Genomic DNA, 72,089 nt, shown 5'->3' with positions numbered 1-72,089 from the left:
TTATTGTCCAAAAGACATGATTTTCTTTATCTACCATTATTGCAACTATATCTTACCAATGGACGATCATTAAATTTGCAAGGTTTCTCATGAGGTTACAGAAAAAGAAATACGTACACAGGTGATCATAAATATTTATAAACAGTTCAAATTAATAAAGTGATATTGGACATGTTTGCATACAAATGGGTGGGTGGGTGGGTCTTGACATCTGTCATGTTGTACAAATATTATGGTCCGGACACCACATGCCCATAGATTTAAAGAAGCTAGCTAGCATGCATGTACAAATGTACAACTGGTTAATTTTGCTTTGGATTGCAATGTAGTGATGTCAAATATATAAAATTGTACACTGTTATGCTGCAGTTGTCCAGTTTCTGAACTTTGTCTTGAGATGGTAGAAATGATGAAGGTGAAAGAAAGAAAGAAAGAAAGAGACTAATGGGGTGTCTTGAATGTGAATGATTGGTATTTGTATATTTATGTATATTATTTAGAGTAGAATATTATTAACAAGGGTAGATAGATTCTTGTTGTCACATGGATTCTACTGGTGTCAGTCAGGTTTGGACCACGGTCCAAGTGAGACCACCCCCCACCCTCTTGTTACTAGTCATCTTCACCACAGCTCTACTAATATTTCTTGGTAATCCAAACTTTATAACGTCTCTTAACTATTTCATCTATTGTATAAGAGTAAAGTTTCATTTCGTCCCTACAGTTTGTCCAATTATACCGGTTCAGACCAAATTTAAAATTTATATCATTTCGGTTTTTGATATTTTTGAAACATGTCAGTTTCGTCTAAAAAAACATGAGTTAATTACCATTTTCGTCCTTGTGGTTTGTCCAATTATTTAATTCAACATTAGTTTTTTGGACAGAACTAGCATGTTTCAAGAATGTTAGGGATGAAAATGGTACAAATTTGAAATTTGGCCTAACCTAGCATAATTGGATAAATTAAAGGGACGAAAATGATAGTTAACTAAATGTATAATCTAACAAATGTCGTTAACGGTACATCCTGATAGTTAAGACTGTGGGGTATGGCGGCGGGGGTTGAGACGTGGGTTGGCTGAAAACGCCCAAAGCACCACCCCGGGTGGGCTTGGGTTTGGGCGCGGCCCAAGAGGCGGGAGTTTAAGGCCGGGCGTGGGGCGGGTCTATCAATATGACATGGCGGGCTCTCAATGGCCAAACCAAGCTAGCCGTTGTAATATATTAAATTTTGTTTTGATTAAAATAGGAAATTCTCAACATAGAAGCCATTTGTGGGAAGCGATTAGTAAAACATTCCATGAAGAAATGGAAATGGAGGTTTATCGTGAGAACGATAGCTTATCCTCGAAGTGGACTGAGATAAGCGGGCAACTCACGAAATTTAGTGCTTTTTTTAAACAAAGCAAAGCAAAACCCAAAAAGTGGTGAAACCGAAGCCGACTTTGTGACAAATGCATTGGTTACATTCAAAACAAATGTAGGGAGCGACTTCCGTTTCATGCATTGTTGGGAGATTTGTAAGTTCCATCCCAAGTGGGCGAATATCCCCAGTGGTAGCGAAACTAACACGTCTTCCAAAGGTCAAGGACACCCTCGTCCCAAGCTCAATTGGATGCACGAGATTAAGAGTTGGAGGACTTTTTGGATGATTCGCCAAACCGGCCTGAATACGGAAGCGATGCCGCAAAAAGGCGCGCTCAAAAATCAAGATCGGGTACGGTATCGCCTTCAGTTGGGAGTTCGGGCTCGCGTAGGGGAGTATACAGCGAGCAGTTGGATGACATTGCAAGCAAGTTCGATACATTCAACGTATTCCAACAACAAAGGGCCGAAATTCGAAAGAGCAAAGAAGCTAGGGATGCCCTAAAACAAAGACGAGATGATATGAAATTTCTAGCCCAGCCCATTGATCACCTATCAGGTGAAGAGTTGGAACTAATGTTGGAGACGAGAGAAGAGATAAAGAAAAAAATATAAGCATTAGGAATTTTTTATGTAATTTTCTTTATTAAAAAATTTAATATTTAAAAAAAATATAAAATAGCCGTTTGGGCTGGCCACGCCCCAAACCCCCGCCTTACCATACCGTCTTTGATGTGGGTCAGCCCAGCGAAGCCCCCCCCCCCCCCCCCGCCACGTGTCAACCGATGCTCCAAACCCCCGCCTCACCATACCCCACAGTCTAAGATGTATGCCTCACAATCAAAAGATGAAGAGTTTAAATCATGCCATATGTATGCCTCACAATCAAAAGATGGAGAGTTTAAATCATGCCATATGATTTATCTTAGAAATTTATCTTAGAAAATACGTACGAATTTCTATTTAGAAAATGGGTATGGCTAAATACACTCTCACTTTTTACTTTTCACATCCCCTTTCTAAAAGTATTATTTTTAAACTTTTTAAATTCTACCCTTTAAATATCCATTTCTCACACTTTTTACACTAACAATTCATCCCTTATATTTTGATTTCAGTTTTGGTGTCTGGATAATAGCGATCCACTACTACTTTCGATATTATATGGTTTCTTTTATGTCACATTTATATGTCAACTTTTCTAATTACTATTATGAGTTTGAGCTTCATATATAAAATAACTAGGTTATAACCCCGTGTATTACACGGGTCGAATAAATGAATTTTATATACTAAATAATAAAACAATATATCTTTAAAAACCTCTTTTATTACACAGGTTGAATAAATATAATTTTATATATTAAATAATAGAAAGTTATATCTATAAGAACCATATTATACGGATTTAATAAATATAATTTTATATACCAAATAAAAAAGTTATATCTTTAAAACCGCTTGTTTTACACGAGTTGAATAAATGTAATATTGTTTACCAAATAATAAAATATTTAAAACTTGTAAATGTAACGAAGTCTCAATAAATTTAACCATTTATTTAAAACTTGTAAATGTAGAAACGATAAATAATATTAGTTAATTTTATTTTAAGTTCCGTAAAATCTATTTGATACCAAATTAAACAAAACGTTCAAATATATAGTTAATATCAAGAGTAAATTACGATTTTGGCCCCTCCGGTGATATCATTTTTACCCTTTTAGCCAAAAAAACGAATCGTTTAACATCTGAGCCCACAACGTCTTTTTTTCTAACCCTTTTGGCCCCTACCAAAAGGGTTGGAAAAAAGACGTTGGGATCCAAAAGGGTTGGAAAAAAAGACGTTGAGGGCTCAGATGTTAAAAAATTCATTTTTTGGCTAAAAGGGTAAAAGTGATATAACCATATGGGCCAAAATCGTAATTTACTCTAATATAAAATTAGATAACTAAGTTTGAATTTGAAGTAAATAGATAAATATAAAAGTAATAATTAAACTAAATAATATTTAGTAGGAGAATTATCTATAATTTAATTAGAAGAATTTAAATTATAATTATAATTATCCATAAGACATGGCCTAATACGATGACAAATGTTCTCAAAAGTGGTTTCTTTTATTATATATATAAATATATAATTTTTAATCGATTGAGCAGACAAAAAACAATATACATTTTAGTTTTATAAATGAACACCTAAATCTACATTACAAAATAAGAAACCAATTTCCTAATCCATTTTTAAAAAAAAATTGAAAATACAAGGGTTGATTGTATTTATTTACAAACTTTAAGTGGAGAGTGCAACTAGTAAAACTAAAAAAAAAAGAGTGCATTTAGAAAATATATAATCCAACAAATAACCAATTAAATTACATGCCGAGAATTACTTTTGAATGTAGGTTTTCTAGAAAACTATTTCTAGTTAAAACCCTGATTTAGAGTCCGTTAGTAGTATATGTTTGTCTAGTTGCTCATTGGCTCTTTATCGATTGGAGTAAACCGATCCTTTTGTATTATTTCTCTTACACTAGCTGGTCCATGCGTAATTAAAATGGTTTAAATAAACATAGTTTTATATCAATACATAAACGAATAAAACATATCAGTTTGTCCTTTTCTTGTAAATCAAAAAATAAACGAATAAAACATATCAGTTTGTCCTTTTCCATGTAAAACCTAATTGTTTTTACAAATAACATATTAATAACAAGCAGTCTAATGGACAAGGTATGTGACGCATAAATTAAAATTTTTACATTTCAATACTTTGTTTCGTAATGATAAGTAGAATGGTTTTGTAAAAAGAATTTTACAATCAATAGCAAAATATAGAACTAAAGTTTATATCATTAATTTGCAACTAAATAAGTGATAAATCTTCTGTTTTGTATTTCTTTATCACCTTAAGAGGTACAGGTGAAAGAGATGGACCAAGTAATTTTTATATATTTAATAATTTTAAAGTTAAATGTGACATGTAAGTTTATCTTAACGTCATGGTATAATAAAAGTATGTGAGTTAAAGACAAATTTTGGTTATGAGTATTTACGAAGGATGTGATGATCTTTCACGGAATTGCATATGTTTAACAATTCTACAGTTGGTCAGGGTTGCGATTCATTCAGCATCAATTTCATTTGCTAAAAACAAAACTAAAATTATAGCTATGATGATAACCAAGATGACTATCGTGGCTTGCTTAGTAATAATTTATCCATTTTTTTCCTTTGAATTGATATATTATCACTAAAAAACTTGTGAAGTTACATCAAAACAGAATAGATGGCCAACAAGCTACGCCGTCACCCCTTTCTGAATTGCAAACTCTAACCTTTCAAAGACAAACCCATGCCCCCTTGGAATGAACAATTGATGTGGATGACCCGTTGGACCCTAGTTAAGAAGTGGATAACTTCTGGTGTTAGAGAGTCAAATGTGTCAATAGCATATTATTAAAGTTACACTTCTGCATAAAAGTATAGAATATTATAACAGTTTTCAAAATAGAACTTTGATTTTATACTAATTTTGTTATCCTAAATTATCAAAACTACTAAATTACCCCAATATATCAAGAGTTACATCCTAATTCTACTCTTAAATATACACTTTTGTTCATTATGAGACTTAAACCCTCACGTTACGAGGATGGGCACATTTCCATGATTCCATCACCCAATGAGACTGGGTGTAGTGGGTAGCCTACATACACCTCAACATGGAAGGACGCTAAACACTATTACGGGGAGTTAAATAGGGGCACTATAACCGGCGTGATGGGGATAACCATGGGGGTATGTGTGGATATCTTTTGCGGCCAATGCAAGGCGTGATTACGCTACAAGTTAACGAGAGTCGTTATTTAATCACAGTTCTTTGCTAAGTTGATTTGTACATGCATGGCCTATTTAATTACATAAACGTTATTAGATGTGTATCATCATTTTGATTCTTTGTTTTCTTTAAACTTACATGGTTGATTCCAATAAACAAGACACATATCAGTATCACCAAGACACATGATATAAAGCTACTTTTAAGTGTTGATTATATACGTCGTTTCCAAAACCTGAATCAAGTAATGATGTTAGTCCACTACAAAAAATGATCGGGAGAATCTTTGTAGAAAGAGAACTATTTGTGCACCAACATAGTAACCCTATAATATATGAAAACAGAAGCTATAAAAGGAGTCTATATACAGATGATGATGAACCAAGGTTGGCTTTAAAGGTGTGGGACAAAGAATCTCAAGTGCAATTATGGGTGTCCATTGTAAATTCCATCTTGCATCAAGATTATTAAATACTGGTGGCAATTAATGACAAACCCACATATCATATATCTCATCATTGTCATATTTAATATTGCATCTCATTCTTATTGTCTATCAAGTTCCATTTATGTTGCATTCTAGATCAATTACTTTTTGGATGCTTTTATATCCATCCTCTACGTACTAAGCTTCTATTTTTTTGTTACATTTTATCGAAATTTGCATTTGTTCATCATGTATAATAAATTCATACAATCTAATCGTGAAATCTCGTAACTTGAGGAAAGTATATAAATATATGAAAGTGATGATAACTCTCGTTTTGCGGGTTTTCATGCTTGGAACCTCTTTTTATTACTAGAATTTAATAAGCTTGGCCAACGAGCTATAGCTCAATTGGCATTAAAGGGGAAGTAAAGATTTAGGTTTGAGGTTATAAGTCCCAAGTTTGAATCTGATCTCAATCGGGGTGGACCTTTAGGGCAACGGGTTTTTCTGAAATCGAAGATGGTGAGCTTGGACTACCTAGCGCTCTGCAGTCATGGACGTATAGGGTTGCCTTTTTCCATTGAATTAACCCGGGTAACCGGACTTTATTTCGTTGGTCTTTTAAAAAAGAATTTAACAAGTTTAAGAGATAAAGAGATAGCAAGTAAATATTTTTCTTAAGCAAGTATGTTAGTATTTGAAATAGAGAGAGATCGTCTTTTCAAGTTTGAATTGAAATACTCGACGGTTACCGAGGTGATGAGGCTATTTAAAGAAAGATGTAGAGGTGGTTTAATAGATTCATCGTCGGTACCAGACCTACATTAACAAAAGTCTGAGAAAAAATCTCACACCTCAACCGATAGTGTAAATATCAGAGTGAGACGAAAACGAGATTGCAAGAGACTTCATAACGACTATCTATAACAAATATTTAATAAACAAGATTTCATTTCATTGCTAAGGCAAAATACATTGTTTTGAAACAAATACAACAAGTTGAACGAAGAAACCAAATACAACAACAAATACTAAATTAAATTGGGTTTCTAGTCATCCTACTAGATTCCGTTCATCGTCATCATCATCAATTTCCTACAATACGTATTAAAGTACATGTCAACACATCAAGTATTGGCGAGCATACAAGTTTGAGTACTAGCATAAGTATAAACGTTTTAAACAAATCCACATGGCATAATAGTAAATTAAGACTTAATAACAATACTAGCATACAACTTATAATTGTCAACCCAAAGTTTCCCACTAGCGTAATCCTATCGTAGCAATGATAAGACCGTTTTGTTTAACTTAACATGACCTCAAGAATACGAGTGGTGTGTTAATCCTAAAGCTTAATACATGTTAAGGGATGCTCGTACGAAATTAATGACAAGTATAAAGCAAATACGTATTCTAGCATGCATGAGTTCTAGTATCACGTATCAAGCATGTATATTGGATCGTTTGTTCGTAAGCATGTTGTAAGTGTGTGTGTGCGTTTTTAATAAGGAATACGTATTGCACCCAAAAAGTGTCAAAAAGTAAAAAGGGTCATGTACACTCACGGTTTTTCTAAGCTTTCCGATTAACCGCGAATTGACGAGTTGTGGAGAGTGGAACATCGAAGTTCCTACATTCACTACTAGAAAATTTGGCAATTGTCACCAAAATTTGCTACCAAAAAAATTGGTGGCAAATTTAGCCACCTATTTCCCACGGATATGCAAATTAAGCGTACTCAGCATCGTTTGGTAGCAAAGCGGTGGAAAATTTTACCACCATCTATTTCTGGTGACAGATTCGTGAAAAAATAAGAATAACTTCCCTTTATTATTCCAAATATACATGTATTTTTTTAATTGCTACGGTCTTGATGGTAACAAAATGAATTTTAAGCCCAAATTTAACTAGGCGGGTTAATATCCCGCTCATTATTTAGGGTTTTGATTGAAAACCAGCGTGTTTACCAATAACTCATCCACCCACTCCACTCTCCAGCCACCAGCCTATCGTCGGCCGTCACAGCCCCTCGCCGGAGCAGGTCGCAACACCTTCTGTACTTCAGCCTTCCCTCACTCGTTCACTTTCTTCAGCCTTCAGGTTCGTTTAAACATTCGACTTGTTGATTATAACTTTCAATTTGTTCATGTAGACATTCGATTTGTTGATATAACTTTCAATTTGTTGTTGATTTTATACACAAATATGGTTCTCTGCTTAAAAAGTTTCAATGGACAGGGGTTTTTTATTAACTGGTGAAAATGTGATCAATTATAAACTATGAAAATGTGATGATCCTTTCTTGTGTATCCTGAATTTGATTATAAGTTGTGAAAATGTGATCGACTGCAATAACCGTAGAGAATTTGAATTAAGTTCGAAGTGCGAACCCATCTCTGAAAAGTTATAAAATAACGCTTCTAGGTCGGATCTTCTTAAGGCTCTTGGGATTTCTCGTGTTCTTAATGTGAGTTGTTTGATTGTTTCAAGATTTCAGTTAAGTTATTGATTGTTGTTGGGTTGTTTGATGGATTTATTGTGGTGTTGATTGTTCAAGATGTCACTTGATAGTTTCTGTTTTGACCCTTTTTGCATCTTGATTTTCTAACATATTTTTTCTTGCAGTTGTTGGATGGTTTTGTTTGGCTTTAGACTCTTTTGTTATTTGTTTGTATTAAGGTGATTATTGATGTTGTAAGATGTATAAGTTTGGAGTTATAGGATTGTTTAAATGTGTTGATTTGTGATTGGTTGAATGGTGCATTGAGTATCTTTTTTGAAAACTGGATATGGTTTGACCTTTGAAGCCTGTTGGCTGCTCATTGTTGTATGTTTTGAGGTATGCATTTTGATTTACTTGTTGAGCTAGATCATCTCCAATGGGACAGCCGTGAGGCGCCTGTAAGATGAGGTGGAACGGAGAAGGCAGAGGTCGTCTGTATATAAGGACGTGCTGGCAAGAGTAGAGAGCGGATTGTGAGGGGGGGGGGGGTTAAGGAATGCAAACGAGCAGTGCTGACGTGGAGGCGCCAATTCCTCTTTCTTGTAAGCATTGGTTTTTAATGTTAGTTGATGAGGTTGAAGTGTTAATGATTCACTAACAGATAGGTAGCGAAAAGTTGTTTTTGTTGGAGATATGATGATTTTGCTGGAGATGTAGTTTAGGTTTTTGTGTATGATTCTACGTTAGTAGATAAAATTTAAGTGTTAGTCTAATTGTAACTGGTTTAACTTCTAGCCAGATCAATTTATTCATGTATGTGTGCAGATTTTGATTAGAACTTTTTGTTAACGGACGAAATGTTTAAGATGATGTGTGAGAAGTTAGTGACCGATATATGATGATTTTGCTATAGATTCAGTTGTGTTATTGCCTACTGTTATAAGGTAGTAGATAGAATGGAAGTGTTACTCCTAATCATGACAAGTTTAACTTCAAGCCAGATTAAAATTTTCATGTATGTGTAAAGATTTTCATTAGAACTTTTATTAACGGAAGAAATGTTTAATATCATGTTATAGGGGTGCAACCGAGCCGAGCTACTTGCGAGCTACTTGAGCTCGGCTCGAAAAAAAGCTCGAACGAGTTGAGTTTAAACTAAGGTTAATGGCTTTATTTTAATTCATCTTAGGCTCTTATTCTACAGCTTCCAACAAATGGTAAGTAGTGAAAATGATGGAAGTCAACACAAGCTAATGGTATCGTGACTATGGAAGTCTGTTACAGATGTACAAGATCCATTGTGAATCGACCGTTTTTCATCTACTGGTATGGTTTAGTTTCAATGTCAAAAGAATCTTTGTAAGTTATTGGTTTGTTTGACCTCAAAAGTCAAACTTGATCATTTTTCATCTACTGGTATGGTTTAGTTTATTTTTGAACAACCAAATGCAACTCTTGGATCATGTATGCAACTGGTCAACAACTTATTAAGACCTGCTATCAACAACCAACAGATTCTCTCCGAGCCTATTTCATTATCGGTAAGAATCTTTCTTGATTCTTACTGATATAAACAAAAAAGGGCGCGATTAGTCTTGAGAAATCGAGTCAGGTATGTTTATTCATATATTTTTCTTTACTCTTTGTTTTTCATTTCATATATCTATGTGAATAACAATTGCATTTTGTTTTCTTTGCAACCAACTTGACCCATTATAACTTTTCGTTAATTCTGATTTCTTGATCCTATTCATTGATTGTTTTGTAGATTGGAATTATTGCGGGGTTGTTGGCTGACAAAGAAAAAGATAAGGTGGATAAAGATGCGTTGCTTGATAGAATGTCACAAATTGAAGCTATGTTAACAGCTACAGTTCGAAGATAGGCTATAAACACTTGGTTTTGAATGTTTAGATGTTTATCATATTGGGATAATTTTAGTTATTTTATGTTTTAGTTGGTATTTTTATATGCTTTTGAAAACGAGATGTTTTATATAATTTTGAGATTTTATTAGGCTTTTTTTATATTATTTGTAGTTTTATTGATATGTAATTTTGATGAAAATAGCAGGGAGAAAAGAAATCTAAATTAAAAACCAATATTCCAGTAATTAGTATGGTAGCAAATAAATGGTAGCAAAATTGTGTAAAAATGGTGGCTAAATGGTGGCAATATCAGTGGCTAAATGGTATCAAAACTCGCAAATTGTGTGCTAAACGGTGGCAATATAAGTGGCTAAATGGTATCAAAATGTGCAAAAACTGATGGCTAAATGGTGGCAATATCGGTGGCTAAATGGTATCAAAACGAAAAAAACCGATGGTTAAATGGTGGCAAATCAGTGGCTAAATGGTATGAAAACGCGTCACAACTTGGTGGCAAACAAGACGGAGCGTAGCAAACATGAAGCGGTGGCAAATAATTTTGACCAATTTTGTGGTGGTAAAATAAGGTAGCAAAATATAAAAATGGTGGCAATTTGGTGACATTAGGGCAATTGACACGGGTGTTTTTGTCACCGTATTTTCGGTGGCAAACTGGTGACAATAAGGAAATTGCTACCATTTTGTAACCATAATTTACATGACAAAAACCATGTTTTCTAGTAGTGATTGGGGAAACGAAGGTGTATGAGTATTCGGAACTAAAGAGAGTTCGGATTCGGAATTAAGTATAAAAGTATATGTACACGAAAATATATCTTGTCTAAATACTCGTTTGGACACTAAGTTTTTATGTGTTTTCATGGGGTTCTAACTTGCCCATTAGAATCACAAACGAGGAGTTCAGAACGAAGATAATATCACCTGACTTCGTAACATCTAACCACAATCCGTTAGTATCAAGAATTCGGTTAGATATATATTATATTTTATAGTATAGTCCATCATCTATTATCATATAAATCATGTAAGTCAAGCATGGAGGTGGCATGATTCCATCCGTTAAACCTCTTTCTCTGATTCACCAAAGCCCAAATTTATCAACGTAGTTGATAAACCGGTTGGTCATGAATGAAAATAAATACAACTAAACAACTAGATTATCCAAGTAGCCAAATAAGAACAACCCGGGCGTGTCATATCCAATACAACAAACGTTGGAGGCGAGTCGGGGTTAACTTACTTTGATTCTAGGAAGCTACTTGGTATTCTTGCCACTAGAAGAAGTGAGGTAGTGGAATAAGTTTGGAGAGCCAAGGCTTCCATGGTTCACACTTACACATGCACAAGTCTTCCAACATTGAAGGCTGGAAGCTTGGATGGTTTCAACACTTAGGACATGTTGGGCATAATTTTAAAGAAGATTTAAGCTTGTGTTCTTGGTGGAACTCAACCACAACACAAAACCACAACTATGAACTTAGTTAGGAGCTTGGTGGGTACAAGTTTACACCAAGTTTTAATCAAAACAAACAAGAAATAAGATTATAATGTACAATATAAAGTTTATAACTATCTTGGACCTTGATGTGGTGAGGTTCCACATTAGTTTGCCAAGGAAAACTTGTGGAAACCTTCCTAGAGGTTATCCAAGAAGTTTAGTGATGAAAAGGGAAAGAAAAAGAGAGAAAAATAGTGAGTTAGGAACTCACTGTGAACTATTGAAGTTCACTGACGTGCTTGAATCACTTTGAGAGAAATGAGAGCTTGAGGTGGTTGGCAGTTAAAATAAAGGTGGACAGAAGTTTTTAGAATGTTCTGTTAGTTTGCGTGTAACATGTCAGTGTGCATACCAAGCCACGCGAAACTAACTTATTTAAAGGGAGGCATAGGCCTTCGTGTCTTGTAGGTATTGCGAAGGAGAAATGGGGTAAAAGCATGCTGGCATGAAGGAGGACGGAACGTGAAGCACTAAAGTCCCTTTTTGGGTTCGTGTGGCATGGGTAAGGGCAAAGGAGACGAAGGCCTTGGGCCTTGTTTGCGCGAAAGGGAAAAGAAAAGGGCAAGGCGAAATCCCTTTGTATTTCGTGTGGAGAGATGGGGCGAAAGCCCATTTCGTTGGGCCTGGTTTTGTGTGGGAAAAGAACAGTACACTAAGTGGTTTAAAGGCCACTTTCCTTGGGCCTGAGGGCCACGGAGGTGGTCCTTTTTGGGTTGCCTTCGTGTGTCTTTGACCCAAGGTGGTGCGTTGGGTTAGATCGTGCCAGATTCACGTATTATATCCCGTTTTAAATACACACACACACACACATATATATATATATATATATATATATATATAGGCTAATTATAAGGAGAAAACTCACTCCAGTTGACTAAACCCTGAAAACTCACACATGTGGCTAGGATTGATCCACGTATGTATTTAGATTGAGAGTAGGAAAGGGCATAACGGTCTTTTTCTTTCTTTACCTTTTGAGTTTTGTTGACCCTTTTTCATGTGTAAGTCTGCACACGCAGACCTTTCAACATTGCTTGTTCTTGTCAAGCTTTTCATTAATTACATTGTACTTGTGTATCTCTCTCTCACATGTTCTTTTTACATATTCATGGATATAATCTCAAGCCATAATCTCAACTCTCATTTATTTTGAACCAGAGAGTGCAGTGAGAGAAAGAAACCAACTCTCATTTCCAAGTTCCAACTCTCTACTCCATCTCTCTACCAACAACATCGCCTCCTCCTTCCACCACCACCAACACCGTCGTAACCTACTTCCACCACCACCACCACCGCCGTAAACTCTCATCCCCACAGCCGGATCCGGATCCAGATCGGAAATAATTAGAATTAAACATCACTCTTCCTCTATCTTTCCACCGTCTCCCATCTCTCTCTCTTCGGGAACCAGATCTGCAATGGTGGTTGCAGATTTGGTGGAAGGTTAGGGTTTGTTCGAAATAAAATTTTGGGGTTTTCATGTACAAAAGAAGATAGCTCAAATTGACGGTTGAAGGTTGATGAAGGATGGTGGCAGGTGGGGTTGATGGCGGATATTGATGGCAGTCGTTGTTGTTGAAGGAAGGTGGCAGGTGGGTTGATGTTGGCGGTTGTTGATGAAGGATGGTCGCAGGTGGGTGGTGATCGTTGAAGGTTGATGAAGGATGGTGGCAAGTGGTGGTCTGGTGGTAGTGGTGGTTGTTGGGAGCTACGGTGGTGGAGGGTCTAGCTGAAAACATGAATAATCAAAGCCAAAGCCAATTTCAGGTGCTCGATTTGATTTTGAAGCCTTTTTTTAAGCTTATTTAATTCAGGTGCTCGATTTGATTCATTTTTTAGGCTGCATTTTTAGTCTGCATTTTTGTTGTTTTTATGGATCTGCAATTTTTTTTGTTCAAGAAGATAAAGGTTTTTAAATTCTTGTTTTATGGATCTGCAAATCCGATGTTGAAGATGATGTTTTTGTTCGAACCAGGCAAAGATCCAGTAAAATTACACATCCTTTTTTACGTTTTTTGAGGATGCTGAAGGGTTTTGTTCGAATTTTTTTGTTCAAGAAGGTGAATATGTATGTTTTTAAGCTTTTTTTGCAAATCTGCAATTTTTTACTCTGCATTTTTGTTGTTTTTTGTGGATCTATAACTTTTTTTCATTTTTTGTTCAAGAAGATGAAGGTTTTTAAGTTCTTGTTTTCTATACATATTGCTTTTTATTATTGATTTTATCATTTTTTTTGTGTAAAATTTGTTTCTGATTTCTGATCAAATCGAAACAATTTGATTTAAGTTCTTGTTTATTGAATTAAATTGAAGTTACTTTTCTTGTTTATTGTTCTTAATTGTAGTTTTCTCTTGATACAAATAATAAAGATAGAGTAAATTTTGTTAGATGAAACAAATGTGTTAGTTTACAAAAGTCAAAGGGATTCGTGTGAGTGTAACAATTGGTTCATAATAATGTAATATTTTTATGTAACAGAAAGTAACCTGGTCCTTGGTTATGTTACACTTTTTTTGTGTAACATCTTTATGTAACCCAACATAGATGGGTTTAGTAATGTAACAATTCTAATATGTTTTGTTAGTTACATATTTAAAAATTCTAAAAAAACATAAATAGTTACATTTTATCGTGTTACATAAATAATGCACGTTATTGAAAATAAAGTGTGTTGTGTTTCGGGCATAAATTGATAATTAAAAAATGCATGTTACATTTTTTCGTGTTACATAAATAATGCACGTTGCTGAAAATAAAGTGTGTTGTACACTTTTTTAGGCTGTAGTTTTTATTATTGATTACATCATTTTTTGTGTAAAATTTGTTTTAGATCTTGTTCAAGAAGGTGAATAAGTATGTTTTTTTCAGCTTTGTTTGGAAATCTACACTTTGAAGATGATGTTTCAGATGTTGAAGATGATTCAAAAGATGTTTGATGTTGAACATAGTTACGAAATGTAACAATCAAAGAAAAAATGCATGTTACATTTTTTTTGTGTTAGAAATGTAACAATCAATCAAAGCAAAAATGCCTGAGATTTATGTAGACTTTTGTTGTGTTGAATCTGAGAATTTTATATGTTATGGATTTTTTGGTTTTGTTTTTACCATGTTACATTTTATTTTTGCCTCAGATTTTTGTACATTTTTGCTGTATCCGTGTTACATGTTTTTTTTCACTGAGATTTTTGTACATTTTTGCTCTATGTGTGTTTGATCAGTGGTTTTGTTGATGGTTGCTTGAATATCTTTGTTAATGGGTGATAGAACTTTAATCATCAGAGAGAGAAAACATAAAATAATGAAAGAAAAATGCTTTAATCAAGAGAGAGAGAAAAAACATAAATTAATGGGTGACAGTACTTTACTGCACTTTCTTTGTTCCAATATTACCCTTCACTACATTAAATACATTAAAAAATTGAGACAAAGTACACAAAAGCAATTGATGGGGCAAAAGTTAATCCTAGCCATCCATCAACTTTGATCAATGGTGATTAATGGGTTTTCAGGGTTTAGTCAACTGGAGTGGGTTTTCGATTTATCCTTGCCCTATATATATATATATATATATATATATATATATATAATGTAACGACGTATTCATTAGATATAATGCCCGTCTAAATTAATAATGTACTATCTCAAGTATCGGTTGCACGTATAATTACGCATTCAAGATTGATGTATAATACAAGTATTGTAACACGTTAAGTATAAAAAGAATTTTATTATGATCAAGGTCTTAGATACAAGATTGGAATAAAAATATGAACACGATACGATTACAGTTTCCAAAAATTGAAAATACGATTACACTTTTTAAATAAGGAAAGTACAAAAAATGCGAAGCGTTACAAAGAATCCACTCTAACATCTTGTCCTTCAAACGATGACGTTTTATCAACATGCACGCCATCGGTAATGGATCCTACATCGACAAAGGTCTGAAAAGTCTGAGTGGGAATCTAATATTATCTTCAAACAACAAAAGACCACAAACGGAAGACTGGTCGGTGAATTGTTGCTTCCAAAATACGACGACAAGTGACGATTCCCTCCAAAATTACTCTTGGTAATCCGTTGATAAAGTCAGTCAAACCGTCAACATGGATTTCCTCAGTAATCAGTCGGCGATTTCCCATAAATTACCTACAAACATTTATAGTTTAATTTTTCCTTTTTCTTTTAACTTTCATGTAACAACCGTAATTCCTGATCGGCCCTGATGACGACATGTGTTCCAATACTCTCCCTGTTTAAACTAGATCGAAGTTGAGAGGTTAATGTTGCCAATTGATCAAAGATAAAAGTTGAGTAACTGAAATTGACATTCTAAAACTTTGTGTCTTACTGCCTGTAATCCGGTACTTGGCTTCCTTTTAAGACATGTAAAGAACATTAAGGGGGTGACAACAATTACGGTTTTCACGGACCGTAAGCTATTGCTAGTTTCCCTCTTACGGTCCATAAGAGGTCCAGTGTAGCTTTGTGACGTGTTTCCGTCTGCTGCCACCTCGTGCTGCGATCTTGCAACTTGCTTCAGATCTAAGACGTGTGTTCATACAAGCTTGACCTTTCTAGCCTATATATACTGCCTCCCTTCACATCGTATAGCACTACATTCAATATTTTCTTCCTCTTTGGTCTCCATGTCGTTTTCTTTCGCGATTTCACGATTTCCTCTTTGGTAAGTTCCTTGACCCCTCCTATATGTTTAGTGTTTGCCTCATTCGAATTGCTTCTAATTCAACCAATTTTGCCTTGGGTTTAACTTTTAAGTTTGACACTTTTGTTTCAAGTTGTTAAAGCCTTTATTTTTCCAATTCCTCACACTTGGACCCTCATTCCGACCTAAGGTATGCTTTGGTAACCTTGGTTTTTGTCGATTATATACTTGAACAAACGAATTAGCCAAGTTGAATCCATTTTCTGACATTTGGTCCCATACGGATCGTAAACTAGAGACCTTTGGTCTCTTACAATGCCTAGTAGGGTTTAATTGACCAATTTTGATCCAAATTGGGTTACGTACCGTAACTGTAACCCGGATTTTCTATAAGATCTGTAAGAATTCAAATTCAATCTATAATCATTAATTGGTTCATGGATAGTAATAAGACACACATTATCTTACCCATATGGTTCGTAAGAGCCCAACTCCATCCAACTCAACCGTTTAATAACAAGCGCGTTTTCAAACCCTTTACTAATTATCAGTCTTGCTGATGGTGAAGGATTATTACATTTCATTTTGTGACTATAAAACCAACTCGATATTCGCATTGTGAATCGATAAAACTTTTGTCGTCTATTGTCTACACAATAACATGTAAATACGTTAACTCTTTTAAAAACTTGAGATGTTAGTATAAAACCTCTTGGTTATTGTATCATATTTATTGGTGTCTGTTTATCATGTGATAGTTCGATTTACAGCTTCATGCTTGCAAACAATAACACTTGAGTTAATTTATGCAAGTATGAAGTTACCAAAATTGTATTTATCGATTGAGTTACAGATGCGGGGTATACACATATACATGACATTCGTTGTGATGTGGTAGATTCGTATATCAAGCATTAAGACTAGCTTCAAATCTATTAAGTTGTAAGCCTGGTAAATCAAGATACTCATCCCATGACTCTTTCAAAAATGTTTTATAAACATGTCTAATGACTATATTTACCAGCAAGATTGACTCATAGGCGTCGATCCTCCAAGGTAGGCTAGGTTGGTTCGGTTTGTCGCCTTGGAACTTGCAACTCCGAGGACGATGGCCCTATGATGTTGCCAAGTCCTTTTAATGTTTTGATCCACCTACGGGTTTGATACTAGATATATACATTTTTGGGTTTTGTGTAAACTCATATTTTCAGTTAATATACGTATTTCCCTAATTCTGTTGTGTTGTGTTGTAAGTCTGTTAACAATAAGCCATGCAAATACTTCCTGTCTGGGGCCACCGGAAAATCGGGGTGTAACATTCCTTCAGAGATCCGTTACTATTTTGCGACGAATACATCATGTCAGTAATTTTCTAGTTGATGATATTTCTTTTTCTAGAAGCATAAGCCATTCAAGTAAACCTAAATAGTAAGTACCTTTTTTGTACTTAAATCAAACCCTTACTATCTTTATCTTTGAAATGTGTTTTTTAGTAGTTTTAAAGGAAACTTAAAGAATCACATCTAACATAATATTATTTAGATTTTTTTAACTTAGCATATACAAAATTTGTATACCATTTTAGTCTATAAATAAAACCGAAATTGTAACAATGCCTAAAAGACAAATGGATTATAACAAGGGTTCAGTATAACTATACCAACATGTATTGTTTTTTTATCATTATTTATTATGCATTATGACAAGGGTTTAGTATAATTATACCAACAAACATTGTTTTTTTATTTATTATATATTATATATTATATATATATTATTAATTAACAACTTCTTTTTTCATCATGGTTTGTACTTTTAGTTTTAAGGTTTGTACTTTGAGCTTTAGTGAGTTGTACTACCTATCAGTTTTTTCTTAATTTTATGGGTGATACTATACACCCCCCCTAATTCCTGATTACACCCCCCTATAAAAACATCATATCCATCAATCATTTGGTTTTTGTTTTTAGTCTTTTTTTTGTCTTTTTGTTGTCTTTTTTATTTTATTTTATTGTCTTTTTTATATTTTTGTTATTATTATTATTATTATTTACTATTAGTAATGAATTATTATTATTATTATTATTATTATTATTATTATTATTATTATTAAAATTGATAAAATATTTGTGGTGGTGGTTTCAAATTATTAGTTCTTTTTACTTTTTTTTACCTTTTTAGTGCTCAAATTATTAGTGTACAACTATCTCGTGGTGATATAATAATGAACACAAAAAGCTCATATGAGCCGTGCTATTATTGCTGCAAGTTCTATGTGGTGATATTAAATAGTTGATATTTCCTCCAAAATATCACCAGTTTCCTCCAAAATTGGGAACTTCAGTGCATTCGCTTCATATACTTGAGAAAGCTATTCAAAGAGCTGCATAAATTTACTTGTTCAAAGAGTGATCTATTTATGTTTCATCATAGCATTCAGAAAAGTTAAAGAGATGTCTGGATTTTCAACAGATCAGGTATAGTTTTTAATTCCCATGTTTCAAGTTTCAACTTAGTTATATAATCTAGCTAGGTTAAGGGTCTTGTTTTAGTTTAAATGGGTTTGTTTGGATAATATATATTTTGTAACTACTCAAGCTTGTTCACCTAAATTTTGTAACTAATATTAGTTCACTTTTAGGTGTTCAAGTCTCGTGAAGAGTTGATGGAATGGGTTAGAAACACCGGACGTAGTCTTGGTTACGCTATTGTGACTAAAAGATCGAAAGCTAAAAATGGCTACGTGTCTAAAGTTGTACTTATGTGTGATCGTGGTGGTGTGTATAAATCAGATAAAGATTCAAGTAGAGAGACCGGCACTAGAAAGATAAATTGCCCGTTTGAAATGGTAGCGAAATTTTCAAAAAAGAATGGTTCTTGGACGTTAAAAGTAAAACCTGGTGAGCATAATCATCCACCCGGAGAATATATGGAGGGACACCCAATCCTCAAACGATTGACACCTAATGAACACCAATTGGTGGCAGAGTTGACGGGGAAGGGTGTGTTCCCAAAAGATATTTTAGGTGTTATCAAGGAGCGTGATGAAAATAATGTCTCTACAATTAAAAACATATATAACGCACGTGATAAAATTCGAGCAACGGATCATAAAGGGAAATCTTTGATGGAGGTGCTAATGTCTCATTTAAATGATAAAGGGTATACTTTTGAAATTTCTACCAATAGAGTTTCAAACATGTTGGAAGACTTATTCTTTGTTCCTAAAATCTCATACAAGTACTTCCTTGATTTTCCACATGTGTTGCTTATGGATGTCACATACAATACGAACAAGTATAAATTGCCTTTTCTTGAAATTGTTGGTGTAACTTCTACCAACAAGACAATCTCCATAGCTTTTGCAGTTATGCGTAAAGAAACAGAGGAGAAATATCTTTGGGCATTAAACTGTTTAAAATCAACTCTAGATGAGAGGAGCATGCAACAACCACGTGTTATAGTTACGGACAGGGAGTTAGCTCTGATGAATGCATGCGAGAAAGTTTTTCCGAATGCTACCCGATTACTTTGTAGGTGGCACGTTTCTCAAAGTATATTTAGAAACTGCAAATCATTTTTCACCACGGATCATGATTGGAAAATCTTCAATATAATGTGGAATGCACTCGTTGAATCTCAAACGTGGACATCATTCCTCCAAAATTACAAGCAACTTCAGTCAATGTTAATCCATCATCAAGGTATGTATTATTACTATAATTCTGTTAGTATTATTGTTACCATCGTTATCATCATTATTATCTTTGCAGATGTTTTGGATTACTTGAATAGTACTTGGTTAAACAAGTATAAAGAAATGTTTGTGTCCGTATGGACTAACGAATGCTTACATTTCGGAAATCAGAAAACTAACAGAGCTGAAAGCCAACATGCCAAGCTCAAAAAATTCTTGAATTCAGCAAATTGTACCTTAGATAAGATTGTTCGTCACATTGATGAAGTAGTGAACCTGCAAGGCATAGTTCATTTACGAACTATCAAGAGCAGGATTACACTCAAGAGCCTTGGAGACATAGTTCATTCGGGTATCTAGAGACTGATGATTATGTTGGTTACATCAGTCCAGACGTGAACTATCAAGTGCCTGGTGAAACAAGTCCGTTCATAAATCAAGATATTTACGGAAAAAAACCATTCAAGGACGATCCTGGTGAACCAAGTCCGTTCATGACACAAGATACAGACGGACAAGGTTTTTTTTACCAACCTTTTAAACACACCGGGATATGATTTCATGGGGTTGAACCAAGATATTGTCGGACAAAGTTCTTTCGCCAACTCTACAAGTGCGCCAGGCTATGACTTCATGGGGTTGAACCAAGATCAAGCATCACAGGTGATACACAACTATATTCATCTAATTCCAAAAATCTTCCATGCGTATGTTACACGCATACATAACGTGTTAGGTGATGGAAATTGTGGGTTTCGGGCGACAGCTTCTGCTCTCGGCTACGGTGAAGATGAATGGTTATTTATCCGGAGATCACTGATGGAAGAGCTACTCGAGTTTAGAAATAAGTACACTAAGGCTTTCTTAGGCTCATTCAAAGATGTGTTCACGTCCTTGGCTTGGTCAGGATCGGGGTTTGCACCTGAAAAACACTGGATGATTATGCCAGAGGCAGGATTCTTGATTGCGAACAAGTTTAATGTGATCGTTCATTTTTTATCTCAAGAAAAAAGAAACAGTTCTACTTGTTTTTCGCTTTGGAGAGGCCCTCACGAGTTCCCAGAAAAAAAAAATAATTACAATTGCACACGTGAATGGTAACCATTTTATAATGGTAGAATTGCAAGGAGAGTATCCAATTGCCAGCACAAACAACCTATGGAAATTAATGAGAGAAAATGATGCAGCTGGCTGGGAGAATATATTTGAATCATGTCAAAATATGTATAAGTCTTGGATAGCACAACCTGCTACATCTGGGGGGAGTATAGATTAAACCTCGGTATGTAAATTATTAAATGATAATAATTTTGTAAAAAAGTACTTATTTTTATATAGCTTTTGTTACAGCTATAAATATAATTTGATAAATCATGACAATAAAAACTAATAATAAATACTATATCATAAAAATAATAATAATAATAATAATAATAATAATAATAATAATAATAATAAGTAATTAATAAACAAATACAAACAAATACTAAATAACTAATAATTAAATAAATGAATAAAAAAAGACAACAAAAAGACAAAACAGGCTAAAAACAAAAACCAAATGATTGATGGATGTGATGTTTTTGATAGGGGGGGTGTAATCAGGAATTAGGGGGGGTGGAAATAGAATGAGCCAATTTTAGGTTATCCTTGTATTTTTTATCCCAGTACCTTTACAATTTAAACCCACACTTCTTATTACAACTTTATTCCCCTATATGCTTTTCATCTTTTACGAATTTTTAGGCTTACTTTTCGGTCTAAATTTTGTGGGTTTATACCCCGTAACTTGCGTGTGTGGTTCAACGTTTTTACACCTATTTTTTCTTGTTTAACGTCCCCATTGCAACATACATACAGGTCCTTGATTGACTTAGTTATTATTTTCTCGTTTTTATGCCTATTTTTTCTGTAACCACTATTCTATCTCACGAAGAACAATAACCTGGTTAAAAATAACCTGAAAGCCCCCACTCTTCTAAGCCCTCTATACCTCTAATAAAAAAAACCCTTGAAAACTGTTGACTTCAAATCAAAAAGCGAATTTTGAAAATCCTCTACATAAAATCAAAACCAATAACCCTCTTCAAATTTTAGTGGTCTTCAAATCTAGAAACCATGACGATCAAGTGGTAGTGGTCTTTAAATTTCGTTTTCATTTTTTATTTGAGTCCAGATCCGTGACGGCAACCTCCTTTAAAACCTCATGACGAAAACTTGCATTATAATTTTCATTTTGGTTTCTGATCTGTCGCATCCCTCGAACCCTAACTTGAGAGCAGGAGCCGCGAGACACAGAGCGGGTGGTATCAGTGTTTATTAATTTGGTATCGAAAATGAGACATCAGGATCGTAGTTAGGAAATAGTATCAGAGTTTAAAATACCAAGCTTTTATAATAAATAAATGGGATAAAACCCAAGTTTCATACACAATACATTTGTAGGGATAAACCCTAATTATTAAAAACATAATCTTCTTTTTTATTTAGGTAACTTTTATAGCCACTTCCTTAAGCCTTCAGTGCTCTCTAACTGGCTTCTATTAGCTTCACATTAAGTTACCTGAAACACGTTTTAAAAAGATTTTATCAGCAAGAAATACTGGCGAGTGCATCCCAGTTTAATCAAAACAGCTTTTATAACTTTACAGTATTGAGAGCGATTACAATGTTTATATCTACCAATATACTCATTCAGTATTGTCAAATCCCTGACTTGTGGTCATGTTACTCATTAGCTAACTCGTCGTCCAATAGTAACGGATTACAAGTAGTGTATACAAAACCCCACATACCGACAGCAATTGTAGAATAAATAGACTCAATCACTGTTAAGTTTAATTTAAAACATTTGAGGTTTTGGTAAAACAGTTTGGTAGAAAAAGAGAATGACTCACATTGTTGACTTAGAAAATATAATAGCTTTCTGATGATTCTCTTGATTATTATCTATTAAAATTAAACAATGCACACGTGTTAGTAAGATAACCCAAATCACATTAGCCATACAACATGAGACAGAACTCCAACTAACTGAGTCAGCCAGAGCCTTGACATGCGTTACGGAGCCCTAGATCAATCGGGTAGGGTAACAAATACGTGATCGGGGTTATAATAGCTACAACGAAGCAGAGCTTCACGTTTTAGAGGTATTATTCCCGAGTATTTCTCCTATTAAGACGTTTGAGAGAGAAAAAAAATTCTGAACGAGGACAACTGAGGCCTCGACCTCAATTTATAAGCCTGATCAGGGGTGGCTCGCGGCCTGCGAGCCCCCACTCTTTCTCCTTCGCGGCCTGCGAGAGACTAGGCTAGGTCCTAGCCTTGGTTAGTCAACATAGTAGACTTCACACGCACAGTGACACGTGGCTAAAGGGGGTTCCGCCACCTGACCCTCGGTCGCGCCCCTCGAAGCACACAACCAACATGGTCGCGGACCGCGAGCGGCCTTAAATATTTGTTTTATTTGTTTTTTAATGAAATTAATGTTATTTAGGGCCGTTTACGAGTATACGGTGTTGAATTAGGGCGTTTAGGGTGTTTTAGGAGGGTTTTTATATGATATAAGCAAGCAGTGGTGGTCCGACATTTTTTTATGGGGAAGGTGGCTCTAGTGATTTTTAGGTGATGGGGGAGGGGGTGCTTGGAGGAGGTGGGCGTCAGACGTGGCTGATGGTGGTTATATGGTGAAGGTGGGTAACGGTGGTGGTGGTCGGTGGCCAGTGGTGGGTGTTGTGTGTGTATATATATAGGAGGGTTCAATTAAAAACCTATAGTTAGTGAGAAAACTCGAAAACTCTTTATTTAAGAGGGACTGCGACTTTTAATGAAGTGGAGACAAAATTGGAAAAAAAATATATTACCTTTTAAACATTTCTATCTTTTTCGTATATTGTTATTTTTTTAAAAAAAATGCACCATAAGATTACAAACTTTTTTATCTTTCGTTCGAGTATATTTAGTATATTTTTTGGACATAAAAACAAGAGTTAACGTGTCGTACTTTTTTCAATACTACTTAGCCTTAGAGTTTATATTTTGAGTTCAGTTAGCTTTTAGAGTAGGTTTTTGGTGCAGTTTAGGTTTCGGGTTTAGTTTTTATATTGGTCAAGTTGGGGGGTTTAGGTTTTTTATTTTTGGTGTGGGGGGGGGGGGGTAGGTTTCGGGTTTAGTTTTTAGGTTTTTGGGGGTGGAGGTTGGCGGATTTAGGTTTTTTGTAGTGTTACACATGTGTGATACTATTTTCTTTTTCATCTTGAATATGTTAGATTTACAGCAAAAAAAAAAAAAAAAAAGTTTTAAAGATATGGTGTGATATATATATATATATATATTAGTATTAGGAGAAAACCCATAGTTATTGAGAAAACCAAGGAAACTCTAACCTCCTAACATTTTTTTTATTTTGAAAAAAACACATACATGTAATATACATGTTTTAAAGAGTTTTGAGAAAAAAAACAAAAAAAAAAACATCGAGAGGATATTTAAAAAAAACAAGTTTTGTACAACGCGAGTGTAACATCTGTTACACATGAGTGTTAGATTTGTTACTCAAAAAATTGTTTTATTATTATTATTTTTTTAAATATGGTCTACGCTTTTTTGATTTTTTTATGCTCAAAACAATTAATATGTATATCATATTTGTGATTTCTTTATAATAAATATTAGGCGATAGAGTTTTCTACGTTTTCTCAATAACTATGGGTAGATTTTGTAATAACAAAAAAAAGTTATATTGGTTTTTTTATATATAAATAAAGTATATGCATTTGTTAACATATTTATTTTACAAAAGTTTAAAAGTATATGAAAAAATATTTATTTATTATTATAATTTATAAGTTTAATAAATATAGAAAAACAATTAAACTATTATCTAAGTTTAAAAATATATAAACTAAATGTTTAAAAAAAACTTAAAAAAAAGCCAAAAATGGTTTTTCACATAACAACTAAACACGTTGATATTGATTATCACTTTGTTTATGTACTCATTTCTTCCAGACAAGACAATTACACACCTAGTTCGTTTCTACCATGCTTCAAGTGGCATACTAAACCTCTTCTAATACCTCATTTTGAAGGCTTACACACTAAACTATCTCTGTGTGCCACTTATTCTCTTGAGGGTTCACTTTTACTAAACCTCTTCCAAGAGCTCTTTTTTGATTTTACTTAATGCCAAATATTATATCAAAATGGCGGGAAATTGGATAACACAAGGGATATGATATTGTGATTCACGTGAGAGGGGCTAAAGGTGTTGTGCTTTTCTACATCACATAAAGACTAACAAAAAAACAAGTTTTCACCCTTCATAAGCCCATCCATATATGATGATACACAGGGTTGACTTTCTTTATATTTATCTTTTCACCATATATAAAGTTCATAAATAACATTTTCACCATATGTAAGAGTATCTATAAGACTAGAAACTTTAGAAAGTAACGTTTACATGAGATTGATTAACTTCAAGCATCTATAAACATCGATTCTCCTCCAACACCCACGAAATCCTTTCTGAGTTTAATAATATTCATCTTGATGTTATATATATATAGGGAGAGGATAATGAGAAAACTACATCTAAATGAGAAAACTAGAAAACTAACTAAAAAACCTAAAAAAAATAAAGCCAAAAAACATACCAATTTTTTTTTACAATTTTTTATAAAAAAATCGCTACTTTTTATATATAAACAAAGTTTTTCAAAAAAAAAAAAATTGTTGTACTGCACTGTGCATTATATGTGATTATATGTGTACTACACATGTGCACTATATCCGTAATAGTGCACATGTGTAATACAACAAAAAGTTTCTTTTTTTTGAAATTTTTTTCCATGTATAAAAACTAGCGATTTAAAAAAATGTAAAAAAAAAATTTGGTATGTTTTTTAGGCTTTTTTAGTTTTCTCATTTAAACTAGTTTTCTCATCATCTATCCCCTATATATATATAAATGAGAAAACAAAAAAACTAACTAAAAAAGCCTAAAAAACATACCAAATTTTTTTTTTAGATTTTTTATAAAAAATCGCTAGTTTTTATACATGGAAAAAAATTTTCAAAAAAAAATAATAAAAATAAAACATTTTTTTGTTGTATTACACATGTGCACTATTACGGATATAGTGCACATGTGTAGTACATGTGTAATACACATATAATGCACATTTGCAGTACAACAAAATTTTTTTTTTTGAAATTTTTTTATATATAAAAAGTAGCGATTTCTTTATAAAAAAATGTAAAAAAAAATTGGTATATTTTTTGGCTTTTTTTTAGGTTTTTGTAGTTAGTTTTCTAGTTTTCTCATTTAGATGTAGTTTTCTCATAATCCTCTCCCTATATATATATAGAGAGAGGAAGGTTAACGTACATTACGGCTTAACGTACATCACGTACGACAGGTAATTAAGCACGTTCATTTTAAAATCACGCACATTATAACTCAAAAATCCAAAATCACGCATGTTGAAATACAATAATCACGCATATTGAAAACATTAATCACGCATGTTGTAGAACAAATCACGCACGTTGTCGTACGTGAAGTACGTTAAGCCGTAATGTACGATATACTTTATATATATATATATATATATATATATATATATAGGATTAGGATCGTGTAAGAACTAATAGGCTAATTGAAAAACTTGAGAAGCATTTTGAACCATACATTTTCCCTAAGCTTTTCGAATATACACATATGTATAGTTTAAAATTCACTATATACATATGTGTATAATTCAAGCTTTGACAAATATACATATGTGTATTTAGTGAATTTTAAACTATACATGTGTGTATATTATGAAAAGTTTAGGGAAATGTATGGTTTAGAATGCTTCTCTTAGGATCTCAAATAGGGTGGACTTCTCTTATAATCCCTACCCTATATATTATATTTGCACTGTGTCATGTCTACTTTTACATTTATTTCTATAAAGTATTGTTTTCTAAGAATCTATTTTTTTATTTGCACGATGCGGCGAGAATATATTCAGTGTATGTACGAAACATGAAAACTGTTTATAGGAATCTCAAACTTAGCGACAAAAAACTTACAAACATAAAGTTCTAAGCTACAAAGTAACATTGTGGTGCGATACGGTACCAGTTCGGTGCCAGTGGTGCAAAAATATTAAAACCGACTTGTATCAAAATAAAACCACAACAATGAACATTGGTACCCGAAATTGGCCTTCGTATTGTAACTCAAAGTTTAGAGACATGTTGTCTTGCCTTCTTCCATTGGTAGACCGACAAAGATATTAAAGAACACAAGATATTAAAGAAGAATCAAATTCAGTTCTAAATGAAAAAGTAACAGCTATTTCGTCCATGTGATTTGGTTACTTTTGTCAATTTCATCCAAAAGTTTTTTTTCTCCGCATGATTGTCCTTATGGTTTATAATTCTTATCATTTTCATCCATGCGGTTAACACCATCCACCTTATGGCATTAATTTAAGCGAAAATAAGTATTACCCCAATTTTTTTTGGTTATTCAATTTTTTTTTCATTTATAAACTCTTTCGCACATGAAGGCGATGATGGTCTGGTTTCAGAGCTCAAATGTTCAGGGAAGATTAAGTGCGGTCTGAGATGGTCATTGGTGGTACAAGTTGGTCCCGTCTGGTTCAAAAAGATGGTAATCTGGTTAGTTTGTTATTGGCTTTAAGTTAATCGTAAATCGGTTATGGTGGTAGAGATATTATATTAAGTTGGTGGAGATCGTGTTAGAACCATCGAGTGTAAAGGAGAAAGTGTAGGTGTCTAGATTTGGGTTTTAATGTTTTGATTATATATATCAAGGTATGATAAGCACAGTTCGAGCATCTGAGTGAGTATCTAATGGTAATGCATATGTTTGTATTCATTATTGTTTTATTAAAGTTTATTCATTAAATTATAATACGAATCATTATAAGTTCCCTAATTGTGTTGTTTTTACCATTAGTTTACAATGTGCAATTATGTCTTGCAATACATTCAAGTACAACATTTAGTATGCATTGAATCTAGATCAAACAAAGAAATTAAAAATTTCTTTGAATGACAAAAAGGAAATATATTTATATCAAAATGACTAGCTATGAGCTAGCATAAAGTACAAGCAATATTAAAAAACAAAGTCACACCAAGTATTCCATTCCATCAAAGGGATAATCACCCAATGTATCAACCATAAAAATGTGCTTAAATCTATGTCTTCCCCATATATCTTCCTTAAACCTTGTCCTACCATTGAAATATTTACCGTCTCTTCCTTTCTAAAGGAACTATAAGCTGCCAAGAATATCATCCGTATCTTCTCCGTGATCATTGTCGTGTTCGAAACAATGGAATGGGACTGAGTTAAGTCGTTGACTGAAGCTGGCTTTGAAATGGAAATGTTGCACAAATCAAAGACTTTTTTCTGAACATCCACCACCAACCTACAAGAGAGAAGAATCTAAGACTATGCTGATTCTAAGGACTAAATGCAACTAACACACCCCTTATAAACTAGCCGACCCCTTTTAACAAACTTTAACGTCTTTGTTGGAATATGGTATTGAAGAGCACGCCACACTCAAAAATATCCTTTCTTGGAGCCTAGTTTACCCAAACTATGTTACAGATATCCTCAGGGCCATCTTGATTTTAACCTCCTTCTTAATCTCACTCACCAAGAACCTGTTTGATCCACTACCTACCCAAGACCAAGAATCTTTTAAACTTGACAATGAGCAATCCTTCAACATGGTATCACATTGGATAATGGAGATATTATCCTCAATAGCAAAAGGAGGATTTCTTCCACCCCAACTTTATCATACTTTGCCCATTATCTATCCTGAGCTGATTTGCTATAAAAAAACCTTTTATTGGCGTCTATTAGAGAAAAAAAGGTTAGGGAACTTATAATAAAGAAGGATGTCTAAGGCCATATGGTCGAACCAAAAGCTTGTGTCTTTCTAGTTACTGACTTTGCTATGAATTCTACTTATACCATAAATATATAAACTTAAGAAATCTTCATTAATACTAAGCTAATTCTTCCACACCACCGCAATACTCTTCCTCGGAAGTGGGTCACACCATAAACAGTTGCTGCCATGAAATGCCTTAATGACTTTAACGTAAGGCCCCAAACCAGGCACTTTACAGCTGGACATCGTCGTACTGTTTAACTCAATGACTCATTAGGTTTACAAATATGCAACAGAAAGATTTAAATAAAAAAGTGCTTAGTTAAAATACATTTGCTAGTAATCAGTTTAAATCCGAAAAAATAAACAAACATACAAACGCCTTAATGACGTTAATGTAAGGCCCCAAAACAGGCACTTTACAGCTGGACATCATCGTACCGTTTAACTCAAATGACTCATTTAGTTTACAAATAGGGAACATGAAGATTTAAATAAAAAAGTGCTTAGTTAAAATACATTTGCTAGTAATCAGTTTAAATCTGAAAACATAAACAAACACACAAATGCCTTGTTACAACCATGAGTAGCTTCACATGCGCACCAAGAGCTCCACATACTCCAAACACTAACCTGCAATAAATCTAACATGCACGCAAAAGTCTGCTACATTGAGTGAGTTCTCACACTTAAGTTTAAATAGTGAAGTGACACCAAAACACTCTAATTATGAACACCTGAACTTTGTTTAAATAAAACTTGTAATCACGTTAACCCATCATGGCCCAACCAATACCTTTCCACAAGGCTAGTCATCCAAGTCGACCAACATCTAGGTCTTACATTTCATATAACCCAAATCGACCCGACTTGGTTACTACAGATACTTAGGACAATCCACCCAGATCGACCACTACCAATCAACATAACATCTAAGGCTGACACAAAACTTCCCGACATTGTAATCAATCAATCTAACTCGTGCCATGACTAAGACTGCCGACATTGTAACAACACTCAAAACAAATCACATCAGTGAATGCATAACAACCCACCGGTTCGTCTATATGAATGCAAATAAGTCACATAATGGTGGGAACCTAACATATAATTGAATATTGCCACCATAACATAGCAACAATCCATATCATTTTAGATATGTCCTCAATGGAACGGTGGCCTACATAGTTTGACGTTTCGCCACCTCAAAATAGCTACCATCTATAATTTTGGGTGCCGCCACACTAGACACTTCGTCACCTCAACATGGGTATGTCTAAATTAGCTTAGGCTCATGTCACCTCAACGCAACAATCGCCCACACCAAGACTCGTCCTTGCCCAAGACAAAGACTACTGACAGCACATAAAATCTAGACATACACAAGCCTAAAAACACATCGATGACAAGCTAGCGTAGAATATCCATGAAAATCTTCTACTCAATTATTAACCCATTTCCTTATAGAAGAGACACGTACCCTGTCCCAAAAGCACCTACTCATTTAATCGGGAAACAATGTACCAGGCTTCATACTATGTTCCACACTATACACTTCTCTAGACATATCTAATCATATCCAACATACTAAATGTCAACATCTAGGCACGTACAACTAAAGGAATCCCAACTGATAATGTACATCACGGGACTCTGTCAAACCTACAAACCTCATTACAACCCCTAGTTACGACTCACAATCGACTTAACAAAGCGTTCATAGTTAGTACTCGAACCCCCAATAGTTTACGAAACATTAGAAAATACCAACTCGTCATAAAAGCTAAATATGATTTGCTTTCATAAAACTCATCAGATTGTAAAACATATTTATGTATGTATATCAGCCCAAAATATTAAGAAAACAGCATTAGAACTCATCGGTTGCAAAGCCTCAAATCCTCAAACTATCTATCCTGCAAACTCGTCCTCAATCGTGAACATGTATCCGAATATCCATGCTTACGAATCTGGTTCAACATAAATAATTACTATCCAATTCGAATTCCATGCATCCATGCACACATACGACTAACCATGTAAATTTCTCCACATTCGAACCCAATAACGCATCCAACTCCGTCACCATGAAATGTTTGATTCAAGAATCCGCCAAATCGGATCACCCATGACTCGCTTTAACTCGAGAACCCAAACCGATCCCCCGTGCATGCACAGGACCACTCCTTGTAACACCCCGAAAACGGGTTTGGCAATCAAACCACGTTAATAATAATGAACGGGTAAAATACCGTTAGTGGTAAAATTAACCCGGTGTATATAAGGATTTAAATAAACAATCCTATGTTAATCAAAAAGAAGAATAAACGCTTTGAGAAAACAAAGCCTATAAGAAGCCCAAGTTAACGAGACTTAAAAATAAAACGGATTATGACTTTTCCGAAACCACTAAGTAACTATTAATATCAACCTAGTTAGTTAAGTTTGGTTAAAACAATAATGAAAACATGAATTAGTTAAACCTTTATGAAAGTTGAAAACTTGAGGAAAGTTAAAGGGCCAAATATGAAAAACTGAAAACTAGTTTTAATTAAATAAAATCCTACACCAAACACACACACTAAGTGTGTGTTCTGGTCGAGACTTTCAGAAGAGCCAAGAGCTCTCACCTTCAAACCCTAGATTGCTCAAATTGATCAAATTGAAAGGCTCAATCGGTCCCAAATCGAAATCCAAGCTTATATTAGTGATCACCTAAGTGAGGGGATCACGAGGTATGTTAAATTTTGTCTTTTGATTACATCTTGAAATTCTGATGAACATTAGAAATCGAAATCTGAGCTTGATTGATTGATGCTTAGATGAAATTAGTAATGAAAAGATGTCTAGGAGTAAACCCTAGTCAATAACTTGTTGAATTAGTGTTAAATTATGAAGTTCATGATCATCCATTATGTGTGATTAATGGGTTTTGTAGAAACATGATGAACACTAGAATCATGACTATCAAACTAGTGTTATTTGAACTCTATGAAGTTAATCTTGATATTGAACCATGAATTAGATGATTATTTAGTAAAAGATGTTGAAATTGGCAAGATAAGTAATCATGGAGTTTGATTATTTATTTTATAAAATTATGCTCATTAGGTGTTTGTTAAAACGCCTAAGAGAAAACTAAATGTTGAAATTCAGAACAAAACGCATATTTGAATGATGTTGTGAATTATGCGTTATATAACATGAATAGAGTGCTAAACGAACCGTTGATTGAACTCTATAGACAAAGGAATCGAGTCTCCAAGCGGATAAGCCGGAGCGGACACACGCTTGAAGGGAATGCTTTAAAGGTACGCGACTTGTCATCTCGTTACATTTATGTAGACAAGCTTAGTTAAAATATGTTTAAGGTTGATATAGCGAAAATGGTTAAGTTGGTATGTCAATGAAGTGATGGAATTCACTCGACAACCAAATGGGTCAAGTTAATGGTTAAAATAATAGTGATCAAATTAAAGATACCATTTGGTAAAAGTTATAACGGGTTGGACAATCTAAGAAAATGTTTTTTTTAGTAGTAAAAACTCACGGTGCGAACCGGAATTGGTCCAAGGGACATGATGGTATTAATATACCATCATATGTTGATAAATGGTCATGTCGACTAAACGGGTCAAATGGCGTGTTAATACCATTTGACAATAATAACTGACGACTACTTGTTCAATTTTGTGATTACAGGAAATAACATATGTTGCGTAGCTTAAATTAGAAAATTTAAAGCAAGAGGTATGTAAACGGGTCAATGCTATGACCCGAGCCAGGTACATATAGTTAGATTTATAGTTAAAAGTGGTATTGTGGTCAATTAATCAGTGGAAGTCCTTCGTCGTAAATTGACGGACTAAAATTGACCAAAAAGGCCTTGATGGGTATATTGGGCAAACGACCCATATGGGGTGTTTGGAAACTTGCATTATGATTATGAGATTTAGGTAGATACCTTGAATGCGGAATCATGAAGTGTGAAAGGAAAAGAACGAGTTTTAGACTAAAATGCTTAATATTCTCTAAATGGGTCGAAAGGGTTTTATGTGCATACGTAAACCATAATAAAATTTCGAACCTGAGTAAAGGACTTTGGGTTAAATACATTGGTGTATATATTTTGTTGTTTAAAAACCAAGTGGGTGGTTTTAAATACAAACGGGTCAAAATGTTGATTTTGAATAATAAGCCGATTGCTTAAAAATTTGGAATTTTATTAGTTTGAATGTTAAATTTTAACTCCATATGATGGAGAATTAAATTACGAACGCGTAGGAAAAAGAATCGTGAAAAACGGATTTGTAAAATGAAAGTTATGCACATTTTAGTGCATAATAAGTTAGTAAAACGGAGCTGGGCAGTTGCAGCATCAGGAAACAAACATTTTGTGATTAGACGGTCGCGCCCCGCCAGGGGCGGTGGCGGCCCGAGAGAAAAGAGGAGGAAGGGGTCGCGCCCCGCGAGGACCTCCAGTGCTGGCAAATTGATTTTTTTTTGTTTGACCCATATAACTTGTTTGAACTTGATATTTAACAATCAAAACTAACTTTTAAGTTGGTTTTGATCATAGGTAAATGTCAGGAGTGCCCGGATGAAGATCAAGCTCAGAGAAGAACCGAACGCGATCAAGATACACGCTTCCGCACATAGTTTTGTCGTTATTTATAAAACAGAAAATTTTATACCAACGAAGATGTAATGTTTTAAAACATGAAGAGTTTTAATTAACCTGTATTTTCCAATGTATTAGAAATTATAATTTCATGATTTTGGTTTTAAATTAAATGAAAACCGCTTAATAATAGTAAGGGTGTTACACTCCCATACAAAACCCTAGCACCATATACGACTCACACTGCCTACTGGAATCACCAACTTGATCCCCACCGTCGTACGACACCACCGTAACACCGACAACCTCCCCTAACGGCTACTGCACACACACCGATAACCACCGCCACCATTCGCCGATCCATATCACCATTGTCCAACCACAACCTCTCCACTGCATCCACAACCGACTGCCACAACTACTCTAACACCATCATCACCACCTCAACCCTAGACTAGTGCCATCGTCAATCCATCATCACTCGACACCGTCATCATCATCACACCAACCCTAACGGATCCCCATATACGTTAAATCCCTCAACCCTGTCGATTCCCGTGTGATTCAGAACGCACACACACAACACGACCAATGTAAACTGGTTAGAAGATTACCTAAAAGTCGAATGGATAATAAGAACCAAGCTTTGGCTCATCGTCTTCTTCTCCTCGCCTCGCTTTTTCGTCACACACACCTAGGTCGATAATGACCTAGGGTTTCCCTTTCAACTAGTTTTTATCAAGACTAGTCACATCTGGGTCCACGTAATTTAGTTTCACGTGTCTAAATCCCAACAATAACCCATAAAACTGCGGACTAACGTCCATCAAGCTATTTAATTCCGTCAAATCATAATCGTCAATCAATAGATCGTTTCGTCTCGTAGGTAAGGTCCGCCTAATTCAATTTCTTAAAATAATTTGATGGTTAGATTCGTTGTGTTATATTTAACTTAAAGTATTACATCAACCAAATGTTCCTCATGGATATAACATCCACTTACCCGATATGTTACATGGTAGTTACTTTGTTTTTTCATGACTTGATGAGGAACATAAGAATGTAACCTTAATATCACCTGCAAAACATATGATAAATCTTATGTACAAATGAGAATCACTAGGAAGATATGTTGGATTGTTTAATCGCAATCAAGTGGGTCGAACGGGTATCAATTTAATTGCACATTTTCTTCACATGTATAATTGTTGATTCGAGCTTCTTAAAGACACTTCTCTTCACCATAGTTGCCTGACGATGTCCGAATAAACTTCTCATGATCGTAACCATGACTTAGTATTTTTATGTTTCAAATAATATCTCAGTGATTTGCTACTCATGATCTCAAGAAGTTAAGGTTGTTAGTTTGGCAAGTTTCACTTGCTAAGGGAACTTAGCGCGGGCAACATGATTTTCTTTTATTTGATATTCGATCAATATCTACTTACCTTATTTATCACAAGGTAGTAATATTGTTTTTGCATGACTAGACGATGATAGAATGCAATTCTCAGAACACCTCAAAACATACGCTACATCTTATATACCATTGAGAATCATAAGGAAAGTGTGTTGGGTTGTTTAATTGGAAGTAAGCGGGCCAAACGAGTATTGGATTAATCGCACAATTTCTTCTCCTACTTATTTATATATTCGAGATTCTTAAAGACGCTTCTCTTCCCTATAGTTGTCTCACAATGTTTAGTTAAAATTCTCGTGGTCATAGTTTCCTTCAAAATTCTAAGAACACCTACAAAACACACGCTACATCTTATATACCATTGAGAATCACAAGGAAAGATGTTGGATTGTTTAATCAAAAGAAAGTGGGTCCAATGAGTATTGGAATGATTGCACAATTCTTCTCGTACTTAATTATACATTCGAGATTCTTGAAGACATTTCTCTTCCTGATAGTTACCTCACAATGTCTAAGTTAAGTTTCACGTAAGCATAACCATGACTTAGTTTTGATGCTTTTCATTTAATATCTTAGTAACTGATACTTGTGATCTTAAGAAGTTATGATTGTTGATCCGGTTATTTTCTCTTGCTAAGGGAACGTGGCGCGGACAACATGATTGAATCATAGTAATTCAATGTTTTCTAGACAATGTGTTAGTTGTTTGATGTTTGTAAGACGATGTCAGCTGGTATTCGTCTCTCATGTCAAGAGGTACATGTACATCATGAAATCATGAAAACCAATCATTATAAATTACAATGAGCTATCGTGAAAAACCAACCTAAACATGCGAAAGTGTATTTTTTTTAAATAATTCTACAAAAACTACGTCTAAAACTAAAAAAGAAACTTTTTTTTCTATAATTTATTTAAAGAGTAAATATGATAAATAAGATTTTAGCAATTTACTAAAAAGCTAAATATGTATATACGATTTTTTTTTTCTAAAACTAAAAAAGAAAATTCTTACTTTTCGAGATTTTAACTTAAAAGCTAAATATGATAAATAAGAGTAAGATAATATAATATTTTGTTAGACCAAGAAAAGTAAGAAATTTATCTAAAACGAACAAGTAGGCCTGTAAATGAACCGTACGTTCATGAATTGTTCGTGAACTTGTTCGGCGGGAAGTTCGTTTATATTCGTTTATTTAATAAATGAACGAACACGAACAAAAAATTTAGTTCGTTTAATTAAATGAACAAACATGAACGCACCTTGTGTTCGTTCATTTATGTTCGTGAACACTCATTTATGTTCGTTTATTTACGTTCGTTAAATTTGAGTAAATACATAAATAGTTATATTTATATAAATACTACGTTTTCTAACTACTTATATAAATATAATTAATTAGTAATTGAGTTTTCTAGTAATAAAAAATGAAATTTTAGAATTTTTCTTAAATCACTTACTTAATATTTATATAAAAAGCTACTTAATTTTAGTATCTATGAACCCTAATTTAGATGTGTTTTCGGATGAACTGTATTACATTAGACTTGTTTGTTTGTGTTCACTAATGTTAAATAGTGTTTGTTTATATTTGTTCAATTACGTTCATTTGTGTTCGTTTATGTTTGTTCAACCATTTTTGTTTATGTTTATTTAAATATGTTCAGCTATTTTTTTTGTTTATATTTGTTTGTGTTCGTTTATGTTCGTAAACTGTTCGTTTAGGCTTTAATGGAACGAACATAAACGAACACGAACATGCCTGATTTCTTAATGAACGAACACGAACAAAAAAATGTGTTCGATTATATGTTCGTGTTCGTGTTCATGTTCGGTTAAAGTTAAGTGAACGAACACGAACATGCCTATGTTCGTGTTTGTTCGATTCGTTTACAGGCCTACGAACAAATAATTTTACATAAGTTTCTCTTTCAAACCGGCCTTTTGATCAAATATGGCTTTCTCATTTACATCTGCCAGGCCAAATAATAAATTTCTTTTTCTTCCTATTTTGTGTGAATTGACTTGCGAAGCCAAATGTTGAATATCCAGTTAAAATAAATACTTGAAACAAATAATTGAAAGTCATCATTAAGCTCGCCATAATATTTTTACTGAAATGCATTCTTTTTGTTCTTCATAATTTATATATATTGTCTCTATTTGAAAAGAGACAACAATGAACATAACTAATAAATGAGAGTGAAATACCAAAATAGTGAAAGCGATATTTTGGAAATAAAAAGAAAGAAAGAAGATATAAGGCATATTTTTAAAATAATATATTTAATAAAATATATTTTGGGTACAAAAGACCCCATTCTCACAATTACATGTTTATCTAAACTACATCCGGATCGTTTTCTAAATTATATATTGGCAAAAGTATTTTTATTTTTTCATGGAAGTTAACTTTTTAGCCCGATATTGGTTATGCACGACAATAAAAAAACGATCAAAATTTGACTGAAATACACTCATAAACACTTAGTTTTGTAGTAACAAGATTACGCAAACAAGATTTTAGTTCATCCACAATGTCCGTGTTTCATAAACCTTCACAGACTGTCACCTCAGATTCAAATCAGATATTCAATCTTTCACTAAAATCCTTACTTTTCACACAATGTACAAACATCCATAAATCACATTCAATATATACGTGTGTCTGCACGCGAGAGAGTGAGGTCCCGCCTACTTTGTTCGAAATCAAATCTAAAATTTCGAACGAAGACCATAAACTTCTCAAGTAGACGTGTGCCACAATATACAAACTTTTGAGATGGAGTCTTGCTTTTTGCCAATGTATCCAGACACAATTTTTCTATATTGTGGTGCTCTTAGGTCATGTGTAGTGGTGGTATAAGACATATGGTAAATGTGTAAGAAAGTGTGGTTATTTAACTTGAGTGTGTAGTGAGTGGTTATATAGATAGGGGTTTATATACTGTATATATATATATATATATATATATATATATATATATATATATATATATATATGTTTGTGTGAGAGAAAGTCGCTTATAACACCGCTATATATATTACCCATTCAATTATATAACCCTCACAGCGCCCTGGGGGCAGTGTTCCGGGGGCTATGGAGCACTATGGGTTACATAACCCCCTTTATCACGCTCCACTAGACAAGAGTTTAGAGTTGGATAAAAATTTTGTAAAGTTAAGTTGAAACAGAAGCGAAAGTGCTCACCGTTATATTTTTTATTGCGATCTTCCTTTGAGAGAAACAAGGAACCTAGTAGTACCACTGAAAATTACTATGAAAAAATAAAAAAGAAATATATATATTTTACTAATGTTTTTTTTTTAACAGTGGATTCGAAACCATATCAATGAGATAAAGTCTTAGTAACTATTACTATTAATAAATCTTTAGTAACATACATGAATAATACTAATGATAACTACTTATGAGACTTATGTCTTGAGTGCATGCTAACAAATTCTAACCATCCAAACACAAATGTTGGCAAAATAATTGATTGCTAGTGTATAGCATAGCATAGCATAGGGTTACACTACACTACTGTTCCCTCATATAATATAAATAGATACAAGTGAACAAACACAAAAGCCTAAAGTTGCCACACATAAGATAACAAAAAGATAGATAGAAAGAGAGGAGAGAGAGAGAGTGTAATATGGCTTTAGAAACACTTTCTTCCAATGAACTCCTCAACTTCATAATCTATGACACCATCTCTGCAACCCCTTTTACCTGCAATGACTCATCTGAAACCACTACAACTAACCCTTGTAGCAGCTTCTTCTTCCATATCCAAAACCAGAACTCTAACCCTAACCCTAATCCAATATCTCAACAACTTGCAGGAACTGCCATGGAGATTATGAGTTCTAATTCTTCTCTCACAACAACCACTGCAAAGATGTCTATGGCTGTGCAAGCTTACTGCAGTGGCAATATAGCAGAAAAGAATTACACTAACAACAACAATAATAATAATAATATTCAGAATTTAGGGGTGCAGAAGAAGAAAAGGAGAAGAAGGTCTAGGGTTTGCAAGAACAAAGAAGAAGCTGAAACTCAAAGAATGACCCACATTGCCGTTGAGAGAAATCGCCGGAAACAAATGAATGAACATCTAGCTGTGTTGCGGTCTCTCATGCCGGAATCTTACGTCCAAAGGGTTTGTAGTTTCTTCTTTTTACTTTTTTTTTTTTTTTAATTTTGAATTGTTTAATTCTGTATTGATTATAATTAAAGTTTCTGAAATAAATTCGTAGGTTATAAAAAGACATTTCACATATGTGGAAGTAAATTAAACTAGAATATATCTAGGTATTTAAGTTCTACAAAAATATTATAAGCTTGAATTAATTGACGTACTTCTTCTTTCTTTTAATAATTTTTGTTTTTTTTAATTCATTTATCTTTAAAGAATACATTGAAAACCTTCGAATTCGAATTCACTTTATGGTGTCGTAAAAAGTGCAAAAGGCTGTAACTGTAAGTTTTTTGGTTGATAGAAGACGCAATGAATCTATGTTCTTTTTAAATAGTGCTTCTAGGAATCATATTTTAATTTCTTTTTATAATTCTTCTTGGCTAAAACGTTAGTTTAACCTAGCTTGTGCTTGAATAAGTTTATGTAAATACGAATGTTGATTTATATCTTTATTAATAATAATTATAATTTTAAACCAAGTCATGACTACTCTCTCTCTTGTTACAAAATCTTAAAACACTGTAATTAACAGTGCTTGATATCTATAAAAGCAGTCTCTTCTTTTTAGAGATCCTTTTTCTTGTCAATTTGTCGGATGCAATGAACAACAATAAACATGACAAAGTTTTACGGTTTCAAATGGTTGACTTCAATGTTTAGACTTGCAATGTTAATAATTAAGTAGTTGTACATCCCTCACCGGAAGGATATTTTTAAGATAATGACAACTCTTCCTCTATTATTAATCAATATTCTAAATTTTTCATCGTTATATAGGTTATATAGTACTAATATATATAACGGCTTTAATTTGTCATTAACATTCATATGTGTTTGTTAATGACAAATTAAAGCTGATATATATTACTATTAATATGAATATTATTATACCTTATTTTTTTCATTAATGACGGTTATACCCCTTACAGGGTGACCAAGCTTCCATAGTTGGTGGTGCAATAGAATTTGTGAAGGAGCTTGAACATCTCTTGCAATCTCTTGAAGCTCAAAAGTTTGTCTTTACTCAACAACAAGAAGAAGGTGGTGGAGAAGATGGTAATTTCACAAAATTAACATCATCAGCTGCCCCACCATTTTCACAGTTTTTTTCCTACCCACAATACACTTGCTCTCAAATTCCCAACAAGTACACTTCTAAAAGCAAGGCAGCCGTTGCCGACATCGAGGTTACTTTGATCGAAACACACGCTAATCTTCGGATCCTCTCGCGAAAACGGCTCAATCAAGTCTCCAAAATGGTGGCTTGTTTTCAAACACTTCATTTGTCTGTACTACACCTCAATGTCACCACCTTGGACCCTTTGGTTCTCTACTCCATCAGTGTTAAGGTAACTAAATTCAATTACTAAATTAAATAAAATTAAATAAATTAATTTAAAGAGGATATAACATATATATGCATTGCTCATGCAAAAGTGTGGAGATGAAAATGACTTTACAATGAATGACTTCACAATGCAATAACCAGCTTTTGAGATACCAACAGTAGCTTCCCTTTTTTTATCATTATACATCAATTCTTTTTTCTTGGAAAATCAAAACTTTCATCATGGTCAAAGAAAAAGAAATATAACAAAGTGGTCTATAACTCTATATATCCCTTTTACAACTTTTTTTGACGTGGTATTCTCCAATAATTTACCAATAATACATTGAAAGACATCATTTTGGTGTTTGAAAAAAAGATACATTTAACAAAAAGGTATACTGAAATTTATTGAACCAGGAGGGTGTTTTTGGGAATTCCATCAGGTGTGACCAAATTCCGTTAATGTTATCGAAATGATGAGTTGAAAAGGATGTTTGTTTCCATAAACGTTATTGTTTCCAAGTTTACATTGTTTGTCATGTCATTAAATTTAAGGAAATATGATCAACATATATGAAATTTAATTTATTCAAGGAAAAATATGCAGGTGGAAGAAGGATGCAGACTCAACTCAGCAGATGAGATAGCAGGTGCAGTCCACCAGATGCTTAGAATAATTGAGGAGGAAGCTACCCTATGTGTTGATTCCATAAACTAGAAATAGCTGCTTGTGTGTTATCATTTTACCCCTTTGGGCTTCTGTAAAATCACCATAATGCCTCTCTCTCTCTCTCTCTCTCTAAGTGCACAGTAGAATCTGCTCTTATGTATCACAGTAGTTGTCTCTAGTTGAGTTAGATGTTTTCAAAGATTAACTGAGTGATGTGAGTTGAATGGTGAATTATTTATGCTATGATCAACATGTATAAAATTATTATTGAATGGCATTTTGAGCCATAGTATGCATAGGTTATTTGCACACCTCAACGTATACAGTGGAGGAGCTTGACCAAAAGTTCCGGGGGCGTAAAGTCATTGGACCCAATTTATATATTATATAAATATTTAGGCAAAATAATTGGGGTATCCTATATAATTTTAAAAAACTTCGATGAAAAATCGGAAAATTTACACTGCTAACTGAAATATTGAGGGGGCGGATGCACCCCCAAGTTTAAGCTAAGCTACACCCCTGAACGTGTATATATATTACCTATAACATATGATGTGGTAATAAATTTATTTATTGTATAAATGATGAAACTTTGGTTTCCAAGAATAAGTAACTTAAATAAACCATCATATTTGAAAATTTTCATTGAAAATCATAGTACTTAGGAAAGTTTAGTTTTTTTTTAAGAATGATGGTTGATAGGAACAAAAACCCAAATTTATTCATTTAAAGGTCTATAAGAGAAGGCAAAGAGAAAGACAAACAGTACAGCATAAATTCCCTTTTACGTTTGTATTTTTGTGGTCTATAAGATATCTTCAAATTTGCACTCTCCTCATGAAATGCCAAACCTTTGGTTTGGGGAAGAGAAATCTGAAAAGGAGTTGTGCTTCAGTGTCATGCATGCAAATATCCATGTTTTTGTCTTGAGAAACTTAAAAGAATTGCATAAAAAATACAGGTAAAATCTCCAAACTAGTCAAGTTGACCCTGTTAATTTTTCTTATCAAAATAGTCATTGAAGTTTAGCTGATTAAAAAATTGTAGGCTAAGTCTAATTAGTTGCCATCCAAAGGCAAGAACAAATTACACTACTAGAAAACTAGGTTTTTCCGACCGCAATTTTGGTCGCAAACCAGTCGCAATTGCCCTGTTGCGACCGTTTTCCGACCGGAACTGCGATCAGAAAAACACCCGTCGCAATTGCTCTACTCCGACTAACTTGCGACTGCTGCTATCTTTTGCGACCCAGGTTTTGCGACTTTAATAATGGTCACAAATATTGCGACTGCTCTTGGTTTTGTGGGACTTTGGTTGCGACGGTCTTGATGCGACCGTATTCCGACCGCATGCCTTTTACAAATTGCGATCGTTTACCGACCGCATGCCTTTTACAAATTGCGACCGTTTTCCGACTGCTTGCCTTTTGAAAAGTTGCGACCGTTTTTGCGGTCGCAATTTTTATTAATCATAGCCATTTTCTGTTTTAACCTGCATATAATATCAGTTTTAAAATTTACATATTATCAAATTTTCATAATTATAAAACATTCCACTTAAAATATCAAATACCAAAGTTATCATAACAAAATACATATTCAAAACAAAGTTGTTATACGTTTTGAAACCTAAGTCAATGATTATGCATTTTGAAACCTAGCCTCTTTTTATTACTTCAATGTTTGCCATTCTTTCATGCATAGCCTCTTTCTCCGCCTTATCTTTCTCCACCACCAACCCCGCAATAATATCGTTCAACCTTTCTTTTTCTTCTTTTTCTTTCACTATATCTTGGACTAGTGGGAATGCCCGCGCGTTGCCGCGGGTGTCCAGATGCATGAGTCGTCGTGTGGTCGTCTTCTGTAGAAATTACAACACGGGTGCTCGCTATCGCATCAATGCCAGCTGTAACCGCAACATCGAGTACTCAAGGAGTTTTACAAGAGCCTGTAAAACAGATATTAGAATCAAATGTAAATAACTTAGAAATTTTGACCCGATCCGACACAACCTGCTCATTTTGACAATAATAAATTGAAACATCAAACCTTAACAATGAGATCAACCACCTTATAAGCTGCATCAACCGGTCCTGTTCCAGTAGAACAGGCGATTTGTTTTGTCCCGTCATCTGCTATTAACTTAACTGTTGCGGTTGAAAGACCTAAAGTCCCGCACGTCACCTGTAGATTATAATTAGTTTCAACACGTTTAAAAAATAAAAACTATACATATGCAAACGCGGCCTTATACGTACCTGTACATCTCCAAACTTCCAAATAACGGTGGGCTGGAAAACCTCATCGGATACCAGTGCTATTAAATCATCATCGGTAATAACCTTTTTAATTTCGGCAACCGATTTAAACCGCCAAAACAAATCATTAAGTTCCCTCCCATCAATGTCATAACCAAGCTGAACATACAAAATACATAACAACAAAGGTGTCAGTTTCTTCATATTTAGAGATCAATGTGTTCATATATCATAACTACACTCTACCTCAAATAGTGTAGTTTTCAAAGCATGCTGTCCACTAATCAATAATATTTGAAAATTGTTAGACTACTATATTTCAATAACTCAAAAGAAAGAGTAAAATGCCATTTGCGTCCCTGAGGTTTGACCACCTTTATGACTACTATATTTCAATAACTCAAAGGTTTGGTTTTCCGCATCTGAATACAAAGATTTTAAATGTTGCCATATTCACCCGACTCGTTAACTCCATCTATTTTTCTCCATTAAATGATGGGCATTTCCGTCTTTTTAGACATTTTTATTAGAATAAAAACACTATAAGTAATAAAGATCCACCTCTGTTGACTTTCTCCCCATCCAAATGTTTTAATCATCATAAAAAAATGTCTAAAAAGATGAAAATACCCATGACTAAACGTTAAAAAGATGGGTTAATGAGTTGGATGAAAATGGCAATATTTCAAACCTTTTGGATCCAGGTGTAGAAAAACAAACCTTTGGACGAAAGTCGCAAAAGCGGTCAAACCTCAGGGACGAAAATGGCATTTTACTCCAAAAGAAAATACAATAAAAAGTAGACAAACTGTAATTTTAATTACCTAAGTTTTCCAAGTGTAAGACCAGATTCGCTAGATCTAAAAAGTCCAATATCTTCAGAAGACATGATTTCGTATGTATTTCTTTTCTTTAGCATTCCATCTTGATGGATTCCACTTTCATGAGCAAACGCATTAGCACCGACAATAGCCTTGTGAGGCTGCACCTGCAGTCCACTGTACTCTTCCACCTAAACACAATATTAAAAGTAAACGAGACATCAAATGTTAAGAATCATATGTATGTAAACGAAATTAGGAAACGAAAGTAATAAAAAGTAAAATCGGAAAAATATGTATGTAAACGTACCTCTAAAGTATTGACGGTAGAAAGTCCTAGATCATTCTGGCAGTGGGTAGAAACGATGACATTCTCGATGCCCGGCGCATTGGCCTTTATGTCAGCAATGAGCTGCCCAAATTCAAGGCAAGATAGGTGGCTCGGGTAATGGGTGACCATCAGAGCATTTTTAATTACTTTTTGATAAATAATTTATGTATTTAGTTTTTATAACAAAAGCACTATAATTCAATCATAACCTGAATCTTTGAGAAATAGACTTAGAAGGATGTATGTATTACAAAAAAGACTAAGATGACTATCAACATGTTCAACCCATTTACCCACTTGCGATAGAAAACAACCCAAATGAATGAATATTGAGTAAATTGGTCAAAACTACCACCTTATTAATAGGACTGATTGCATATTTCAGGCCTAACTGGGCTTAAAGGGACCAGAACTTTTGGGCTCTGATCAGGCCTAGGACTTTGGGCCAAGCCCAAATGTGTATTTATAGGACCAACTCAAATGCTGATGTGTCCGCACTATCATTTGTAACACTGCTAAAATCTTTCGACTATAACTCACGTTTATTAATAACGAACTCATTAACCCTTTTGTGACAAGCCAAAATAAGTTAGGCTGGGTGAAGAAGCATATATAATGAAGAAGGCATATTTCAGAAGGCATATATAATGAAGAAGCCAAAAATGCTCCATAACCAACTTGGCATCAACAACCCATATATCACAGTTGTAAGCATGTTCAATACTTTAATCAAAAGTTCGAATATCATGAAACAAAACAAGCTATTGCTCGGATACTAGCATGAATCCTATAATGTGGTTTTCTAGTTGTTAGGTGACGATTAATCTCTTCCTTCAGCTAAATTAACAATAATTTAGAGTTCCAATCCGTATTCAGATAAATATTTAAACACAAATCATGCAACGTAATAATACGTTTGAGAAAAAAGAAAAGAAGAAGCATAGCATGATAATACACAAATCGTGCAACATATAGCGCATCTTCGCTGTACAAATAGCCATCAGATTCCACCCTCTTGAAACCCTATCCAAAACAATGTATCTTTGCTATACATATTAGAAAACTTGAATTGGAGTGAGACGAGTACCTTGATTTTTGAAAGTTTATCCCTAAGCCTTTGAAGCTGAACTAGCAATTAACCAGACAAAATCAACGAATTTGTATCAACTCGAGTTACAAAATCAACGAATTAGAGTTATCGATTAATTTCATAGTGAAACAACGAATCTGTATCAATCAGAGTTATCTTTCAAATCTGTATCAACGAGATAGACGAAGTTTATACCGAATTTGTACCAAAATCTGCGATCAATTAACCAGAATCCGCATCGTGAGCGGAGTAATCAATTAACCAAAATTTGCGTTGTGAGCGGAGTAGTGGAGGTTGAAGCGGCCATCGATTAACCAGAATCTGTTTAAATTGATTTTTAGCCTATCAATTCACCACAAAAACTGAACATATACTCATATAGTTCGAAATAAGAGTTTATAAAAAATTAAATTGACAGTAAACCCTAACTAATCCTTGTGTAATGATGTATATAACTAACAAATATAAATTATACTCACATTTCTAATATTAACCTAAAATTAAACTCAATAATCTCACTTAAACCTTAAAAAACACAATTAAACAATAAAAATACTCACCGCTTTTCAATTCCTGAAGAATCCGTCGTTTGTGAGAGCCAATGGTTGTAAGAATCACGGTTGTGAGAAGAATCCGCCGGTTGCGAGAGTCGCCAATGGGAGCCGTCGGTTGTGAAAGTCGCCGGTGTGAGAGTCGCCGGTTGTGAGAATCGCCGATGGATTCACAAAGATAGAGCGAGAGATGGAGAGGGAACCCTAGATAAGAATTTGGGGGAAAATGCGGTGTTTTGCGATGTTATATTAGAACGGGCGGGATATTTTTGGTGGGGAAGGCGTGAGATTTGGTGGTGGTAGTGGAAATGGAAAATGAGAGTTATTCACTAAACTAAAATGTTATTAGTAAATTCATATAAATTAAGTTGTACGTTGCTTTATTAAAATAAAATAAAAGTTAATAAAAATAAGTAAATTACTTTATAATTTAATATGGATATGTAAACCATAAACTATATATATTTTTAATGTTTTTTCAGACCGATATTTAAACCTTAATTTTGATACCGATTTGTAAACCATAAATTATATATATTTTTTTCGTATTTGCGACCGCCTTAGACAGTCGCAACTTTTGTTGTTTTATATATTTCTCGTATTTGTGACCACTTTAAACGGTCGCAACGTTTGTTTTTTATTTTTCTCGTACTTGTGACCGTTTTCCGACCACTAGTCAACTGATTTCCGACTGAAAAAATGCGGTCACAAAATTTGCGACCGTTTTTCGACCAAACTCGGATCGGTCTTTAAATTTGCAACAATTTTGGTTTTGGTCGCAAACCGGTTGCTAATTTTGCGACCGCTTTATGTTGGTCGCAAATTGTGATCGCAATTGCCTAGTTTTCTAGTAGTGTTAAGCTTCCAAATGTGCGGGTTAATTAGCCTTCGCTTTTGTCAAAAACGTTGGCTTAGCTAACGCCTTTGGTGGCTTAGCCCTCGCTTTTGTCAAAATAGTGCGCTAAGTAGCCAAAAGTGCGGGACAAGTCTTAGCTGACGCCAAAAGCAGAGGTTATGTCTTAGCGTCACAACTGGCAAAGCTTATTTGGCTCGAGGTAATTAACTGGAACCGTTAAATATCTATTTTGTTAAAGGTTGAAATTCGAATATCTGTTTTTGTGATTTTCCCATAAAAATATGGTATAAATTGTTAGTTGCTTGTAGTAAGACTGTGTTATACCCACCCTCAGGCCTCGTCCCTTCATTTTTACTGTCGTCGCCTCATTGCCACATCACCAACCTCTCCATCGTCATCTTTCATCCCTCAACCTACATTGATGATGAACGGGGTGTAGGTCCTCCCTTTTACTAAATCATATGGGATGAGAGAGAGGTGTGGTGTTCCCCCTCCATGCCCTAATGCCAATCTCCATCCCATGCATCTTTCACCCATAATACCGGATAAGTAACTTTAAACCAATTAGGAAAAATCCACAAGTCAAATTCGAATTTTACACACGTAAAGAATTACCAATGACACGTCATTCATCCATTTGATTTGCCCTTGATGGACTTTAACATGCATGGGATAAAAGATTTTCACACTTAAAAATATTTTTTTCCTTGAACTTGATTCAACGAAAGAGTTTGAAGCATATGTACGGTGAAAGTTTTAAATACAAAAGGGTCTTAATGTATGACGGTGTGCAAGTTAAACAATAACGTGCGTAATTAGTGTTGCCCAACCTCTTGTGTAATTATGCAAATAACGTGCGTAATTAGGGTTTAATCCAACCCGCGCGTAATTCAGTAAATAACGTGCATAATTATGTATTATAACGTGCGCATTTTAAAAATGAACATGCGTAATTCACTCACACACCGTCGCACATTAAGGGTTATTGTATGTTAAGCTTACCCATATATACCTTTTAGTGATTATTTAAAGTGGTGTCGTGGGTGTCGTTTCTTATTAGGTGCACCACTTAATTAAGTTTGGTGTATGTAATCGCCTACTAATTTTTTTTTTGTTTTTTGTTTTTGTTTATTTTGAGAATTTATATTTGCGATAAAAAAGAAAAGTTTAGACATGCGGTTATCGAAAAAAAGGGTAAATCGTTTAGTTTTTTTTTTCTTTTTTCTTTTAGTAGTTCATATTTAAAGATACAATTCCATACAAATGCGTATCTATACTATACAATAAAAGAAATCATTTTGAGGACACTTGTCATCATATTAGGCCATGTTTTATAAATAAATATTATTTTAGTTTAATCTTTTCTAATTAATTATAGATAATCTTCCTACTAAATATTATTTAGTTTAATTTCATATGCATAATTATTATTTAGTTTATCTCCTTCTCATTTATAATATTATTTATTTAACTAATAGAGTAAATTACGATTTTGGACCCTTTGGTTATATCACTTTTACTCTTTTAGCCCCAAAAGAATTTTTAACATCTAAGCCATCAACGTCTTTTTTTCTAATCTTTTTGGCCCCTAACGTCTTTTTTTTAACCCTTTTGGTCCCTAACATTTAATGGATGGGGTTAGTGTTATGGGGTTAGAAAAAAAAATGTGGGGGCTCAGATGTTAAAAAATTCTTTTTTGGGCTAAAAGAGTAAAAGTGATATAACCACAGGGGTCAAAATCGTAATTTACTCTAACTAATATTATTTATCATTTATACATTTACAGAGTTTTAAATAATGAGTTAAATTTATTGAGATTTCGTTAAGAAATTTTGCTACAACAAAATAAACTATTTATATCAATCTAAATTTTTATCTATGCTATACTATATAATAAAACATTAATATGTGACACATGTCATTCATTGTAGGTATTTATTTTATGATTTTCTCGCCTCACTTCCACACTTATCTTATATTAATTAAATAAATAAATGAATAATGTACTAATATTAAATTTTATCCTATTTTAAATTTCGAATACCATTCTTCTATTTTTCTAATAAAATATTATCCAAAATTGTAAATTGTTAATATAAAACATTTTAAATAAAACAAATTATTTATCACGAAAACCAAACTTTGTATCAATATATTAAATATTTTCATTTTCACTATACAAAATTACATTTACTAACTTTTTTATTATTTGGTATATAAAATTACATTTATTTAACTCGTGTAATAAATGAGGTTTTTTAAAGATGTATTATTTTATTATTTGATACACAATATTACATTTATTCAACCCGTGTAATACATGTGGTTTTAAAGATATAATTTTTTTATTTGGTATATAAAATTACATTAATTCAACCCGTACAGTATGGTTCTTATATATATAACATTTTATGATTTAATATATAAAATTATATTTATTCAACCCGTGCAATAAAGGAAGTTTTTAAAGATATAATGTTTTATTATTTAGTATATAAATTTATTTACTCAACCCGTGTAATACACGGGGTTATAACCTAGTGTTATATAAATAGAAAACATTAACTAATTTGTGTTGGTGCACTTGTGTCTGTACTTTGTCTGTATTCGGTCTGTATAAAAACGATGTCCTAAGTCAATCTGTAAGTTGACCAAGTCAACTATCCTCCTAGTTTGACTTGGACAACATGATGTTGTCTGGATCGAAGGATAGCCTCGAAGGATACAACTGATCCTTCGAGGTGCTCGAAAGATATGGTTCGACCATGGTTCGACCATTAGGCATCGAAGGATGATCCTTCGATGTCCATGCTGATCTTTCGGACACATTGTCATCGACAGATGATCCTTCGGACCATCTGTCGAATCCTTCGGACAGACCTGCTTTGTATGGGTATAAATACCCATGCAGTGTGTTAGTGTTAAAAGATGCACATTTGGAGAGTTAGAGAAACTCTGCTGGAAAACACACACACACACACTTTAGAGAGTTTGCAAACAAGATTGTAAACATTGTGCTTGTGACCGTAAACCTTCATACGTATTAATACAGTGGTGTTAATCGGTGAACTTTGTGTGTTCTTGTGTTTGTTCTTGCATCATCCCGGTTTGCCCGCTAGCTTGGATTCCGCACTCGCTAGTGGGTTAGTATAACAAGGTTTAGGTTTGTTCTCGATCCTCCGAGAAAAGGGACCTACAAGTGGTATCAGAGCCTCGCTCTTTACCTTGTTTAAAACCGGTTTGTTCGAGTTCTTTGGTGTGTTTGAACACTAGGCTTAGGACCCGTTTTGGTGGTTTTTCTTGCTTTTCTAAACTGAAAAACGGATACTAAACCTATCGGGAGTGTTCGGGGTCGGTTTGGGTAACATAAAAATCGTGTTTGTGAAACTTTGATTTTTCCGGCCATATCTCCGGTGTGTTTCCGGTGACCAGTTCTTGAAGATAAGGTTGCTTATTTTGGCAAAAATTTTTGAAAGTCAATTGTTTGGTGAAAAGTTGTTGCAGAACCATCCTTTCTACCGAAAGTTGGTACATCAACACATCACCTTTTTCACCAACCTGTCCTTTCGTGTCAGGTGTGTCAGAGGATTCGAAAGATATCCTTCGACATCGAAAGATATCCTTCGACATCTTTCGATTGGAGACAGCTCGAAAGATTAGCATCCTTCGAGTAGTCTTTCGAAGTCTAAGGGTTATCCTTCGTAGTTGGAATCTTTTCGAAAGTTGGTTGTCCGAAAGATAAGGATACATCTCGAAAGATAAGGATCTTTCATTGTGAATCTTTCGAGATCAGTATTCGAAAGATATAGATCTTTCGAACTGTGAATCTTTCGTGATAATCAGTCGAAAGATAAGGATCTTTCGTTGAGAATCTTTCGAAGACTTTGCTCGAAACTCAACAATAATCTTTCGATCACTGTTGATCCTTCGAACAAGTCTTGATCTTTCGATCAGATTGTATCTTTAAATTGTTGTCTGTTTGTTGCTAACAGTTTGTGGTGTGTAGGTTATTTATTAATTTTTGATCACAATGAGTTGCACAAGTCCTTGGGATTGGAGTACGGATCCACAACCAGATCTGAAACAGATGTCGATGGCTGAATATATGACGAGTGCCATTCCAAAACAACAACAATCAATAAGTTCGTGTCAATGGGCTTTGGTATCCAATCAAAGTTAAAGTCTTCAGAATCTTCTGATTAGTGAAAGTGAAACAGGCAGTAACAATCGTCCACCAAAGCTGAACCACATGAACGATTTTCCGTCATGGAAAGGCCGCTTTCACACATATGTTCAAGGACAAAGCACCGACCTTTGGATGTGTTTTGTCAATGCATTCAATGAAAGTCTTGAAAGTAGAGCATCCACTTCAGAAGGTTACGCCAACATGCTTGAAAATGACAAGAAGGCTTATGAATTGGAGAAAAAGGCCTATGCCATACTTACTCAAGCACTCAACAAAGACATCTACCATCAGTTTTCATATTGCAAGACCACGAAAGCATTGTGGGATGCCTTAGTTGCTAGAGGAGAAGGCAATGCAGCTGCTCGAAAGTCTAGACATGATTTGTTGAAGAAAGAATTTGAATCTTTTCAGTTTTTGGAAAACGAGACTCTGAATGATATGACCACACGTTTCTATCATTTGATTAGTGAAATGTGTGCTTATGGGGTGGCAGCTACTCAACAAGACATGGTGAATAGGTTTGCTGACGCCCTACCCCCAAAATGGAGTTCGTTTATTGAGTTGTTGAAGCATACTAAAGCTCTAGATGAGATTAACATCTATGAGTTCATTCAGAAGCTGGAACATAAAAATGATGAAGAAATTAGGAAAGCAAGGCGTGCTCCAGCTCCTCAGAATACAGAAATGTATTTGCCTGGTTTTGGTCCTTCAGCTAGTTCTGTTCAACAACCGAAGCTTCAAACTGCTTTTGTGTCCAATACGAGTTCCTTTCCATTTCCTCAATCAACAGCTGCTCCACCACAACCTCAATTCGATCCGAGGTCCTATATTCCTGTTCCAACACAGCCACAACCACAACCTCAACAACAACAACAGCAAGCTCACTATACAAGCAATCCTCAACCTCAGCCTCAAAGTCATCACACGATCCGAGTCGACAACTCAAATCTTTCACACCTTAGCATTGAAGTTGCTAAGGAACATATGGAAATTATCAACACCATGGTCAGTGCTTACTGTGGTTTGGTAGCTGGTCAGCTTGGAAACATCAACATGACCAATGAAGATTATGATCAGATCGACAAGGAAGAAATGGAGTTGATGGATATTAAATGGGCTTTTGCTAGTGCGGTTAGAAGGGCAAAAGATTTCATGGCACGAACTGGAAGAACTTCGTTGGAAGGAAAGAAAAACACGAAGTATGGGTTTGATATTAATGCCGTCACGTGCTTTAACTGTGGCGAGAAAGGGCACTTTAAACGTGAGTGCACTCGACCAACAAAACACGGCAATCACAACCCTTTCAGAAACCAGACGAATGTGAATGCCCAACAAGAAAACCGTGAACGGAGGATGGTGGCAGTGAACAACAATCAGGGACAGCCTGGAGCTACCAATCACAATCGGGCTTTAGCTGTTCAAGCTGATGAAGGATGTGACTGGTCAGTGCAGTTTGGTGATGGTGATCAGGGAAGTGGAACTGCATTGTATGCGAAGGTTATCGAGCAGGTTCATAAAGAAGAATCTTCTGGGAGCGATGACAGTTCTGGTTATTCGGGCAGTTCGGATGAAGAAGGCTCTGTTTCTGGGGATAATCACTCAGAGCCTGATGAGGAGGAAGAAGGTGAAGATATTCAGGATCTTCTGAATGAAGCTGATGAGCTTAAATGTCAGAAATCAATTCTGATTAGGAAGGCTGCTGCTACATCAATGGAAATGGAAAAGCTATTCTCTGAAGATGGAGCTTTTTCTTTTCAAACTGCCTTTATGGCAAATGGTTCAGCCTCTACTAGTCAGGTAACTTCTGAACCTTCTGCTCCTAGTATTTGTAAATCATGTGCAGAGATGAAGCTTGAATCAGAAACGCTTCATAGTCATAATCAGAATTTGGTTATTGAACTGTCAAAATGCCAAGAGGCAAACATGGCTTTAACCCGGAATGAAAAAGAATTTAAATCTGTAATAGAAACATTAAAGAAAAATGTGTCCGAGGTTAACAAAGTAGTTTACCACAAACAAGTAAGTATAAACGAATACATTAATCTTGTGGAAGAAACTAAGAAGCAATTAGCCATTGCCCAATGCAAGCATGATGCGATCAAACAGAAATTGGATAGTTATTCTAACTCCCGATTTGTGCTTGATCACATCATAGACGTTCAACAACTGAAAGGTAACGTAAAAGGTGTAGGGTATAAGGCGTGTCCACCCCCTTTGATGGACAACTATACCAAGATGCCCGATGAAGAGGAAATGCCCCGGTATGAACCCAGTGTGCCTTTGAACTTTGAGGAATTTTCTACTGGCTTAGGGTTCAAACCGGAGAATTCTGAAAATACATCCACAGAGCAACAGGAAGCTTCAACATCCATGAAACAAAGTCCTCCAATCATCGAGGACTGTGAGTCATCGGATGATGAATCAGAAGTGGATGTGAGTGAACAGGATAACTCACTTAACAAGATGAAAGGAGTTGTCATTCCCATTGAGAATCACATCCTTTGTGATCCTGATACTCCTGAGGCTTCATCTGTTGAGAAGCAAGTGATTGATCCTGTCAAGGTTGATAAGACAAGTGTGTCTACTGTTAAAAGCAGTAATGTGTTGTACACTTTGGTTGGAGATAATAAAATCTACTCAGATCATGTTTTTCCAATTAAAAATGTAAATAAATCTTTGATTGACAAAGTCTTTGAAGACAATACAAACAAATTTTTGGGAAAAACACTTCCAGGAATTGTGGTAACACAATGTGATCCAGTTCCTAAGGCTGAGGTTAGGAAACAATTTGGTAATCAAAAATCTCCAATCACTCGACAACCTACTGCTTCTAAGGGTAAACAACCACAACGAGCTCCAAAGCCAAAGGCTAAAGTTGAATCAAAAGGAGCTCGTTACATGAAGAAAAGAAAAGATGTAAAATTTGTAGCATCAAGAGGTACAGATAAAATTGAGACTTTTGAAAACAAATCAAACAATGATTTTGTGCAACAAGTCAAAATTTTGAAACGAAACAGTGATAACAATTACACCCAACACACAAACGGGTGTGATGAAAGAGCAAGTACCTCAGGTTCTACAAGTTCAACATCTGGTAGTCGATCAAGTTCTCCTAAGTCTGTTGAAAGGAGAACTTGTTTCAAATGTGGAGAAATTGGGCACATTATCAGAAATTGCCCAAATGCTCCAAAGAAGAAGTTGGTTGAAAAGGCTCCACCTGAAGCAGTTCACCCTCGACGTCGGTCAGTTTCACCTAAACAAGATAAACGAACTGTAAAAGAACAAGAAACTAAACAACGACGTAAGAACATAAAAACTGTTGAAAAAGCTTTAAAATCTGAAGTTAAAACAGTTCAGAAGGAACCAAGAGTGTCACAACCTGTAAAACCAGAATCTTCAAAAACTGGTAGGCAAAGACAAACTTGGTTACCTAAGTCGGGTGACAATTCAGGGGGAGCAGTTGTTCTTGAAAACCATCAAGAGATAGAGCTTACGTATCGTGATGCCAAGGGACGACCCAAGACCACTAAGGCTTGGGTCCCCATTCTCAACTGATGTGTTTATTTGACATGTGCAGGATGTTCTAGGAGGAACTATTAATAGTCATTGGATTGTTGATAGTGGAGCATCCAGGCACATGACTGGCGACTTACGGCTCCTATACGACGTGAGAAATATCAGAGGAGGGTATGTTGCTTTTGCGGGTGATAAAGGCGGGTACATCACTGGAGAAGGAAGTATCTCCAATGGTATCGTGTGCTTTGACAAGATCAATTATGTGAAGCAAATTGATCACAATCTTCTCAGTGTGTCGCAAATCTGCGATAAAAAGTTCTCAGTGATTTTTGATGACGCTGGCTGCTATGTGCTGAAACCTGGATTCAAAATTCCACAAGAATGGATTCTCTTATCGGCTCCGAGAGTTAATGATCTTTATATTCTCGACATGAGCCAGGCGATTACAACATCTGCACAAGTTACTTGTTTTGTCTCAAAAGCCACGGAAAAGGAGTCAATATCTTGGCACAGAAGAATGGGACACATTCACTTGAGGAAGATGAACCATTTGGTGAAAAATAGTCTTGTGAATGGTGTGCCTGTTAGAAGTTTTCATCTACAAGATATCTGTGTCTCGTGCCAAAAGGGGAAGCAAACAAAGAAGTCTCACCCCTTGAAGAAAATCAACACTGTTAGCATGCCTCTCGAACGTCTTCATATGGACCTTTTTGGACCTATGAAGCACAAGACAACTTTTGGTGATGCTTATTGTTTAGTAGTTACTGATGACTACTCTAGATTTTCTTGGGTATCTTTTATGGCACACAAAAGTGAAACTCCTGGCATCCTCAAGGATCTTCTTACAATGTTGGAGAATCTCTATACGTTGAAAGTGAAAAGGATCCGAAGCGACAATGGAACTGAATTCAAGAATCAAGTTATGGATGAGTTTTGTACTTCTAAAGGCATTCTTCATGAGTACAGTTCTCGTTATACTCCACAACAAAATGGTGTCGCTGAGAGGAAGAATCGGACTATTATTGAAACTGCAAGAACAATGTTAGTAGAGTCGGAACTCCCTATTCAATTCTGGGGAGAAGCTGTATCGGCTGCATGCTACACGTTGAACAGAGTTCTTACAGTTAAGAGACATGGCAAGACTTGCTTCGAACTCCTTCAGAGAAGGAAACCGGATCTTTCTTACCTTGAACCGTTTGGTGCTCCTTGTACTATGATTGAGCCGGATGGAAAGTTTGGTGCAAGAGCTATCGAGGGTTTCTTCCTCGGATATGCTACTCCGAATTTTCGTGTTTGGAATCTAGCTACCAAGAAGATTGAGCTATGGAGCGAAGTTAGGGTTCAAAGGTACACGAGTCCTGTTAGGGCTCCGGGTGATCCGTGGATGTTCGATTATGATGGGCTATTTGACTCTTTTAATCTGCCAACCTTTGACGAAGAATCAGCAGCGGCTCGAATGTTGTTGGAAAGTGACAACGCTGCTGTCTCGCCATTGGTTAGACCTATTGTTGTTGACCCTCAAGCTTCTTCGTCAGTCAACAATATGGTTCAAAATGAGGTTTATGAAGATGCTGCTGATTATAATGACTCTTCTGAAGATGATGAATATCATGATGCAGCCGAAGGATCTTCAGCTCCAGCTGCTCCTGTTCAAGGTGCCTCTGGTGATACACCTCATACGCAGAATATCGATACTGCTGAAGGGAATGCATCCACCTCTAACCACATTCCTGGTGTGGAGTTGGTTGTTGATCTTAATTTGAATAATTTGGGTATCAATGCTCGTGTACCGGATAATCCTGAAATGAGGATTCACGATACCCATCCCCAGCAGAATATCATAGGAGATGTCCATCGCGGAGTGCAGACGCGTAATCAGCTGAGAAACAACCGGAATGCTGGTTTGTATTCAGCTATAAGAGAATCTGGCCAACAGAATGACTGGTCCTTCGCGTGCTACGTGTCACAAGAAGAACCAAAGTCGTGGAAAGAAGCATTGAAAGACAGTGCTTGGGTTGAAGCCATGCAGGAAGAATTACAGCAATTTCACAAGCTTGGTGTTTGGAAGCTTGTTGAAAAGCCTGAGAACTACAAGAAGATTGGCACTCGATGGGTCTTCAAATGCAAGAAAGACGACCGTGGAGTGGTTATTCGGAACAAAGCTCGTTTAGTCGTTCAAGGTTTTCGTCAGATAGAGGGAATCGACTACAACGAAGTCTATGCACCAGTTGCACGTCTGGAAGCTATTCGGATCTTTCTGGCTTATGCCTCATTCAAAGGATTCAAGGTTTACCAGATGGACGTCAAAAGTGCATTTCTACATGGTGTGGTTGAAGAAGAGGTATATGTCGAACAGCCTCCTGGTTTTGAAGATCCTGTCCATCCCGATCGGGTTTGGTTGCTCAACAAAGCTCTCTATGGTCTTCATCAAGCGCCACGAGCTTGGTATGCAACCTTATCTACATATCTGTTGGAGAACGGTTTTCGAAGAGGTCTTATCGATTGTACTCTCTTCATCAAAGAACAAGATGGAGATCTTCTTCTGGTACAGGTATATGTTGATGATATTATATTTGGTTCTACTAATGATGTTTTGTGTAGGAATTTCGAGCGCATCATGCAGGATAAGTTCGAGATGAGTGCTATGGGGGAAATGAATTTCTTTTTGGGCCTACAAGTACAACAGACGGAGTCTGGGATATTCATCCATCAGACAAAATATGTTGGAGACATCTTGAGCCGGTTCCAGATGTCCGATGCAACGCCCATTGGTACCCCACTGCCAACTAATCATGGAATTACTCCTGACCTGAAGGGTGAACCTGTTAGCCCTTCATACTATCGCGCGATGATCGGATCCCTTATGTACCTCACAGCATCAAGGCCAGATATAATGTACCCAACGTGCCTGCTCGCCAGATATCAAGTTAACCCGAAGGCCTCACATCTTGCAGCTGTCAAAAGGATTTTTCGTTATTTGAAGGCTTATCCAGACACCGGTCTGTGGTATCCTAGGGATAATAACTTTGACTTGGTCGCATTCAGTGATTCTGATTTTGGCGGATGTAAAATCGACGGCAAATCCACAACGGCTGGATGTCAGTTTTTAGGAAATCGCCTAGTCACATGGCAGTGCAAGAAGCAGACGTGTGTGGCTACATCAACATGCGAAGCTGAATACATTGCTGCCTCAAGTTGTTGTTCACAAGTTCTTTGGATCCAACAACAATTGCGGGACTACGGTTTTGAATTCCTAACTACTCCTATTTACGTTGATAATTCTGCTGCTTTAGATATCACTAAAAATCCTGTGCAGCATTCAAAGACCAAACACATCGAAATCAAATATCACTTCATACGTGATTGCTTTGAGAAAAGGCTAATCGATGTTGTTAAGGTCCACACCGATGACCAACGTGCCGACTTATTTACCAAAGCTTTTGACAAATCTAGGTTTGACTTCTTATTATTGGTAAATGGCATTAAGGTCAAGCAAGAGTAAACCAACATCGGAAAATCATTTTTGTAAATATCTTTGTGTTTTTTAAATTTATCTTAGTTTATTGATTTTAGGGGGAGTAATTCCAAAATCTGAAAATCCAAAAACATCGAAAAATTTCAAAAACCCAAAAACAATAGAAAAACAAAAATGAGTTTCCTGGCGAGCAAAAGAGAAAATGATAGTACATCAGTGGTCTATCCAAACCTCTTTAAACCTTAAATGAAAAACGATAAGCAGCTCTATATAAGATGTATCGGTAGGCTCACAATCATTTTAAAGTGTGCAGGGTGATATAAATCTTAATCGACTGAAGACCAGGTGGGAACCATTCATTGGCATATGGTCTTAGTACCGAAATTTCGTTTGATAGATTGCCGAGGTTCTGAGATATTCGGTCTTTATGTTGTTTATCATCTGAGTATCATGGTTGTATCTTTTACCGAAAAATAACGGGGACGCAAGTCTAGATCTTCCATGATACTATACATACGTGTACATATTGCATACTGCATTCGACCTCAATAAGTGATAAACAATCACATGTCCAAAACAAATAAGTGATAAAATATCACATTTATCCGGGTGTCAAGTTCGTCTCTCTGCTGTACGGAAGTACTGACCTGTTCACGGACTTGCACCTGTGCCCTCATGCATACGAAAATCAAGTTCCTCATCAATAAGTGATTATATCACATAGGACTTGTTTTCAAATCAAAATAAGTGAGTATCTCACAATTTATACGGTCAAACAGATGATAATCGGTATACTCACCGGTAAGATGAACTCTCGTGCATACCTTGATACGGGAATGTGTCGTGATGTGGATGAACACCGGTCGGTAAGTATAAATCATACCTTAACGTATCCCCTCGCCATGATTACATCTGATAAGTTGAGTTTAAGTGGACAACAATACCGATAATTGTTATAGGATGCTTATCTTAATGTTAACTAACTGAACAACAAGAGTGTTTTGGCATGACCGTACACTGATATGATTCTCTTACCCTCGAAACTCGCAAAAAGAATGTTTGTATATATTTATTTATTTACTGCTTAACTTTTATTGTTTTCTTTTTAAACAGTTTCGTCGTTTGGTGCATATCAGCACGACATTAGCGGTGATGTCGTTTGATAACACTCAAAGGATTTTAAATTGTTGTCTTTTACTTTCAAAAATACCAAAAAGATTTTAGGAGTGTTTTAATATAAACTTTATAAAAGCCAAAAAGATTTTCTTTCTACTTTATTTTCGATCGTACGATGTTGGAGCTCGAGTCTTCGTTACCTGAAACCTGAACGAAAACCGAATTGTCTAAATCTTCATAAACGGTCGAAATTTGCATGTTTTGAAAGTTAAAGGCTAAAATTGAAAAATTTATTAAACTTTCAAACTGTCGGACGGTGTTTGATTATGACATGGTCATTCGTGTGTCTCTTGGTTATACTAACTATTCCAAGCAGTTGTTCTCATTACGCGTTTAGAATTCTTGCATGTGCAGACTCTAAAGGCTGGGAGAACATGGTCGATGACAAGCTTTGGAATGAAGACACGACGAGAAGGCGCTCAACTGATAAAGATGATCGAGTAGCCGCTGACCATCCTCAACACCACAAGGATCTCACTTCATAAAGTTAAAGTATTTCACGAGCATAACTCAAGGGGGAGCTTATGTTAAGGGGGAGTTTGTCAACACACTTTCTACACAATACGGGTAGTTTGTTGGTACACTCTCTGCTTTCAAGACGTGAAGACTTTGAAGATCCTCCGACTATGAAGACTTAAAAGGACATCAGAGTTTTGGAAACTCGAAGACCAAAGACCGTCGAAGTTCAAGACAGGTCTACATCTATAGAAGATCAAGACAAGATCAAGACAAAGCTACAGCCAAGGGGGAGTTTGTTGGTGCACTTGTGTCTGTACTTTGTCTGTATTCGGTCTGTATAAAAACGATGTCCTAAGTCAGTCTGTAAGTTGACCAAGTCAACTATCCTCCTAGTTTGACTTGGACAACATGATGTTGTCTGGATCGAAGGATAGCCTCGAAGGATACAACTGATCCTTCGAGGTGCTCGAAAGATATGGTTCGACCATGGTTCGACCATTAGGCATCGAAGGATGATCCTTCGATGTCCATGCTGATCTTTCGGACACATTGTCATCGACAGATGATCCTTCGGACCATCTGTCGAATCCTTCGGACAGACCTGCTTTGTATGGGTATAAATACCCATGCAGTGTGTTAGTGTTAAAAGATGCACATTTGGAGAGTTAGAGAAACTCTGCTGGAAAACACACACACACACACTTTAGAGAGTTTGCAAACAAGATTGTAAACATTGTGCTTGTGACCGTAAACCTTCATACGTATTAATACAGTGGTGTTAATCGGTGAACTTTGTGTGTTCTTGTGTTTGTTCTTGCATCATCCCGGTTTGCCCGCTAGCTTGGATTCCGCACTCGCTAGTGGGTTAGTATAACAAGGTTTAGGTTTGTTCTCGATCCTCCGAGAAAAGGGACCTACAATTTGCTTATATTTTTTAAACGTTTACCTGCATATGTGTATGTTATGTATTGCTAATATAACCTACACGTGATTTACACATGTCTAGGTTGTATAAATATTCAAAACCTTTTCCTTTTCTAGTTTTCTTTTCAATTTCAAAAAAGATAATTAAATATTGCATTTCAAGCATGATTTTAATATTTTAAAAATTAAAAAGTATATAATTTAGTTATTTTGTTATTCATTTTATCATAGACATTGTTTTATGCCTAGAACCCTTCCTATAAGGTTAATTATCCATGGTTCATGACAATATACACATCGTCAACCCTTTTGTGATGTGCTCTTGACATATACACATCCTTAACCCTTTTGTGATGTGCAATTTGCAATGCTCTGTATTCAAAATTTAATGCCGTTACCAGTTTCCAACTTTTTAGAAGAAACAAACAAATAGTTCTAAATTAAAACTATGCTGCAAAAAAACAAAATGTAACACTTTTAACATATGGAATATATAATGAGGGACTATATTGTCCATTATATAAGAATCTAAGTGTACACATATGGTCCTTCACTTGCAAAGGCATGTGCTCTTAAATTGACATATCAACACCATGTCACCATCTTCTAACTAGCCGACTCTTTACAACTCACAGGAATAACATAATCTACCCAGAGGTTAAAAGGGTGCTCAATTCTTTAATTACAAGTTCAAATGGTTATTTGAACTAATTTGAAATTTAAAACTAAAGAATGTATACTATATCTACTTTCCAATTTCAATCAAATTAAAGAAAATGGTATAGTATCATGTACAGGGGCGGATCTCCTTATTAGAAGGGGTAATCTCCGTTGCCCCTTGACGCTTCGGTGGTAGTGTAAAGTGTATATTTTGTAAATATTTGACGTTTTCTCGATTTCGTTACCTTTTTTTAAACGTTGCTCCTATAATGATTTTCTAAATTAGCCACTGATTATGTATATATATATATGAACAACCAAAACTATAGTTCTATATGAAAGTATTATACATGCTCACTTGAACAAGCAGAACACCTTAATACAAACTAATATTGGAAAATTGTGGTGACTTGGTATGTATTATTGAACTTGCTCATGAACTTGCTACTGTTAGAAACCTTTGTTCAATTTTGCCAAGTGTTTCAAATTCGAGACACATCGATATTTGGATGGACTGAATTTGTAGAGATCATTGAACTGAGTTGGTCTGAGTTACGAGTATATTTTGGAGCAAGGTTCCTAATCATTTTTTTCTTACATTTTTTTCCACCGTAAGAACTTACTTTCACAAAGTTGAACCAGGGATATATGCTCCTTGCTGATTTTAGGACTTGTTTCACATAAGGATGAAATTGGATCCTTAACCTTACCGACTTGACGACTTGAATCCTATGAGAATGAACTAAGCTTGATCTACAAAACAGAACACTGTGAGACTCATTACAAGGAGGAGAGGTTGGGGGTTCTCTATGTAACCACCCACCGGTGTGAGAATAAGTATCTTTTAAGAAGATAAAACAAGTGTGTGTTAAGAGTGAGAGAGTGAAAGGGCCGATCCTTAAACCTGTGGTTAAAGTTCGATATTTATAGCCGAAGAGTGTGGAGAAGAAGATGGACTGATGGGCCTTGGGTCGGACGTCTCCAACAAGGAATATCCTCTTTTCTCCTCTGACACGACCTTTAGTGTTTGTAGAGTATAGAGACGTTAGGGCACGATGATTGGAGTCACATGGCCTGACAGTGGTCCTTGTTGTCGAGTCTGTCACCAGCTATGACTGGAGATCATGGAGTAGTGAACGGCGTAACCTGATTGGTTCCACGTCGTTGTCCTGTTGTACCTCTTGTCTCCTTCACGATTAGCCATTGGGGGAGTTGTCTGGTCAGGGTCTGGCGTAAGCTGATTGGCTACAGATCCTGCCACTTGTACTATTTGTACTTGTATTAGCTGTCGTTGTGCTAGGTGCGCCGTCGAGGGCTCGCACACACGTCTAATGACTATGAGGAATTATTCTGCTAAGTCTGAGTATGACCCCTTGCGCGCGAGTGTTATAATTCCTCGCGCAGGATTTGAGATCATACCTCTTCATTCATTTTGTGACTTTAAATATAAATGATCAAATTTCACCAAATTGATCACTTACATAGATGTCTCATATGAGATCTAAGTTTAAAATCACATTTTTCTCAATTTGTGTTAACCTGTTAGATTTGTTAACACATCTAACACCAATTTAATGTTTTATTCACTGAATTAAGTTGCTTTAGTTTAAAAACGTTTTAACTAGGTATGTCTAAAAATCTTCAAAACTGGATGAACTGAAACACGTCAATTGATACGGTTGGTTTGAGACATGCTCTGGTTTGGGAATTTATACTCATTGTTCGATATTGGCGCTTGAAGTGTTGAATAATACAATGATTTGGAGCTTGGAACCGATTGTGTAGACCAATTCTTACCATTCTTACCGTTTTAAATTCTTTAATAGAAATTGACCAGGTTGGGGGGGGGGGGGGGGTCGTTTGGTTTATTGCTCCCAGAACCGTTATCATCAACTTGGCCCATAATTATCATAAAAAAATGGTTGACCCAAACTATAGAAACCCCTAATTTTAACAACTATTTGGAAACTTTCTTAAACAATTCCAAACTTTGTCTTTTTAAACAGATTAGGCTCATATCACCATTTTCACATCTAGTGCTTACAAGCATGATGGCACTAGATTTTTCATCAATACACGACATTCGTGATTTTAGCCATCTACAAGTCTTATTCTACATCTATAACCCATTTTAAACAAAAACAGTTTCAGATCAAATTGATGACAACCGACTTCTGTTCGACCATATAATGTTACAATCCAACTCTTTAGACATGTTAGAAATATTTAATATGGTTATTCTAATATAAAAATGACATATCCAGTTCAAAGAATTAGTCTATATTAGTTGGGTTACAAAACTGACTTAGAACTCAAGAACTAGGCATAATGATAGAAATTACCTTACAAAATGTTATGTTTAAACTTTACATACATCTCCATTGATTCGAAGATAACCTAATCTTTAGCCTAGCCTCAATTTTGGTAAGAACATTCGAATACTCACTAAGTCATCTCTTTAGAATCATCTCCATTTGTTCAATTTTTTTAAAGACTCAATGAGGAACAATTACCACTTAGTTTCTGAGTAAATTGGATTTTGACAAACGTCCATCAACTTCATTTCTCATCATATTTAACCTAAAACTTGGATTCATAGTCGATGTTACTCAATTGTTTGACTTCATTAGACATTTTTCTTCTTCGTATAATGTCCTTTCAATAAGATAGAAAGATTTTCCTTTAAATTATTTAACATTCACACTCCTAGATATTTTATTAAAATAAATATAGGGTTGTTGAACCTTTATGAGAGGTTTTAAGTCAATTGTTTTTTAACAGTTTTTTACATCTAATTACCACCAGCCTTAGGGTCTGTTTGGTATGGGGTAATGGAATAGATGAGAGAATGGAATGGACGAGTTAATGGAATGGACAACGGAATGAAATGGATCATTCCATTCCATTGTGATGTTTGGTTACTCATATATGAATAGAATGAATCATTACTTTGTACAATTTGATAAACAAAAAAAAATGAAGTAAACACAACTGTATTAAAGCGACAAAAATATAATTGACTCAATAATAATAATAATAATAATAATAATAATAATAATAATAATAATAATATATTAATGATAAAAAATTAATAATAGATTTTTCATATATATTAATATTAGTATGAATATTAATAATATAAATATAAATACAAATAAAAGTATAATAATAATAATAATAATAATAATAATAATAATAATAATAATAATAATAATAATAATAATAACATATTTCTTTCCATTCCTTGAAGGAATGGAAAAAAAACACCTACATACCAAGGAATGGAAATTGTTATATTTGGAAGGAGTTACATTCCCTTGGAATGCTCCATTCCATTACCAATGATAACCAAACATGTTTATTTTCATTCCATCAGAATGATCCATTCCATTCCACCTTTCATTCCTTCATACCAAACGCTACCTTATACTTACAAGGATTATAACCTATACCACTTATTCTTCAAGTGTTAATGGAACTCATAGAGGTAATAAATTTCGAATAAAGGGGTAATTAATAATCATTTTACACCATGGTGTAACGTATTTTTCAAGAATTCTTTATGACAAACTCAAAGATCCGAAATCATAAATATCTTGCGTTTAAAATATGCATGTTATACACTTGGACTTTTAGATGGCGTACTATAGCCCATGGCACTATAGTCTAGTGGCATTTTGGTGGTGGGATAAGGGTTATGACCATTAGGTCATGGGTTCGATTCCCACAAGGGGGGTTTTTCCCAGATTTATTGGGTTTCCTCCTGAATTTGTGTTAGGCATTATTGCCTAGTGGAGATGGATATGATCGGGTGGTTCCGCTAGTGGCACGATGATACTCTAGTGGTCCGTCAGTGATCCAAATTTGTCGTTCAAAAAAATAAGATGGCGTACTATATACCAAAGCCATCAAAAAAGCAAGTCACTCAAGTTCTGGTCATTATCTATGAAGTTTATTTGAGACGATGTTAATGTCTAATAGTTTGTCTAGACTAGCTTTTGTTTGGGAAAATACATGTGAATACTTGTCTGGTTACATTAAACAACTCATTAAACAACTTATTTAAAATCTTCAGGTATAATAACATTATCCACATTATTAAATAATATTCATATATGGGATTATAATAATTGTAATTATTTATTTATTTAAATTTTTAAATATAGTATCGTCTTCATTATTTGTATTACGTATTCTCTCTCTCTAAATATATATGATTTTTTTCCACACTTGTGTGATATTTAAAAAATACTTGCTTCGTAATGGTTCCAGCCTACTTTAAATGTTAATGAAGATTTTGTTTGTTATATAAAGCCAGACAAAAGTGTTGTATGTTTATTAATAATATGTGTAGTGGTAAGGGTGAATAATGTCCCTATTTTTGGGCGTTTCTGTCATGTGGCATTACAGTCAGTAAGGAGCATTGGGCGTTTTTCTAAAATGGGTGTAGTGGAGATGTGGACATTATGTTAAAAGAGTGTAGAGAATTAAATAAAAATAAAAAAAACCAACAAAAAAAAGCTATTGGCCAAGAAAAAAGGAAGATTAAATGTGATTGGTGGTTGAAATTTGGAGAAGGCGTTGTTTAAAAAACGCCTAGGGGGGGAAATTGTTCAATAATGCCCAATAATGCCCGGGGGTGGGGAGGGGGCTTGATTGGGCTTGTTTGATTGCTCAATAATGCCCAATAATGCCTACTACGGGTGGTCTAAGAAGCGAAATTGACTTGTAATAATCCCTACTAGACATTATTGGTCATTGACAGTTACACGTTTGAATATTCCCCTGCCAGTCCAACCTTTCACCTATTTTTCCTCCACCGGTCCCCCGTTAAAAAAACTTAACGAAGTTAACTTTTTTCCAGAATTACAAACAAATGTTTTAAGGTATTTGATCAGAACAACGATACGAGCCGATTGATATAAAATTACCTCGAAACGGTGCTCCAAACGATAAAAACGGTGTTTCAATTCGTGTGTTTATAATTCCATTTAACAAAAATCAACTCGTTTAATTTAGTATCAATGTATGAACGATAATATTCTGTAACGTGGATGTACATTAATTTAAAGTACGAAACAGCCATAAATTTTAAAAATATATATATCTGTGAAATAATGAAAGTGTGAGTAATTTTTGTGAGTGAAAATTGCAGTGAGGATTGAAGGTATCCGACCATGATGATAAGATAAAGAGTGGATTTAAACCATTCGTACTGTCGATAAATTCGTGTGGCAATAAAGATGAAGGAAGGAATTGTATACATGCTGCAGCAGGTCCTTCATGTGTTATTTACGCCCCACCCACCCTTGTCAATACTTCCTACAATACGTCTAACACAGCCAAATTAACCCCACACATTCACACAAGTGTCAATATATGATATCTTCTTGGTAACAGATAAAACCAATGAATGAAAGTGTCTCTAGCTTCGTCGTCTACACAGCATAGCGCCGTGTAACAGAGGGCGACTATATACACATGACTTTGCCTCAATATAGAAAAACATATCCTTTCACGTATGTGGGTATATACACACTACCTTTACATATTAATATCATGGTTTATTTGTTTATTTATTTATTTTTTTGAACGGCTAATTTCTTCTAATCCGTCTTATATACTTATATGTAAGACTTGAACTCAAGTCCTGTCTCTCCCAAATTATATATATTTTGAGATTTTATTTTTTTAGTTTGGATTTCAATATATAATTATGAGTTAATAATTAAATGATCCAAATTAGTTTTTACATTTGCTCTCATCGGGACCAAGTTTAACAAATGAGTTTATATCGAAGAATATGCTTTTAGTCTTTACCCAAAAAAAGAAGAATATGCTTTTAGTTTTATTTTATTTTTTAGTATTAAAAGGTTAATGATTTATTTTATCTTAAAAACCAAATAATTCAAACAAAAATATAATAGTTTTTTTTTTGTTAAAATTCATAAGTGATTTAATTTTGCTTCACCTAAGTTCATTTTTTAGAATTAACTAGTAAAATTTCTCCGCATATTGCAGCAAGAATTCGACGGATATTGATTATGTTCGTTACAATGGGTGTAGTAACCGAAAGAGAAAACTCGCAAAATAAAGAGGTGATATGTTTTAAAAGATGTTGACATGTGTTTTACATTGATCGTATTGAGTAAAATCTATAACGAAGCATAGATAATAATATGAATGTTGCAACGACGAATTCCAAATTTAATAAAACGTTGTATTTAAAAAGTTATAAGAGAAAAACAAAATACGCTCATAATTAATTATAATAAATTTACCCTCATCTCAATATATAAACACACACCTATTTTAATCTAAAAATAAGTGGAGGTAGAGTAACGTTCATCGTCTCAAAATAAAAAATATAAAACATGTCATAATGGAATATTTTCTTATATGCCCAAACCAATTTATTTTGTGGCTAAGGATGTAAAAACAGGGTAGGATAGTGTATAAAGTGTCTAAAATGTGAGAAGTGTAAGAAGTGTTTTAAACTATTAGATCTTTGATCTAATGGTTGAGATCAACCAAAGTATAAATTGTGTTTTTAATTATATGGATTGATTTGAAAATTGTAGGGGTAATAGTGTCTTTGTATATGTTTCAAATTAGGTAACATCTCCTAAATTCTAGTGATTCACTACTAAATTCTAGCGATTCAAATTTAACTGCTAAATTCTATCGGTCCTAAATTCTAAAAATATATAAATATGTAACTGCTACAAGATATAACACCATATAACACTATGTAACACCATATAACACCATATAACACTATGTAACAATATATATCACTATGTAACAATATATAACACTATACATCCATCATAGACATGCTACCAGAAAAATGTAACACTATATAACACTATGCATCTATCATATAACACTATATAAACCAAAAAACACTATATAACACTATGTAACACTATATAACACTATGTAACACTATATAACACTATATAAAAATATATAACACTATACAGTTCTGAATGGTGGTTGCACTACAAAATTAATAATTGATGGTGTTATATAGTGTTTTTTGGTGGTTGCACTACAGAATTATATAACACTACAGCATTATATAACACCAAAAACCATTATATAACACCATATAACACCATGTAACACTATATAACACTATATAAAAATATATAACACTATACAGTTCTGAATGGTGGTTGCACTCATTGGCGAAGCCACGCCCCCCCGAATTTTCGCGAAACCGGGGGGGCGGCAACGTATATACCTATACGAAAGTACTATTCATAATATTACGCATCGAAAAGTTCGGGGGGTCGGGCGCCCCCCCGGAGATACCTTATCCTTCGCCCATGGTTGCACTACAGAATTATATAACACTACAGAATTAATAACCGGTGAACGAGATGACACAAATTCGTAGATTAATTCTTAAATTCGAATTCCTATAATAAAGGGCGGCGGTTATTTTGGGCAGTTATCTATTAATCAATTAATTGAAAGAAATAGAAAATTACTAATTCACCCCTTTGAATTAATTTATATATAGGACACTTGTCATCACCACATTATTTCTCACCCTTCTCACAATATTAGATTAATGTACAGGATCCTCTACCTGTAAAAATAATTAAAAGCTTTTTAAAGTGTTGATGATTAAGCGCTAATGATGTAAAACAATTTAAAAGCTTTTTAGAGAATTGATAATCAAGCACTTTAGAAGCGGATTACATATTAATTACTATGAATTTATGAAGAGGAGATTGTAAGTTTATGGGATATTTGTCTTATTTTGCTCTATAAACAAACAATTTTCATTATTTACTTCGTATAATAAAATGGAACTATAACCTAATATAATAAAGAATTTATATAGAATTTATAACAATGTTACATTTGTTACTGTTAATTAGGAAAAGCATCATGCGCTTTTTAGTTTCTACTAGTGTATTAATACTGGGAATCAAATATCAAATATGTTAAAATGATCAAACAAGTTCAGGTATATAAGTGTCACTTTTCAAAGTGATGAGAACTCAAATCTGGAATTTCAATTCCTAACAACACTTGTCTGTATCGAAATAAGATTTTCTTAAATGTGATTACCGTTATTACTATTTTTTTATTCGTTGAAAAAATGAATAAACTAATTAATAAACAAGGTGGTTTGGTAACACGCAGAAGGGGATTGGATGAGTGTGGTTTACGTTGATTCCAATATATAAAGAATTTGTCACTCTCTTCATAAAGGGTTTCCGTCATTTTGTGATATCCCTTCGTTGACATGCAACATTGTCCCTCCCGAAGGGTGGACCCTATTCATGCATGATTTTTTTGTCATGTGTCCTCACTTATCCCTTTTCAAGTATTATTATTGTACAACATATTTTGTAACGTTAAAATATAAGCCTTTATAACCGGCTGTTACATTAAAAGATTTAATTTTCTTAGTTTATTTATTATCTTTAATCATTAATTAAGTTAGATAGTGTTTGATATAAAAGAATTAAAGGTGAAATACAATGAATCATTCCAATTGAATAAAGAAAAAACATATATGATTATCATAAAGTAATAGAATATATCATTTCACTGATTCCTTCCATTTTAAAATTTTTTATCTATTGATAAAGGGTAAGCCGTCTCTGTTTTTGATAAGGGGCTTCGGAATACGATCGAGGACATTGTTGTTTGTGGGGGTGCCTTTTTCGGGGACCTACAATAGAGGTTAGCTTCTCTTGCGACACGTTTTGGGGGGCTTGGGATTTGCTCAGCTGAGGATGCCTCTTCCTACGCTTTTGTGGCTTCAAGGGCCCAATCTTGGGTTCTTCAAGACCACATCCTTCGTGAATGTGGGGGTGGGCTGTTGGACTCTAATTACAAGGGTGCGTTTGACAATCTGCATAGTTCTCTTCCCGATCTTGATCTTGGCAGTTTCTACATTAAAGACACCGCCCCCATTAAAGCTCAGAAAATTCTGGCGAATGCCTTATATGGCGAAATCATCAAGACGGCTGAAGAGAAGTTTGTCTTTTCCCCTCGCCAGCGAGCCGTGTTTGAGTGTTTGCGAGCCCCCCATGCTCAGGATTTCCTGTTTGATGTTCCCATCGAAGGTTTAAGGCAATGTATGTCGGTTGTGGAATATCGGGCTATCCTCAAGTACCGCTTAATGATACCCTTTTTCCCGGTTGATGACCCGTGTCCTGTATGTCGGAAGTGTTGCTTGAATTCTTTTGGAGAGCATGCAGTCCATTGCAAAGAATTACCGGGCCTTAAATATCGACATGATTTAGTTCGAGATGTGTTGTATGATGTCCTTAAGCGAGCAGGGATCTCGGCAAAAAAGGAAGCTCCGGTGAACTTCTTGACCGATCCATTAGAAGGGAGATCTACGCTACGGCCCACTGACATTCTTGTTTTTGGATGGGAAGGAGGGAAACACGCGTGTGTCGATTTGACAGGTGTGTCCCCCCTCGTTGGGCTAAGGGACCACGGATTTGTGGCGGGACAGGCGATAACCAAGGCAGAGGCGGGCAAAGTAGCTAAACACGAAAAAGCTTGCACCGAGAATCAGCATGTGTTCGTCCCGTTAGCTTTCGATACAATTGGCGCTCTCGCCCCTGATGCGGTGCGGTTCCTAGAGCGGGTTCAACAGGTGGTAAGCAGTAACACCGCACATGTTAAGGGGCAGAATTTTGTGTTTAGCAGGGTATGGTTTGCTATTCAGAAAGGAGTAGCGGCGCAGCTTGTTGCTCGTCTACCTGCCATTAGTTTGTAATCGTATTGATTTTGAAAACTCGATTAAAAATGGCGCATTTTAGAGAATAAAGGGGTGTTTTTTTTTTCATTTTTTCAAGGAATGGAAAGAAATCTACAATAATAATAATAATAATAATAATAATAATAATAATAATAATATTAATAACTATTATTATTATTATTATTATTATTATTATTATTATTATTATTATTATTAGCTTACAAACACGTGTATTACTCAGGTTGATTATAAAAAAATGTAAATCGTAAACTTCTATATAATTCTTATCACACGAGTTAAGGAAATATAACTTACGATTAAAAAAACACTCTATTTTGAATGGAGCTCTGTTTCAACATAATTTATATTGGAATGTCAAAAATAAAACATATATGCGTGTTCAATGTTTTTTAATTAACGAGCGCAAATTTTTGATTAAAAATCAAATTAAATGAAGACCGAGTTAAGGACGTATATTATTTAAAATATTTAGCATATTTTCACGTTTTGGTTGTAAAACATTTATCTTAAAATAGGATGAGAAGTTATAGATACTTACATGTTATAAATTCTTTTGAAAAAGTTTTCGTAATAGTTATAAATTCGTAAAAATAAAACAAGAATAAGAAAGAAAAGAAAGAAAGAAGCTTAAATTTGTGTAAAGTGAGGTGGATGCAAGAAAGCTTTATGTTGTGAAGTCAGGGTTAAGGCATAGTAATCACTTTTAACATGTTCGTTCCTGAAGTTGCGGCTGTTGCATGTCTGCAATCGCTACTTACTAGCTGCGCCTAACCTACATAGCAAAACTCTTGAGTTCGGTAAAGATCTCGGCTTTAGTCATGGGAGGCTTTGATGGTGTGCGGGGAGGACCTTCGCATAAGGCCCGTGATTTCGAGGGACATGCGATTTAAAAAAAAAATCCGATACGTATATGTTATTTTTTTAAACAGCAAACACATCCCACTTCCAATATAGGCTCATTTACAAATCATTTTTTATGGTTTAGAATTTAGCCCACT

At 34.8% G+C, this 72,089-nt stretch overlaps 2 protein-coding genes, 1 long non-coding RNA gene and 1 pseudogene across 3 annotated transcripts; 3 read left to right on the top strand and 1 right to left on the bottom strand.

Annotated features, from left to right (window-relative positions):
* The first annotated feature begins 9,358 nt into the window (after positions 1–9,358).
* LOC118479678 lies at positions 9,359–10,036 on the top strand. Its single transcript, XR_004860017.1, has 2 exons — positions 9,359–9,699; positions 9,856–10,036. It is a non-coding gene; the product is annotated as an uncharacterized LOC118479678 (long non-coding RNA).
* Positions 10,037–18,366: 8,330 nt separating this feature from the next.
* LOC110944339 (PKS-NRPS hybrid synthetase CHGG_01239-like) lies at positions 18,367–20,200 on the top strand. Its single transcript, XM_035974033.1, has 3 exons — positions 18,367–18,620; positions 18,785–19,847; positions 19,917–20,200. Exons 1-3 carry the CDS (start codon positions 18,597–18,599, stop codon positions 20,198–20,200), a joined length of 1,371 nt encoding a protein of 456 aa, XP_035829926.1. The 5' UTR covers positions 18,367–18,596.
* Positions 20,201–38,402: 18,202 nt separating this feature from the next.
* Positions 38,403–41,319, top strand: LOC110864566 (transcription factor bHLH94). Its single transcript, XM_022113666.2, has 3 exons — positions 38,403–38,984; positions 39,953–40,372; positions 40,961–41,319. The coding sequence occupies exons 1-3, from the start codon at positions 38,478–38,480 to the stop codon at positions 41,069–41,071; spliced, it is 1,038 nt and encodes a 345-aa protein (XP_021969358.1). The 5' UTR covers positions 38,403–38,477; the 3' UTR covers positions 41,072–41,319.
* Positions 41,320–42,582: 1,263 nt separating this feature from the next.
* LOC110863716 lies at positions 42,583–44,719 on the bottom strand (annotated as a pseudogene).
* Between the last annotated feature and the right edge of the window lie 27,370 nt (positions 44,720–72,089).

Source organism: Helianthus annuus, chromosome 6, assembly GCF_002127325.2.
Source record: "Helianthus annuus cultivar XRQ/B chromosome 6, HanXRQr2.0-SUNRISE, whole genome shotgun sequence".
NCBI lineage: Eukaryota > Viridiplantae > Streptophyta > Magnoliopsida > Asterales > Asteraceae > Helianthus > Helianthus annuus.
Note: the sequence above shows the minus strand (reverse complement) of the source record. Positions and strands in the feature narration are given on the sequence as shown.

Coding starts and splice junctions, on each gene's coding strand:
- LOC110944339 (XM_035974033.1), top strand. CDS start 18,597: ATGTCTGGATTTTCAACAGATCAG. Junction 18,621..18,784: donor CTGGATTTTCAACAGATCAG/GTATAGTTTTTA, acceptor GTTCACTTTTAG/GTGTTCAAGTCTCGTGAAGA. Junction 19,848..19,916: donor AATGTTAATCCATCATCAAG/GTATGTATTATT, acceptor TTATCTTTGCAG/ATGTTTTGGATTACTTGAAT.
- LOC110864566 (XM_022113666.2), top strand. CDS start 38,478: ATGGCTTTAGAAACACTTTCTTCCAATGAACTCCTCAACTTCATAATC. Junction 38,985..39,952: donor CGGAATCTTACGTCCAAAGG/GTTTGTAGTTTC, acceptor TACCCCTTACAG/GGTGACCAAGCTTCCATAGT. Junction 40,373..40,960: donor TCTACTCCATCAGTGTTAAG/GTAACTAAATTC, acceptor AAAAATATGCAG/GTGGAAGAAGGATGCAGACT.